This window comes from Lactuca virosa, chromosome 9, assembly GCF_052849685.1.
Source record: "Lactuca virosa cultivar CGN04683 chromosome 9, Lactuca_virosa_CGN04683_v6, whole genome shotgun sequence".
Classification (NCBI taxonomy): Eukaryota; Viridiplantae; Streptophyta; class Magnoliopsida; order Asterales; family Asteraceae; genus Lactuca; species Lactuca virosa.
Genome location: NC_136434.1, coordinates 3,813,380 through 3,885,468, shown reverse-complemented (window position 1 = coordinate 3,885,468; position 72,089 = coordinate 3,813,380).

Sequence of the window (72,089 nt, the reverse complement as noted above, 5' to 3'; positions counted from 1 at the left end):
AATTGGTAGATGGGTGGGTAGTGAGAGGTCGGGAGGCCAGTCATGAGATATTTATCATTCCTCTAGGAGCGAGGACTTAGCGCTCGTGTTGTGGTGATACTTAAGACAAATATGGGTAGGTGTGGAAGGTAGTATGAGCCCGTACTACTGCAAGCACAGGACCCATACGTGTGTCAAGGAAGTCACAACCCCTAGGGTTCAGTCGGGAGTAGGTTCCCCGTCGTGTATGCGGATTATCTGATATCTTCCTGGTATATGTTCATTATGTTGATGGCAAATAGATTTGAGGTGGGATCCGGATCAGGATCGGGAGTGAGTGGCCATGATAGGCGAGTATTGTCTGTCGATCAGATACAGGAGATGATTTCCGTTGAGGTTTCTCAGATTTTGCGAGAAGAATTGTTCGGTGTCATGGAGCGGGTCACCGCCAGGGTGATCGCCAAGTTCGAGGAGCAAGTTGCAGCGTTGCAATCTGTGAGAGATGTTGCTACCGGGGTGACTACTGGGTGAGTGCCGATGGTGGGGTCACAACTAGGAAAGAGGAGGAGGGACTTTTCAGCAGAGGACGAAGAGTTGGAGACAGCTAACCTAAGTACTGGAAGTCAGGAGGGTCAGGAGGTGTGTGGCAAGTGTGGGGGAACCCACAGATTTGCTTGTCACAAATTCAGGTGCTACAAGTACGGGGAGAGAGGGCATGTGCAACGGGATTGCAAGAAGAATCAGATATGCTTTCACTGTCACCAGCCAGGTCATTTCAGGTCCAGCTGTCCTGCGTTGAGGACGGAAGGAATTCAGATTCCAGCGATCATCGTTCCTCAGGAGGTCAAGGTCGAGCCGCAAGAAGTCTCTGGTATGTAATTGGAAAACCCCATTCTGTAATAATATTGTGGTCAAGACGTCCGTGATCGGTATTTATTTTGTCTTGGAATATTGTTGAGTACGGATAAGCAGTAATTTTAGGTTAGTTGCATGTTTTGTCTGATCTATGTGTTGCGGAGTTTCATGAGTTGTTAGGCCATTAGAGGTGTCAGGATAAATTTATTATTAAAGGATTGTAGGTGATTAGAGTTCAAGGATTCATTAGAGGATGGGAAGTAGAGTTGTTGATTAGAACTTTATCACTTATGGCAACGGTTGTACCCTTTCATTTTTTCTAGCTCGAAGGAGTGAGCAGGCTTGTGACCCTAAGATCGAGCTGTATTCCAGCTCGGGGTCAGTTGGTTGCAGGGATTGGTGATATTATTTCAGTGCAGGTGGGTCGAGGTGGCATAAGTATTTTGTGAGGTCCGGGTTGCCTTGGATCTCTTGTATCAGGTGGTAAGGATTGATTGTGCGACCTATTGCAATTTTGGGATTGTAGACTATGTCTTGGGAATATTTTGTAGCCCAGAAGAGGTTTCTTCAGCTACTACAGTTCAGCTGTGAACGTTTGAGCGGGAAACTTGTTTGGAACACCTTTGGAAAAGGGGGTAGTATGTGGGACGTCTGTGGTTAGGGTCCCACAGAAGGGTTATTCAGCATTGTCAGGGATCAGTGGTTTTTGCAACCTTTCGTGATTGACGGACAAAAGCACCATGGGAAGTAGCTCGTCGCCGAGGTATTAGTTGGAGTATCTATCTTTTGGTCTTCAGGACTTGAGTGTGGGGTCATTCAAACATTTGTGACTGTAGGTTTCACTAGGATTCAGGAAGTATTCATATGGTTCTTGAGGTGTGTGGCCAATCGGGATTGGCTAGTAATGGAGCGCTAGTTAGAAGAGTTGGTTGTTATCGGATCGATCGTTGGACATTGAGAAGGATTGGGAATTCTCCAATTTTCATGTATTGTGAAGACTTAGTCGAATCTAAGTGGGGGAGAATCACCACGGGATACAGAAGCACGAGCGATGTCAAAAATGGGTTAAGTTCCGTATCGTGGTCAGGAGGAAAGGCAGCCCACGTGGCTGTTTGGGTTGAGGGTTGTGTGAGTTGGGAGTTCGGTAAACTTCCCAGCATGTGTATCGCGTCTTCTCGGTGCTTGATAGTAGAATTTGGGGAATCAGTTTGGGGTTCTACTCATGAATTGATTTCAGTTCGGATGTTCATTTGGGTGTGTGATAGACTCTGAGGGTAAGTGGATTGATAGATTGAGGGTAAGGTATCAGACTGCATTTGTGTTAGAAAGAAAGTGTTGTAAGACTGCGGGAGTGGCTGCAGCATTCACAAGCGATCAGATAGTATGGAAAGTGTTTTAAGACTGCATGGGTAGCCGTAGCATTCAGATGGTGTGGGAAGTGTTGTGAGGCTGCGAGGATGCGAGATGATTTGTAGTATTCACGGATTCTTATAGACGATCAGGTCAGGGTGGGCCTGTTCGCAAGATTGTGGGTAGATCATCGCCTAATCGGAATCAGGAAAACGGTAGGTCGTTGGAGACCGGACATGATGTAAGACTACTGTATTCTGGTAGCGTTCACTTTTCGTATATGATTCGATGGCGTCAGGTTGTCAAGCTGCTATGATCAATGGATCAAAAGGATTGATGGAGCCATGAGTGGCGATATAGTTAGGGCGATTATTGCTAGACGAAGTTCCTTCTGGAGTCGCGTGGGGCGACTGTGAGATTACCATTGGCTCAACAACCGGTCAGGACTTCTGTATTCCAGATAAGTTGGGACCGGGGAGGTCTCAGTGGACTTCGGAAGCAACTAGAAGACAACCCACTGTTTCGGTCAGTTTCTGTGATCAGGGCGACATTAACTACTTGGGTTTTCAGGTGTTCGAAAAGTATCTGTAAGCGTTTGTTGATCTATGTGGGAGTATTGAGTATGCTGCTATGCTAGAGCAATCAGTAGGTATATCCCCAAGTATTGAACATGCTGATGGAGTATGCTGAAGAGTTTGTATGGGTTTTGTTAGTTATGTGATCAGGTCCTGAGAATATATGTGTTATGGAGTAGCAACTTGTTTTGCAAGTGGACAGTGTAGGGTGAGGTTTCAGCATTGTGACGTTTGTTGGTGTTGTGAAGGACATTGTTTAGGTCCTTTTGGGCAATGGAGGAGGTGAGTGCCTCCAGGATGGAGTGTTAGGCATCTGAAGCGACGACAGCGGTGTCGATAGGTTATCGGACGCATTCCAGTCATGAGCTGAGAGCCGGAGAGGGCATACCAGACTCATGCTGTGGGCTCAGAGGCAATCCAGACCTATGCTGATGACCATGTAATGACATTCCAGTAATAGTCTGTGGGCATAAAGATTGTGTTGGTTATGTCGCTGGTAGGAGCGCGTTCGGATTGGATGTATTGTTGAGATTCGGGGGAGTTGCACTCGGTTGTGACGAATCAAAGGATGGTGGATGAGACGCAAGGATAGATCCTTGGATCTAAAGTTATGAGTAGACCCGAGTCATGTCATAGAGGTATTCCAATCTAGGGTATTCCATCCTGAGGATGACCGGACCCTATGATTGATTGGACCTGATATGTTGGGCCAAACATGTGTGGGGATATGAGGGTATTCCATCCTAGGGATGTCTGGACCCATCGTAGGCATGCATGGTATTCCAGCCCGAGGCTGATTGGGCCAGGTATGAGTGTTTGTACTTGTTAGCTGGTTGATTATGTATGATATTTTGGGAGCTGGAGGACGCTTTATCCTGTCAGCACAAAGGGTTCGCTTCAGGAAGAGGGAAAGTTGGGTTTCTGATACTTTGGATCATCATGATTTTGCCAGGTTGGCAAAGTGGCAAGTAGAATAGACCTTTGTAAAAGGGGCGGTTGGATTTCACATCGCCTTTCACGTTTCGCAATTGCAGAAGTGCATGCCGGATGAGGAGGCAGAAGTATCATTGGATGACATTCAGGTCGATGAACGGCTGAATTATGTTGAGAGGCATGTGGCCATACTGGAGAGGAAGACGAAAGTTCTGCGGAACAAGGAGATACCTTTGGTAAAGATATAGTAGGAACATCGGAGGGGTTCCAAGTGGACTTGGGAGCCGGAGGCTGAGATACGGGAGCACTATCTGGAGTTGTTCATCGCAGCGGACTTCGAGGACGAAGTCTAGTTCAAGTGGGGGAGAATTGTAATGCCCCGATTCTCAGGTATTAATATTGTGGCTTTAATTTTCAAGTTTCAAGGTCTACTCGACGAGTTGGATGCCCTGACTCGTCGAGTAGTAGCGGGTTTGGGACACGTATTTAAGTGACCAACTCGCCGAGTCGGAAGAGTGACTCGACGAGTTGGAGCTGGAGGGTGAAACCCTAATTTCCGGGGTTTTGCACCCTATTTAAAGAATCATAAGCCTCCTTCAGCCTCTTTACAGTCCCTTGAGAGCTCAACAAAACCCTAATACGTGTGTGTGTGCTCCATTGTGGGTTTTAAGCTTTGGAAGAGGATTCTTGGGGAGAAGAGCTTAGGGAAAACAAGTGGATTGAAGCAACGAACTCGTGGGAATCAAGATCTACTTCAGTTGGCATCTTTTGGGAAGGTATTAAGCTGTTATCTTAACCCCCATTTCACTCTAGATCTCTTTTGGGTGGATTTGAGGGCTTTTCTAGTATAATAAGAAGCCATTCATGGGTATAAGCTAAGATCTGAAATTGTAACTTCAGATCTGGACCTTCCTTGGACTCTAAGTCCATAAATTTTCAGCTTTGGCAAGCATGAACCTTCCCTCTAGTGTGAGACTTCTTTGCAAGCTTGGTTTTTGTCATTTTAAGGCTTTAGAGCTTTGCATGCACATAAAGTTTGCAACTTTACGTGATAAACATGCCTTGGGAAGCTGGATCTGCAATTTGGAGGCTTAGCATGGCTTAAAAAGCCTCTGTATGGATGAAGGAATGAAGGAACTCGGCGAGTTGCATGAACAACTCGGCGAGTCCGATGAAGATTGCCTTGGGCTCGGCGAGTCATTCGATTGCTCGGCGAGTCGGCTAGGGTTTTCCCGACCTTTGGACACGTATGAACCTTACGAGTTGTAAAGGGGAAACTTGACGAGTTGGCCAAGAGAGTTTGCGGCCACTGACATTAGGAACTCGACGAGTCGCTTAAGTGACTCGGCGAGTTAGCAAGTTATGCAAGGAACTCGGCGAGTGGTTGGTTGTACTCGACGAGTTGAGGTCAACATGGACTGTTGACCTTGACAGTTGACTTTGACTTTGACCAAGGGTTGACTATTTGACTTCTAGGGCATTTTGGGAAATTGGAAATTACAAGCATGGTTCTATGGTGCATTCAGGTGGTGGAGTTGTACCGGAAATCCAAGAGCTTGGGTTTCTCTTTGAGTCGACAGTGCGAGGTGAGTTTTCCTCACTATACTCAAGGGTCTAAGGCAACATGGCCGGCCCTTTGGATTGTTATCTGGTTATGTTATGCTAGTATGATCTGTTAGATTGGTATCATAGAGGGTAGGATAATATTATGTGAGATGTGCTATGATCTGTTAGATCGGCATCCTGGTAGATAGGATGGTGTTATGTGTTATGTAGTATGATCAGTTAGATAAAGTATTGTCTATAGACTGTTATGTGATTATCTGTTATATGTGCACATGTTTGTTTAGCGGTTGAGGCTTTTCTGCTTTGTGCGAAGGCCGATAGCCTTGGGCATTCCAACCTGTAGGTTGTGGGTCGTGTGTATTCCATCCCGAGGATGATTAGACTCGTAGTGTGTGGGCATTCCAACCTATTGGTTGTGGGTCTGGGGTATTCCATCCCGAGGATTATTGCACCCATAGTATGTTGCCATTCCAACCGGATGGTTGAGGGTCTGGGGTATTCCAACCCGATGGTTGACTGGACCCATAGTATGTTGTTTACGATTATATATCTATTATTGTGGGTATGGGTATTTTGGGGGAACTCGCTAAGCTTTCGAGCTTAGAATTTCAGTTTATTGTTTCAGGTACATCAGGGGATCGCGGCAAGGCGAAGGCATGATCGTACAGCTCCTCATGTTTTGTTTATGTTTCTGGGAAAACTCTGATATTTACATTTTGAAAACATAGATGTAATGATTTTTAATGGGTTGAAATGTTTTTAAAAGTTTTAAATTGCCTTGATTTTCTGGGCGTTACAACTTATATATTGTCAGAATCTTGTCTATATAGATATAGTTATATAAGTAGGATTGAAAGGGCTTACGACTGATAACTCGCCTTGTTTCCTGTTCCTTGTTTGGTTGTGGACTTAGGGTATCGGTTGTTTGTCCGAATGTCGTTTGAATCTTAGTTATATATTACGTATATGTATATATATATAAAAGTTCTTCGTTCAGTTCAATACCTTTGAGTAGAAAAGGTGTTCAAACAAGTTCAGTCATACAAACAAAATTATTAGTAAACTATAATAGGTATAGTTTAGGAAGTCACTACTTACTAATTTTAGAACAATGAAACATACAAGAGTCAGTTCATACATGAGCCAGTTCAAACATACTATAACGAGAAACAATACTTACTATAAAGAGAAACGAATAGAACATACTATACACTAGACATAGAGAACATACTATACACTAGAGAGAGAGAACATACTATACAAATACAAGAATACTATAACAATAATGTGAGCCACTACTTCATGGCATGACAATATACTATTGTGTCACGTTTTGTACCTAGAGTCTCCTGGAGGGAGAGCGTGAATTTGTGTATAGATCTATATGGGATTGACCATCCTACACCTTACTGCTAGCTACAGTGGGACCTGTAGGTCGACGGGTGACGAATGTCATATCATTTCGACGTCTCGAATGTCGTGTTATACTATTCAATCAAGTATGGTTACAATCTTATCACATTTTACCTTAATTAAACAAACAAGTTTAAGGTAGTTAGTACATTGGTAGTTACTTAGATAAAACTACAGTACATCTTTATTTTCCTATTTCATTCACATTGTGATCTTCTCACATAAACGGTAATGAAAACTATATTTTGGTAATGATAAGTCATACTTTGGGAAAACACTCACTTTTACAAAAGAACAAACATAAAGAACAATTGAGTCTTGGTAGAAGACTACTTTAGTAGAAAATATAGGATTTTCTAGGAAGTTTACAAACATTTACATCAAACACTTACAAACTTTTACATCAAATATTTACAAACACTTTCTTCAAACTTATACAAACAACGACACTAAAATACTTATGAACTCACCAGCTTTAATGCTGATCTACGCTTTCAAAATAACTTGTATTCTCAGGTCACCAGTAGACAGGTACCGATGACCAGGTTTTGAGGAGATGGAGCACGTTCAAGACTCATCTCTTATTTTGATTCTTATTTTGGTGTCTTTCAAACTATTCAGAACACACTTGTATTTGTGACATCCCTAATTTCTCGGCCAGAAAAGACCGATTTATTTTATGCTTTTTAAAATAAAATCAGAGTAATCCTTTTAAAAGATGTTGCGGAATTTGTTCCCAAAACAAAACATGATAAAAATTTATCAAAACCTTTCTTTAAGAAATATATATTTTCATTTTACATCAAAACCTCGGGATGTCATGTTCCGATACAGACCAAAAGCATAAACAAGACATTATAAGTCTTACAACAGTTATTTACAACTACTGGCCTATAATCCAAAAATCACTCATCATCATCCGACTATGCTCGGGGTCCACTACCTGTAATATAAAAAGCTGAGTGGGTCAGGCTTGGGAGCCTGGTGAGCATATAGGGTTTTCAACCCACAATAATAAATTTATTATGCTTAAACATCAAACAATCAACCAAATTACCCCAACCTCATTATCTTATTTTGTTGGGTCAAAATATTGGTTTATACTTTGCTTTTCTAGGCAATTGTATTTTTCTGTAATGTTTTATGAGTTTACGGTCAGGTTTACGGTCAGGTGGGTGTTTACGGCCGTAAACCCTATTTACGGCCAATGTTTCTCATGTATATATAGGGGTGAGGGGTGTGAGGTATGGAATATATATATATATATATATATATATATATATATATATATATATATATATATATATATATATAGAGAGAGAGAGAGAGACAGGAGCTTATGTGTGTGTATTCTACGGTGTTTTCTAGAGAGAGGATGTGAATCTTGTGTAAGGAACTACAATCATATCATCAATACAATCAAGATTCAAGTTATTCTTCTCCTCTTTCTCTTCTATTTGATTTGGCATCATCCGTTTGATTGGGATTCCGCCCCATCAAACGGATCTGATTGATACACAAGCATTTTGGGGACTTACAAGTGGTATCAGAGCTTGGATTGTATCAGTCAATTTTGTCAGATCTGGAGCTTATTTGATCTTATTTTTGGAGGATTTCTGCTTTTTTGGATAGATCTCTGAAAATTAGGGGGGGGGGGGGTTTGTTCCTCGGGGTTTTCATAAAAACGAGTTTTTGATCGAGTTTTGGAGAAAAAAGGGGTGAAAAACGATGTTTTTCACGTAATCTGCGAAGAGTTTACGGCCTTTGAAGGGTTTACGGCCGGTGAGTTTGCGGCTGGAGTTTACGGCCGCCGGAGTTTACGGTTCGGACGTTTGCGGCTCGGCGGTTTACGGCCGGAGTATACGGTCGGTGTCGCACGTGTTCGGTCGGCGTTCACGGTCCGTGGTGTGCGGCCAGCGAGTCTTCGTTCAGCAGCCTCGGTCTCGCATTCGCACCTCGTCCTCGCAAGGAGCAGCCTCGCACTCGCATCAGCAAAAATAAGAAGCGGAGTTTGAGGTTTCCAAGAATCGAACCCAGATCACCCGCCTCCTTTCCCCTTGCGCCTTACCAGTTGATCTACCAAGCCTCTTGTTCCATTCCTTCCGATTTTAATTAAAAAACACTCCTTTTCGAACCCAGTTTCGCAACTTTGTCATTTTTAGCCCAAAATTCAAAATCTTTTATTTTAAAATTCCATTTTCAACCAAAAATTTTAGTTTTTAACTTTTGACTTTTATTTTTTTGAATTTTTACTTAAAATTTGACCTTTGACTTTAAACTTTGACTTTCACATTTAACTTTTAAATTTTCAAATTTAGCTTTTCGGTTTGACTTTTAAGTTTGACTTTTCAAGTTTGACTTTTGAGTTTGATTTTTTTAAATTTGACTTTTAAGGTTGACTTTTGAGGTCAAAGGGTTTGACTTTTAAGTTTGATTTTGGCTTCTAGTTGTGCTTTTAATGGCTTTTGAGGTCTACGAGGGAATTGAAGACATGAAAGAGAGTCGTCAGGATATGTTAAGACAAAAGTTCAACATGTTCAATTATATCCCTGGAGAAACCCTGGAAGCTCAGTTGCAACGATTTACTACACTTACTACTGAGATGAATATAGCTGGGATCTTCTTAACTAAATCTGAGATAAACAAAAAGCTGCTGAATTCACTTTCAAAATCATGGGATATGAACGTGGCTGTCATCAAGAAGACAAAAGATCTCAATCATCTTAGTCTTGCTGCTGTAACTGAAGAACTTGATGCTTTGAAGTGTGGAAAAACAATGAGTTCCGCAAACATCCCGGTCAATGAAGTTTCATGCTCTCAATCATGTGAAGCTACGATTAAACTTCTTTGTGAACATAATGATTTGCTAAAAAGGGAAGTCGAGGACCTAAGATACGAAGGATATCAACTCAGGAAAGGACGGAAACCCCTAAAGGCTGAATTAGAAGCAAAAATCAAAGACTTTAGGAGGCTTCAGGAAGACTATAGAAACAAATGTGAAAATTATGACTATGTTAAGCGACAACTTGCTGAATTAACTGCTGAGCTTGACACATTAAAAAACAAATTTGAAACTGCAGATTTTGATTTTAAAAAATTTGATGTGTCAAGCGAAGTAGTTGCAAACATGATACACCATTGTTTGCAATTTAAAAATAACCAACAGAAAGGTCTAGGGTATGATAGTGTTCCTCCACCTTTCAATCATAACTGCACATCCATCCCTATGACACAGGAAGAAATTGACAGGGAGGCACATCTTCAATATGGCAAACCAGCTGGATTTGTGTCAGGAGGTATTCAGGTTGAAAATACTAATGCTTGTACTTCATGTGCAGGTAAAGTAGCAGAGGATGAGAACAAGGAGAACACCATTGAACAAACCAACATCTCCTTGAACTCTGAATCTGTTGCTTCGAACTCAGCTGCTTCTGATCAACCAGCTGTTGAGAAATACATGCCACCAGTTCCAGTGAAACAGAGTGCCTGTTGTAATTGTGCTTGTGGGAAAAATAAGAGACAAGGCAAGGACATGCCACCAGGGGCAGGAAGAAACAACTTCACAGTAAAGAAAAAGACATGTTTTCACTGTGGAACACCTGGACACATTGCCAGAAATTGTCCTAATCGCGCATACGTTCCCTACTATGCACAAGGCTGGCAGAACGCGCCAAGAGGGAGATACTTCAAAAGAAACCCCTCAAGGTCACGTTCAGACCATGGTGACTGGAACGCGCAGAAGACCAGGAATCCAACTCCCAAGAACAAGAAGGGAATGCCAGCCAATAAGTCCAATCCAAGAGATGCTCCAGCGAAACCAAGACCGGCTAGGTCAAAGTCATCTCGGCGATCGGCTTCGAGTTCAAAATCAAGTGCTGAGCCACCCATCAGATCGAAAAAGAAATGGGTTAAACCCAACTACAAATGGGTTCCGAAGCCTCACTCTCCCAAATCTTCTAACGGTTCTAATATTTCTACATCTTTTGTTTGTGATAAACAGGATATGTCATGGGAGAGAGTACCCTGCAATGATGACAAAGGTCTTCCCAGTTTCAAAATGGACTGGGTTCCAAAGACCAACTGATCCCGCTCTGTGTCAGAGCAGCTATGGAGGCATATCATCAGACTTCGGTTTGTTGATAGTGGCTGTTCCAGGCACATGATAGGGGACATCTCTCAACTATACAACATTCAGACCTTTGTTTGAGAGTATGTGTCCTTTTGCGGGAAAGGAGGAAAGGAAGAGATCACAAATGGGGTTAGTGCTTAATGACATGAAGAATTTTCGGATCTGTTCTGAGATTGTGTGTGCTCTTCTCAGACCTTCGGGATGCAAATTCAATCGGTGACTTACGGTTTGAGTATTCTTCTTGATATTCCTAAGTTTATCTTAATCTTTTTCATTTTAAAGAAAATTTTTCATTTTCTTATAGTTTTTCGTTAGTAGGCATTATTTGGGAAGTGATATCAAGAAAGTGATAACGGGCAATCTAAAACCAGTGTAAGGGACTGAATCTGAATTGTCTAGACTCTGTGTTCAATGTGCTGGTAGGCACGGAGGATTTGACATTGTGGATTTGGATAAGATTGTTTGGACTGACCATACGACGCTCGGGTAGATTGAGCAGTGAGATAAACACGGTCCCCACGGGACACACTAAATTAATACGAATCTAGAACTGTGGCTTAACTTTTCCTTGATGTACGAACTTATGTCCTTAATTCTGGTTCTGATAGGGCGACTGGGGGTTCTGATAAAGTAGGTATGTAGGAAATTATTTTCTTGCTTTCTATCTGTCAGTCATATGTTGCTTCTCTGCGTGATTGGAAGAGATCCGACCTAGAATGCAACATATGCAACTCTATTTCTACGCACCTCCCTATCTATGAAACTATTTCTATCTGTTAGCCATATGTTGTCCCCTCTGCGTGATCGGAAGATCCGACCTGGGACACAGCATATGCAACATTCTACCTCTCAATACCTCTATCCTAGTTAGCCATATGTTGTCCCCTCTGCGTGATTGAAATAAATCCGACCTGGGACACAACATATGCATCTATTTCTAAATCTTTCTTCCTCCTTAATAATTGTTTACTCACCTAAAGTAAGGAGTCCTTACGAAGTTCTTGATAACCAGGGTATATCGGGAAGTGGGGAACACGTTCTAGTGCAACTAAAATTGAACCATTTAGAGGTTGTCTGTAGATCTCGCTGCTTAATTTAAGTGGACAACAATACCCGTGGTCGTTGTCAGCTAAATGGTATATTTTGAAAATTTTGTCAATATCCTTCGTGTTTAAGTGGACCACAATACCGGCAATTGATCGGATCTATTTATGAAGGTGAAGGTACTGATAAACAAAGTTAAGACTGTCTCACAACTTTGATCCCAAATATTTTTGTTTTTGTTAAATTTGTTCATAGTTTTTCTCTATGCACAAATTTAGGGGGAGAATTAAAAAAATTCAAAAAACAAACAAAAATCAGAAAAATTCAAAATAAAAAAAAATAGTGTTATATTCTGTTTTATTTCTTGTTCAAAAAATCAAAAATCCAAAAATATTTTTGTTTCTGTTTTATTTTTTTCAGAAAATATGAAAAACCCAAAAATATTGTGTGCTAAATTTTCTTTTAGTTTTGTTTTGTCTTGAAAAGTGAATTCAGGTGAAGATGAAACTCATGGAGTTTGTGTCAAAGATTTCTGAGCCAAGGCTTCATCCGTGATCATCGAAAAATTCTCATTCGAAGGAGCAAGAAATGAAGATTATTCTTTCAACTTTCAATCTTTCAACCCCAGAAGCAAGGTGAAGCTGACTTGAAGACTATGTGACAGATTGCATTGAAGCCTCCTCAATCAGTCTGCTGCTATCTTAAACCTGCTGAAGTGATCCATAAGATTAGTTCTCTCTGATGTTCTCTCTGAAGATTCTCAAGCTGAAAGCGCTATCTTTCAAGAATCAGTACATCAAGCCTCCTCACCCAATGTGCGTTCAGAGTCAAATCTTGAAGAAATGCTCAACTACTCAAGATGAAGTCAATTATTGAAGATTCATCATGTTCATCTTGAAGCTGTGAAGAAATTGAAGATAAATGCTGGAGCCAAGCTCCCAATGAAGATTATCAAGAAAAGTCAGCTACCTTTTTAGGGGGAGCTTGTTGGGTCAATTAAGAAAAGAAAGCTATAAACCAACGGGGAGATTGTGACCTATAATCCAAAAATCACTCATCATCATCTGACTATGCTCGGGGTCCACTACCTGTAATATAAAAAGCTGAGTGGGTCAGGCTTGGGAGCCTGGTGAGCATATAGGGTTTTCAACCCACAATAAATAAATTTATTATGCTTAAACATCAAACAATCAACCAAATTACCCCAACCCCATTATCTTATTTTGTTGGGTCAAAATATTGGTTTATACTTTGCTTTTCTAGGCAATTGTATTTTTCTGTAATGTTTTATGAGTTTACGGTCAGGTTTACGGCCAGGTGGGTATTTACGGCCATAAACCCTGTTTACGGCCAATGTTTCTCATGTATATATAGGGGTGAGGGGTGTGAGGTACGGAATATATATATATATATATATATATATATATATATATATATATATATATATATATATATATATATATAGTAGCTTATGTGTGTATATTCTAAGGTGTTTTCTAGAGAGAGAATGTGAATCTTGTGTAAGGAACTACAATCATATCATCAATACAATCAAGATTCAAGTTATTCTTCTCCTCCTTCTCTTTTATTTGATCTGGCATCATCCGTTTGATTAGGATTCCGCACCATCAAACGGATCTAATTGATACACAAGCATTTTGGGGACTTACATATTTATTTCTTAAGGATTTACCCTAAGAATCAACTATCACTCATTCCTAAGGATTCATCCTAAGGAATAAGCACGAAGTCACATCGTCGTCGGGGTTTATACAACAGGCACTAAGTCCATAGCTGCCAGGGTTTATACAACATGTGCTAAGTCCATAGCTCTTATTTATCGACAGTATTATTAACGGGAATCCCCCCCTGCAATACATGTCAATGGGTTTTTTGAGTACAACTGATGAGCATATAGTTCATACACTTACAAGTTGCGAGCCTACTAGTGTTCCACAGATCATCTAGAATAGTCTATGCTTGTCATCCATACTCTGCTGAATGACGGGGGTCAACGTTTGGGTAAGGGCTTTTCTCATATTTCACCACTCACCCTCATCTCATGATCTATATCACCGATCATCTCATTTATCCAACTCATCTTTCATCACATACCAACTATTTCATCTACCCATGTTTTACCCAACATTTTTGTTGATAAAAAAATACATATACAGTTTAAATTATTTAAAAACCTGTATAAATCATTCCTTCAACATCCACCTCAAATAAACAAACAATATATATTCACATAGCACGTATTTTATATAAAATACTTCATATCTATGTGTAAGATGAAAGTAACTATACACTCACTTGATTTAATGATAATCGGGCAGCACTTCGTTTCCAAACGACCGTTTCTAATAAAACTAAGAGTTTTATTGAGAAACGGGCTCTGCGAGGGTCGGGCTTCAAAACCGAAAAGATATATTTCTCGGGCTTCTCGGGCACTTCGGGCGTATTTTGGGTGTTTGGTATAATATCGGGGCTTTGGGGGAAGTTGGAATGAAAGAAATATTGTTTAAGGGGTGAAAATTGACACTTTTCCAAAATATACCCGGGAGGTCTCACACCCTTCTATTTATAGGGGCGAGGCTTCTGATCCGAGGGCTAAGAAGACTCCATGCAGCAGCAGATGCGAAGGTCAGGCAGATGGCTCGCACGTGCGAGAGTCCAGGTGTGCGCTTCTGATTGGACCGAGGTCTATGGTCCGAGGTTGGAGTCGTGGCACACCATGCGAAGCTCGGACACGTCAAGAAGGCACGCGTCGGACCGCGGTTGGACCAGCAATTCGGATGTGAGGGAATGCGACATGCCTCGCCAGCTGGCCTCGGTGACTCAGCATTTTCGGACACGTGGCGTGCATGGAGCGAAGGTGACGTGGCCGAAGTCCCACCATGCGAAATTTCTCGGATTTAGCATTTTTTCTCGATTTATGTGCCAAAACTTCTAAAATCCATAACTTTCGCATACGAGCTCCGTTTTTGACATTCTTTATATGCACGCGTAGGTAAAATTACGCTCTACAACTTTCGTTTCGACTTCGTCTGCTAAGTTTTACCTTAATTTTAATATTATTATTTTTAACAGACCGGGATAGGAAATCCGTTAAAAATTCATAACTTCTTCATCCGACGTCCGTTTTCGTCTGTCTTTTTACCGTTGTACTAATATTGATGAGACCTTCGATTCTCGTTTAGGTCGTGTCGGCTAAAAACCACTCGATCTAAAATTCGAGTTTTTAGCTGTCTACTGCTAAGCTGAAACTTAGAAAAATCATAACTTCCTCATGCGAAGTCAGATTTAGGCGTTCTTTTTATACATACTCTCGGTTTAACGAACACTACGACTTTCGTTTAGACCACCAAGGCTAAAAAGTAGTTTATCAAAAACTCACTTTTTACGTCATTCGGCACCGTGCAGATTTTGTCGCGAAACTTCGACATGTCATAACTTCTTCGTTATAACTCGGATTTCGGTATTCTTTATATATCCGTAATCCTTGTCACGACCACAACTTTCTTAATAGATATCGGCTTTATCAAATATTTATTTTCGACGCTCATTTTTATTCTTAATTAATTAAATCTTAATAATTAAGCATAAAACACATAATTCACATAATATTGACATAATTCCTTTTCATTTCTTCAAAATGAGTTACAAAGGTTAACCTAGACTATTATGTCAATATTAATGCCTAGCCTAGAAACACGAGCGTTATAATTCTCTCCCCCTTAGGATGATTCCGTCCCCGGAATCACACATCAACAAACAAATGCGGGTAGCGACTCATCATGTCACTCTCCGTTTCCCAGGTGAGATTTGGCCCATTCGTATGTTTCCAACGCACAAGCACTAAATCGACCATCTTGCGTCGCAACTTCTTAGTCTTACGGTCAACGATTGCCTCAGGTTCTTCAATTAACCTCTTGTTTTCATCCAACCTTAATTCAGAAATTGGAATTATGTCGGGCACATCTCCCGTGAACTTTCTCAAATAACACACATGAAAGGTGTTATGAATACCCTCTAGTTCTTCTGGTAATTCTAGCTTGTAAGCTTGATTCCCCATCCTCTAAAGAACTTTAAATGGTCCAATAAACCTTGGAATTAATTTTCCCCTTTTACCAAATCTTATAAGTCCCTTCCACGGCGAGGCTTTAAGTAAAACCGAATCTCCAACTTCAAATGATATCAGTTGTCTTTTCTTGTCAGCATAGCTCTTTTGTCGATCTCGAGCTGCTAATATCCTTTCCCTAATCACTTTCAACTTTTCAGCAGTCTGATGGACTATTTCAGGTCCCATAAAATGCTTGTCCCCAGCTTCCAGCCAACATGACGGCGTTCGACACTTTTCTCCGGACAAAGCGTGATAAGGTGTCATCTTGATGCTCGAGTGGAAACTATTATTATAGGAGAATTCTACTACAGGTAAGTGTTCATCCCAGTTACCTTGGAATTCCAGGGTACATGCTCTCAGCATATCCTCCAATGTTTGAATTGTCCGTTTGCTCTGACCATCAGTTTGCGGATGGTAAGCTGTACTCAAACACAACTTGGTACCCAATTCCTCTTGTAGGCTCCTCCAAAACCTTGAGGTAAAACGGCTATCACGATCGGATAAAATCGTTAACGGAACACCGTGAAGCCTCACAATTTCCTTCACGTAATAATTCGCAAGTTTATCCATAGACCATTTCTCGTTGGCTACTATGAAATGCGCACTCTTAGTGAAGAGATCAACGACCACCCAAATCATGTCGTGACCGTTCCTTGTTCTGGGCAGTTTAGTCACAAAATCCATGGTGATGTCTTCCCATTTACCCATGGGTACAGGTAAAGGTTCTAAACTCCCATACGGTTTCTGATGTTGTGCCTTAACCCTAGCACATGTTAGACACTCGGCCACATACTTAGCAACATCGAGCTTCATCGTCGGCCACCAGTAATAGGGTTTTAGATCCCTATACATTTTTGTACTGCTGGGATGAATCGAGTACATGGCCTTGTGAGCTTCATCCATCAGAAGATCTCTTACTCCTCCTGTCTTAGGTACCCAAATCCTATCTTTGAATACCTTCAGTCCTTGACCGTTTGTATCAAACACTAACGTTTTGCCCAAACGTTCTTCCTTTCGGTCATTTTTCTCTAAAGCTTCCTTTTGAGCTTTCTTTATACTTTCCACAATTGTCGAGACAACTTCAATTCTCAACGCTCTTGGCCGTTTCTTTTCAAGATTTACCATCCGACTGAGAGCATCAGCAACAACGTTTGCTTTACCAGGGTGATAAAGTATCTCACAGTCGTAGTCCTTGAGTAACTCTAGCCAGCGCCGTTTCCTCATGTTCAATTCCTTCTGATTAAAGAGATATTGAAGACTCTTATGATCAGTGAAAAGTTTGCATTTAGTACCATAAAGATAGTGCCTCCATATCTTTAAGGCGAATACTACCGCTGCCAACTCCAAATCATGAGTGGGGTAGCTCTTTTCATGCTCTTTCAATTTCTTCGATGCATACGCTATCACTTTATCCCTCTGGGTCAGAACACAACCTAACCCAACTCCAGAGGCATCACTATAAACTGCGAAGTCATCAACTCCTTCAGGTAACGAAAGAATCGGTGCTTCACACAACTTCTTCTTTAACTTCTCAAAAGCTTCCTTATGCTTCTCATTCCAAGTATAAATAGCTCCTTTGTGGGTCAAAGTTGTTAATGGAGTAGCGATCGAAGAAAAGCCTTGGATAAACCTTCGGTAATATCCAACTAATCCTAAAAAGCTTCAGATCTCCGTAGGACTTTCAATCGTAACCTTCGAGTTACAAAATAAATCCTTATTGAGGACTCCTTTTTCTTCTTAGAATAAGTACTTTCCTTCATTTATTGTAATAGACCGATGGGTCATGTTCTAATGATCTCTCGTCGTAGAATGCACTGCTTAGACTCAGGTCTCTTAGAGACAAATTCCGGAACAAACTATACCTTCCTTCATGTTCTAATGTGATACAATCACAGTTCAACATGTATCATTTCTAACTACCAAATTCTTTAACAATGAACACGATACTTCTATTCATCGCTTTGATCATCTTTCACTTCAATCTTCTGGCTTAAGTCAAATGCTACATCGAACTTGGTTCTCTGAACCACGTGACATACTCATATTAGTCGGACTCGATTCGATATGACCTCTAAGGTCGGAATAACAATTATCTTCTTAATCATTACCGAAACGATGGTAACGACAGACTAGAATAAGACGAAATCAATTACTAGTTCCTTGGTAACCTTGTGACTTTCCCTGATCCAAGTACGAGTCATGTGCTTCCGGTAGTATACGCCTCTAATACCATTCACACCTACTCATACTCGTCCCAAGTATTGTCTCGCAGTTCTCCAAGTCACCATACAAGAATTTCACATAGTCATTCAATTCATCAGATGACGAAACCAGGGTTTATATTATTTCCTGCAACGATTACACAGAGGTTCAAGTTTACCCTATACTATGCCTCTAATAGGCTAAACCACTTGTTACTATTCACATTACTACTTCATAAATTGATCTTCAGGTATCAAGTCTTTACTTCTAATTCCTAGCGTTGTTATTTGCTTCGTCAAGGATATTCTGAAATTCCCTTGGCGTTGGCGGTGCGCTTGGCCTTGTTACTTCATTTTTCTTTGGACAGTCCTTAGAAATATGGCCTTCTTCCTTACATCCGTAACACACCTCCTTGGGAATCGTACACTCATTGGTGTAATGCCCAATTTCTCCACACTTAAAGCAATTCACCTTCCTGCCATAATTCCCAGAGTATTTATTTTTTCACTTTCCGCACCATTTTCCTTTACCTCCTCTTTTGCCAGACTTTGAGAATATGTTGCTCTTGTTGGACCTTGAATACCCCTCAAATTTCCTCTTCTTGCCAACTTCAACCTTGTTGGCGGTCCTGTCATTGATCATTTCTTCAATAGACTTAGCAACCCAGATAGTTGCCTCAAGAGCAGATGCCTGACGTACTGGCACAGTAAGTTCATCCTTACTTTGTTGAAGTAAACGTTTTGTCTCTTCCATCTGTTGATCCAACATCGTACGCACCATTGCCTGTACCCTAACCATCGTTATTGGCTCAGGCTGCGGATTATCGTTTCCGAATCCACTTTGAGTACTCGCCATTTTGATCTATACACCAATCGTAGGTGAATTTAGATCTTTATTTTCGATAGACGTTAGATCTTTGTTATTACTCCGAAACGTTTACATGTTAGTTCTAATATCGTAGTCATACGTTTAGAATCCTACACACATAAGGTTTCCAGATCCGGTCAGCAACAGACCATAGATCCGAACAAATAATGGCATATACGACAAACATATAACATTTAGCACATAAAAGCATTTTAGGCATCTTTCCAAAAATAGACAAGTGCTCGTGTCTAAAATATGGTAGACACTCATCTCACAATCATCACTTAGTATTCTAAGTTTAAGTCTAGAAATCCTACAATTTCCTAGTTCGCTTAAACTAATGCTCCGATACCAACTGTGACATCCCCTAATTTCTCGGCCAGAAAAGACCGATTTATTTTATGCTTTTTAAAATAAAATCAGAGTAATCCTTTTAAAAGATTTTGCGGAATTTGTTCCCAAAACAAAACATGATAAAAATTTATCAAAACCTTTCTTTAAGAAATATATATTTTCATTTTATATCAAAACCTCGGGATGTCATGTTCCGATATAGAGCAAAAGCATAAACAAGACATTATAAGCCTTACAACAGTTATTTACAACTACTGGCCTATAATCCAAAAATCACTCATCATCATTCGACTATGCTCGGGGCCCACTACCTGTAATATAAAAAGCTGAGTGGGTCAGGCTTGGGAGCCTGGTGAGCATATAGGGTTTTCAACCCACAATAAATAAATTTATTATGCTTAAACATCAAACAATCAACCAAATTAACCCAACCCCATTATCTTATTTATTTCTTAAGGATTTACCCTAAGAGTCAACTATCACTCATTCCTAAGGATTCATCCTAAGGAATAGGCACGAAGTCACATCGTCGCCGGGGTTTATACAACAGGCACTAAGTCCATAGCTGCCAGGGTTTATACAACATGTGCTAAGTCCATAACTCTTATTTATCGACAATATTATTCACGGGAATCCACCCCTGCAATACATGTCAATGGGTTTTTAGAGTACAACTAATGAACATATAGTTCACACACTTACAGGTTGCGAGCCTGCTAGTGTTCCACAGATCATCTAGAATAGTCCATGGTTGTCATCCATACTCTGCTGAATGACGGGGGCCAACGTTTGGGTAAGGGCTTTTCTCATATTTCACCACTCACCCTCATCTCATGATCTATATCACCGATCATCTCATTTATCCAACTCACCTTTCATCACATACCAACTATTTCATCTACCCATGTTTTACCCAACATTTTTGTAGATAAAAAAATACATATACAATTTAAATTATTTAAAAACCTGTATAAATCATTCCTTCAACAATCACCTTAAATAAACAAACAATATATATTCACATAGCACGTATTTTATATAAAATACTTCATATCTATGTGTAAGATGAAAGTAACTATACACTCACTTGATTTAATGATAATCGGGCAGCACTTCGTTTCCTAAAACGATCGTTTCTAATAAAACCGGGAGTTTTATTGAAAAACCGGGCTCTACGAGGGTCGGGCTTCATGTGACAACCCGAAATTTCTATTCTGTATAACATTTCAATTCAATAGAAGTCAGAAAAGTTTCCGCTAAATTTCAAGCTTTTTGGAATAAGTTTGAGAATTTTAGGATTTGCACTTCGGGAGATATCAGGAGTGAGGATGCCCTAGGGTATATTGTGCAACAATATTATTCCAAAACTCCAAGAGTTTGGAGTTTACGGCCTAAACAAGGGTGTTTACGGCCGTAAACCCTAATTTGGGAGTATATATATGACACTTAGTCATTATTTACCATTTTTCACAAACTCAAGATCCAAACTCAATTCTCTCTCAAGTATCTTCAACTTTTTCTTCAAGATCTTCAACTTGTAAGTGTTTCTAGCCCTTTTAAGTTGAGATATTACTTAATCTAGTGTTTTAACACACTTCCATCCGTGAAATCATTCCAAAAGGTTAGATCTTCAAGTTTCACCAAGAACACCAAGAACACACACTAGTGTTCTTGGACTTTTAGCACATTTTCAAGCCTCTATCTTGTAAGTACTTCTATCCTAGAGTATAATAAGGCTTGTTACACTTCCTTATATCAAGAAATCACCAAGAAACACCAAGATCAAGGTGTTTACGGTCCAAGATGTTCTTGGACCGTAAACCCTAAAAAGGGTACCAAAGTGTGCCCTAGTCCCTCCTAAGCCTTGGAAACTTGTATACTTAATGAGTTTAGTACATGAAAACATCAAAAGACCATAAACCATATGGGTTTACGGCCGTAAACCCAAGGAAAAGTAGTCTAAGGACCGTAAACTCCAATTAGGAGTGAAATGGTGCCCTAATCCCTTTCTTAGGCTTATACTTCAAGTGGAAATGCTTCTAAGGACTTATAGAGCTTCCAAACATCAAATGGTCAAAGAAGCATGAGTTTACGACCGTAAACTCATGGGTTTACGACCGTAAACTCAATGAGTTATGGTCATAAAACCGTAAACTCATGTAAGGGGTTCCCTTGAACCCTAAACTCAATAGCAATGTCCTACAACACTTAGATGCAATCCTTAGCACTTATAACACTTATATAAAGTGTTTTACATGTCCTAGGATGTCTTAACTTTGTTAATTAGTTGTTTAAAGACTAATTGGATACATATATGTGTTATTATATGTTAACTAGGATCATTGTGTGTGTACAAGTCTTCACTTGACACCTAACAATCCTATTTCATCAGTTCATCCAAACCACTCACTACAGGTGAGTTCATACCCCTTAATTAACCTTTTAAATGTTTTTAAATGCTTTTATATGGTGGATACAAGTTGAACAATTATAGTTATTATATCAATCGCATGTGATTAATAACTACCAAACAAGTGGATTTCTTACCTTTCAAAACGTGTTACCAAACTGTTTTACTCCAAACTGTTTTACAAACTCTTTTTCATGTCAAATACTTCTATTTAAACTCTTTTATACTTATATTGTCAAATGCATGCCTATATATTTATAGTTATATAAGTAATGTTTAAAGGACTTAGGAAGGCTAGCTCGCTTTATTTCCTTTTCCTCGTTGGGATGTGGTCTCAGGGCATCGGTTATCCGTCCGAAGGTCGTTTAAATATTAGTTGTGTATCATGTATACATATATAGTCATAAAGGTTCCTTCTTTCATTCAGCTCCATACCTTTGGGTAGCAAGGGTATACAACCATGTTCATACATTACTAGTAAGCTGCTATAGGAGTAGTTTAGGAAGATACTAAAACTATTACTAGAACAATGAAACATACAAAGAGTCAGTTAATACATGAAACAATACCATACAGAGAGATAACAAACAATACCATACAGAGAAAGAGATAACAAACAATACCATACAGAGAAAGAGATAACAAACAATACCATACAGAGAGAACATACAGGCTAGACAGAGGGAGAACATACAATACAGCTAGCACATTCATTACATATACATTATTACATTTATGTGAGCCATTAAACGGGGCATGGCACTACCTGCCATGACTGTTTTTGTATCCAGAATCTCCTTAATTGGGGAGCGTATGAGTTTGTGTATAGATCTATACTGGATTGACTATCCTACACCTTGTTGCTCGCTACAGTGGGACTTGCAAGTCTACGGGTGCCAAATGTCATTTCTTACGACATCTTACGTTGTTGTTTTTCTATTGAGTCGGTAGCAGGATACAGGCCGATCACATGGTACTTTAAATAACAATTAGTTTAAAGTAGTTAGTACAGCAGTAGTTACTTAATACAACACTACAGTACTATATCATTTTCCCATTACATTTACTTTGTGATATTCACACAATAAACAATAATGTAGAAACTATATTTTTGGATAATGATAGTCAGATTTGGGAAAATACATACTCTTACAAGAGACACACACACAGACACTAGATGCCTTGGTAGAAGGCTACTTTTAGTAGGAAACATAGGGTTTTCTAGGAGAGTTCAAACAAATACAAACTTTTACAAACATATACAATTACAGACTTACAAACACTTTCATACAACTACAGACACTAATATACTTATGATCTCACCAGCTTTAAAGCTGATAAACTCTTTCAAAATAACTTGTATTCTCAGGTCGCCGGTAGACAGGTACCGGAGCCAGGTTTTTGAGAAGATGGAGCTCGTTCAAGACCCATCTTTATTTTGATGTATATTATTTTTGGTGTCTTTATAACGTGACAGAACACACTTGTATGAAATTATATTATTAATGCAATGGATGATGTTGTTGCTTGTTTACTACTTTGCATTGTTGTGATACTGTACATGATGTCCTCCACCCCCGAACGATTCCGCTGTTCCGGTTTTGGGGTGTGACACTTCAAAACCGAAAAGATAATTTTTCCGGGCTTCTCGGGCACATCGGGGCGTATTTTGGGTGTTTGGTATAATACCGGGCCTTTGGGGGAAGTTGGAATGAAAGAAATATTGTTTAAGGGGTGAAAATTGACACTTTTCCAAAATATACCCGGGAGGTCTCGCACCCTTCTATTTATAGGGGCGAGGCTTCTGATCTGAGGGCTGAGAAGACTCCACGCGGCAGCAGATGCGAAGGTCAGGCAGATGGCTCGCACGTGCGAGGGTCCACGTGTGGGCTTCTGATTGGACCGAGGTCTATGGTCCGAGGTTGTAGTCGTGGCGCACCATGCGAAGCTCGGACACGTGAAGAAGGCACGCGTCGGACCGCGGTTGGACCAACACTTCGGATGCGAGGGAATGCGACACGCCTCGCCAGCTGGCCTCGGTGACTCAGCATTTTCGGACACGTGGTGCGCATGGAGCGAAGGTGACGTGGCCGAAGTCCCACCATGCGAAATTTCTCGGATTTAGCATTTTTCTCGATTATTGTGCCAAAAATTCTAAAATCCATAACTTTCGCATACGGGCTCCGTTTTTGACGTTCTTTATATGCACACATAGGTAAAATTATGCTCTACAACTTTCGTTTAGACTTCGTCGGCTAATTTTGACTTTAATTTTAATATTATTATTTTTAACAGACCGGGACAGGAAATCCGTTAAAAATTCATAACTTCTTCATCCGACGTCCGTTTTCGTCGGTCTTTTTACCGTTGTACTACTGTTGACGAGACCTTCGATTCTCGTTAAGGTCGTGTCGGCTAAAAATCACTCGATCTAAAATTCGAGTTTTTAGCTGTCTACTGCTAAGCTGAAACTTAGAAAAATTATAACTTCCTCATACGAAGTCTGATTTGGGCGTTCTTTTTACACATACTCTCGGTTTAACGAACACTACGACTTTCTTTTAGAACACCAAGGCTAAAAAGTAGTTTATCAAAAACTCACTTTTTACGTTATTCGGCACCGTGCCGGTTTTGTCGCGAAACTTCGACAGGTCATAACTTCTTCGTTATAACTCGGATTTCGGTATTCTTTATATACCCGTAATCCTTGTCACATCCACTACAACTTTCTTAATAGATATCGGCTTTATCTAATATTTATTTTCGACGCTCATTTTTATTCTTAATTAATTAAATCTTAATAATTAAGCATAAAACACATAATTCACATAATATTCACATAATTCCTTTTCATTTCTTCAAAATGAGTTATAAAGGTTAACCTACACTATTATGTCAATATTAATGCCTAGCCTAGAAACACAGGCGTTACAGTATTAAAATTATATTATTAATGCAATGGATGATGTTGTTGCTTGTTTTACTATTATGCATTGTTATGATACTGTACATGACGTCCTTCGCCCCCGAACGTTTCCTCCGTTCTTGTTTGGGGGTGTGACAGATTGGTATCAGAGCATTGTTTAGAGTGAATTAAGTATATCAACCCATAAAAGATATACAAGTATAAACACATCGGGATTAAAATACTCTGACCAAGAGTTCATACTTTTAAATAAATAAAATATTTAACCAAAGTATACATACCTGCATTCATACTAAAATCAGTGTCACTAGGACAGAACAAAAGTATTTCGATTGTTGGACAGCACAAGTAGGCTTGGGGACATATAATCAGATCTGGTAGTGATATATCCTGATCAACTGTATCTTTCCGAGAGGTGATTAACATGTGCCTAGGAATGGTTGTGGTGTTGCAGCAAGTCTAAAAAACTTACCAACACTACTACAATGAAAACTTTAGAACATAACATAAAACTTAAAATACTATAGGAGTATTTTGTGTTACCATAATTATTTATGTGCAAACTAAAAAGGTCTTTATTAGTATGTCCATAGTTGCTGAGTGGATACGCTAAGGTTATATGTGATTAAGGTGTCATAGACTTAGAATATGTGGTCTTTGCTTTACTTCCTGTTCCTTGTTTGGTTGTGGACTTGGAGTTAGGATCACTTATTCAAAGGTCTATCCTGTTTTGGGTTACATATGACTGGTATGCACTACGCAAATGTTGGAGTAACTGGTAAGGATCATATTATAATCATCTTAATTAGTACATCTATTAATTATTTCTTTTACCCCCATCCTCGCGTAGATAACATGGCTGGATTGAATCTCCCCGGCGACCCGTACTTCCCCAACCAAGGCAATGGTGGATGGCTCGATGAAGAGCCAGAAGAGAATCATGCAATTTCGTTGGATGACGACTTCGCAGAGAACTTCCCGGAGGATTCTGACTCCGAGCCAGAAGTCAATGATCTACCCCTGGTAGCTCAAATCCCAAATCCTAACCCTCGTCCGGCTTTTCAAGGCCCGACGCCTCTGTGGGTGGAAAGTTTGGATACATGGAGTCAAGAACAGGGTCAACCCATGCCATAAAACGGAGACAGAAGCTTCTACAACCTGAGCGAAGGAGGCTCAACAGAAAGAGTCCTGCCAGTTCTGGTCCGCAGGGTTGCCCAATATGAAATACAGGGTAGGACAGTCATCAACCGAATCATGGAAGTTGATGCCAATGCGGGAGTAAATACTGTCTGCATTCGTCATCTGGAACATGCTCGCGAGAGATCTGCGAGAGACAATGAGTCTCTACTGCAAGAACTAGCTGTGATTCGAGCTGAAGTCATAGAACACCGCGTACGCCAACGAGTGTATGAGCGACGCCTTCTTGACATGGAGCGTCAGCTGGTTGATTTAAGGGTTCGCCCAAGGGGTGCCCGTCACCAGTAGGAGATACTCTGCTCATCCTTTCTTTTGGTTAAAGGAATAGCCTTCTTATCTATGCTCTAAGTAGCACTTTTCCCTGTAAATTCTTGTTTATCTTAGGACCTTGAACTTTCATTCGATTAGGTCTTTATCCTGTCAAAATTTTCTTATCCTGGTTTGATGTAAGACCTACTGCTAGGTCATTTTCCCAAACTTGTTACATCTTTAATACCAGTATTATTGACAGATACCTAATCTCATGGGAAATTATTATCCAAATGTTTTCATCCTTCTATTGCTAGATCTCTAATTCAATCATACTTTCATCTGTTTTGTTGGGCTATCGAGAGTTAGTCCATGATTCACTCTCATCATTATCTCTATTGAATACTTACCAATATCTTCATCTTTGTGATCTTATAGCTACAAGATTCCTCCTCGTAGATCGAACAGGCGTGCTACTCCAATATCTCCGAATCAAACTCCACCACCTCCTCCACAACACAATCCTGCAGACATTCAAGCTGCTGTGAATGCGGCTGTTACGGCAGCCCTAGCTCAATTCAACACTACCAGTACTAACGGGAGTGGAACTAATGTGCATTCCACTCTAGGTGATGCTCCAGTGCGCTCTAGGGAGTGCTCGTATAAGGACTTCACCAATTGCAAACCCAGGACCTTCAATGGGACTGGCGGAATCATTGCCCCCTCGCAATGGTTCGAGAAAACGGAGTCGATCTTCGAGATCTGCTCCTGTCCGTAAGGGAGCAAAGTTAAATTTGCTGCCTGCACCTTCGCGGACAGAGCCCTGATGTGGTGGAATAGCCATGTCAAGTCACTAACTCTAATAGTGGCAAATGATATGGGCTGGGAAGCTCTGAAGGAGCTCATGGTAGAGGAATACTGCCCGAGGGGCGAGGTTCAGAAACTAGGATAGGAACTGTGAAGCCTAACCATGAAGGGCTCCGACATAGTCTCATACACTGCCAGATTCAACGATCTGGTGGCACTATGTCTGGGAATGGTCCCGCCCGAGGGAAAGAAGATAGAGAGGTATATCTGGGAGCTGGTGCCTCCATTTTAGGGGAATGTACTAGCTTCAAACCCCACTACCTTCGATAGTGCCAAGCGATTGGGACAACAGCTCATTGATCATGGAGTCCGTACCTCGACAACAACAACAACCCTGGAAATCCCAGAACCCTCCAAAGCTACTGACAACAAGCAGAAGTTCTGGGACAAAAAGAAGAAGAACGTTGTGCAGAACGCTGCCAAAAAGCAGCAGGTCGTGGTTGTTCATGTTGCGATAATACCTACTGCTACTGCACTGATGAAGCAGTATGGTAGAAGCTTGCCTAAGTGCAACAAATGCAGCTTCCACCATAACGGACCCTGCCGGGAAATACAGTGCTCTAACTGCAATAGGAAGGGGCATACTGCCCGTTTCTGCAAGGCTCCAACAAGGCCAATCACCCAAGTCCCCGGCGCTGGTGTGGGCCAGGCTTGCTACGGATGTGGCGAGGTGGGCCACTACAAGAGAAACTTCCCGAAGGAAGGGAATGTCGGCGGAGTGGGAAGAGTTTTGGCTATAGGCCACGAGAAAGCAGTTGCCGACCCCACAGTGGTCACTGGTACGTTTCTCCTCAATAACTCATAGGAATGCATACTGTTTGATAGTGGAGCGGAGAGGAGTTTCGTGAACCAAAAATTTGCTCACTTGCTTAAACAAAAATCACGTGCACTTAAAGAACCGTTCACTGTAGAAATGGCTAACGGAAAGACTGAGAGCACTAGCTGCATATACATAGGATGTACACTAACTCTAAATAGCCACTCATTTCCAATCGATCTCATGACGGTCTCAATTAAGAGTTTCGACGTCATTATCGTCATGGATTGGTTGAGTTCTCATCGTTCCGACATCATGTGTTATGAGAAAGTCGTTCGTCTTAATCTACCGTCTAGCGAAACTCTAGTGATCTACGTCGACAAACCCGACACAAACATTCGCATCATCTCGAGCATACAAGCCCAGAAGTACTTACGAAAGGAATGTCGCGCGTTCCTTGCTCATGTTGTCGATGTGAACCAAGAGACGGAGGACATAAAGAACATTCCAGTGGTACACAATTTTCCCGACATCTTTCCAGAAGAACTACCAGGATTACCTCCGCATCGTCAAGTCGAGTTCAGAATCGACTTAGTTCCAGGGGCTACCCCAGTAGCCAAATCGCCCTATCGTCTAGCATCAGCTGAGATGCAGGAGCTATCCGGTCAACTTAACGAATTGCTCAGCAAGGTCTTTATTAGACCAAGCTTTTCACCCTGGGGAGCACCGGTCTTGTTCGTCAAAAAGAAAGACGGATCGTTCCGTATGTGCATCGACTATTGTGAACTAAACAAACTGACCGTCAAGAATCGTTAACCTCTGCCTCGCATAGATGATTTGTTCGACCAACTACAAGGGGCGAGTTACTTTTCAAAGGTAGATCTGAGATCCGGGTATCACCAGTTACGAGTGTTAGAGGAGGATGTTCCGAAGACAGCCTTCCGAACTCGTTATGGACACTACGAGTTTGTAGTGATGCCATTCGGATTGACCAATGCGCCCGCAGTATTCATGGACTTATTGAATAGGGTGTTCCATCCTTACTTGGATCAGTCCTTCATTGTATTCATCGATGACATACTTATCTACTCTCGTAGTAAGGAGGAGCATAGTTAACATCTACGTCAGGTCTTAGAAACACTGCGATCAGAGAAGCTTTATGCGAAGTTCTCTAAATGCGAATTTTGGATTTGAAGAGTCAAATTCTTGGGTCACGTGGTTAGTGAAGAGGGAATTCACGTGGACCCTTCCAAAATAAAGGCCATTGAGAACTGGTCAGCACCAAAGACGCCTACAGAAATTCGTCATTTTCTAGGCCTCGTTGGCTACTATCGCAGGTTTATTCAGAAATTCTCTCAGAATGCGAAACCGCTTACAACATTGACCCAGAAGGGTATGACCTTTGACTGGGAAGAGAAGCAAGAGAAAGCGTTTCAAACGCTAAAGCGAGCCTTATGCAACGCACCGATACTGTCCCTCCCCGAAGGGTTAGAAGACTTCTTAGTTTATTGTGATGCATCCAACCAAGTGCTCGGCTGTGTTCTGATGCAACGAGGTAAGGTCGTCGCCTATGCCTCACGACAGCTAAAGACACATGAAGTCAACTACAACACACATGATCTTGAGTTAGGAGCAGCGGTATTTGCTCTGAAGATCTAGAGACACTACCTATACGGTACGAAAAGCACTATCTTTACAGACCACAAGAGCCTTCAACATATATTTGACCAGAAGGAGCTCAACATGAGACGACGGTCGGTCGAGCTACTCAGTGACTACAAATGCGAAATTCGTTATCATCCTGGAAAGGCCAACGTAGTAGCTGACGCCCTAAGTCAAAAAGAATACTCTGGTCGTAGAGTCAAATCATTGACTATGACTATCCATTCACACTTTTTCACACAAATTATGGAGGCTCAGCTCGAAGCCTTAAATCCTGAAAATGTGGCGGGTGAATCCCTGAGAGGGATGGATAAAAACTTGGAAGTCAAAGGTGGCGGAGCCTTATATCTCGTGGATCGAATCTGGACACTGAAGCACGGTGGTTTCAGAGACTTGGTCATGACCGAGGTGCACAACACTCGATATTCCGTCCACCCAGGTTCAGATAAGATGTATCTGGATCTTAAAAAGTTATACTGGTGGCCTAACATGAAAGCAGTGATTGCTACCTTCGTGAGCAAGTGCCTTACTTGCGCCAAGGTTAAGGTCGAATGCAAGAAACCCTCATGTTTACTTCAACAACCGGAGATAACTGAATGGAAGTAGGAGCGGATCACAATGGACTTCATTACCAAGTTGCCCAAGACAACGGGTGGTCTCGATACCATATGGGTGATCGTAGACAGGTTAACAAAGTCTGCACACTTCCTACCTATCAAAGAGTATGACAAGATGGAGAAACTAATGAGAACATACATTAGGGAGATCGTACGACTGCATGGTGTTCCCATATCCATTATCTCTGATAGAGATAGTAGATTCACTTCACGGTTTTGGCAGTCACTACAAAGTTCCATAGGAACTAGGCCGGACATGAGTACAACCTACCATCTACAAACCGACGGACAAAGTGAGAGAACTATCAAACCTTGGAAGATATGTTGTGAGCCTGCGTGATAGACTTTGGGAAGGCATGGGATACTCATTTACCCCTTGTCGAGTTTTCCTACAACAATAGTTATCACACGAGCATAAAGGCTGCTCCATTTGAAGTTCTCTATGGTCGAAAGTGCAGATCCCCTCTGTGTTGGGTTGAGGTGGGCGACACTCAGTTACCTAAAGGACGAATTCCTGACAGCACTCTCACAGGTCCGGAAATCATTCGGGAAACGACAGAGAAGATCGTTCAGATTCGTGAACGATTGAAAGCCTCTAGAGACCGATAGAAAAGCTACGCAGACAAGAGAAGGAAACCTTTGGAATTCCAGGTTGGAGACCGCGTTCTATTGAAAGTCTCACCCTGGAAGGGCTTGATATGCTTCGGAAAGCGTGGAAAGCTAAATCCAAGATACGTAGGGCCTTTCGAAATTATCGCTAGAATCGGACCTATAGCTTACAAACTCCAACTACCTCGCGAACGTAGTAACGTATATTCTACTTTCCACGTCTCGAACTTGAAAAAGTGTCTGTCCGACGAGACTCTTGTAATCCCACTCGACGAGATCGAGATCAACGAGAGCCTCAACTTCGTGGAAGAACCAGCAGAGAGCATGGACCGAGAGGTCAAGCAAACGAAGCAAAGTCGTATCCCGATAGTGAAGGTTCGCTGGAATGCCAACCGAGGACCTGAATTCACTTGGGAGCGCGAGGATCAAATGAAACTGAAATATCCTCGTCTTTTTACTTAGTTATTTGTAATTACTTAATTGGTTAAACACTAATTTCGGGACGAAATACTCTCTAACGGGGGGATGATGTGACAACCCGAAATTTCTATCTTGTACAGTCATTCAATTCAATCAAAGTCAGACTCGTTTCTGCCATCTTTTAGCATTGTTTAGAGTCTGTTTGGGTGTTCTAAGTCTGGTACATTCAAGGATAGGGTATAGGAATGAGTTACTAAAGTTCATAGTATTGCATCCGGGCCAAACACTCCTTCATGAGGAGTGTATGGCCGTACACCCATGGTGGTCGTGAACTCATGCCCATATATGAGTTATGCCTTCATTTCTATTCATTTCTCACACTTCCAAGTCAAGAAAAGTCAATTATCTCTCAAGTATCATCGAGTTCTTCATCTTGATCTTCAAAGATGTAAGTATTTCTTCCATTTGTTAGTTGATACATTGCGTTAACTATTGAAGATCCATGTTTTCATCAGTGAAATCACCTCTTTTGGTTAGATCTTCAAGTTTTCTCCAAGAACACCAATAACACCAAGAACACCTACTTGTTCTTGGGCTGTGAACTCCTTAGAAGCCTTCAAAAGTGTGAGTACCTCTACTATCTGCTAGTTAAGCTTGCGAAACACTTGTTTTTAGCCTTGGATCATCATCTAAATGCATAAACATGAAGGGCGTACGGCCCTACACACCTCATATGGCCGTAAACCCTTGTTTAGTGCATGTATTGGCCTCAAAAACACCCCATATCCCTACACTTGATCATAAACACTTAGTGGATGCTAGATAGGGCCTTAAAACACCCTTTTTGCATACTTCATCCATGAGTGTACGGCCGTACACTCCATGACCGTACACTCATGTGTCTGTACACACATAGGCCGTACACACCTTGGCCGCACACACTCTTGTGTGGCCTTAAACCCCTTTGATGCAATCCTACGTGATTGTAACACTTCAATATAAGTGTTTCCTAGTCCCTAAGGTGGTTTCCTTGCATAATTAGTTGTATATACATTAATTATATACATATATGTGTCATTATATGCTTAATAGGATCCGTTTGTGCTCGAGGCTTCACTTGACACTTAGCATCCTATATCGAACTTACATTCGTATAAATCACTGCAGGTGAGTTCATACCCCTTAACTTATCTTTTAAATGATTTTAAATGCTTTTATGGGGGGGGGGAATACAAGTAGAAACATTATAGTTATTATATCAATCACATGTGATTAATAACTATCAAACAAGTGGATTTCTTATTCTTCAAAACGGTGTTATCAAACAAACTGCTTCAAATTGTTTTTACAAACTCTTTTATATGTTAAACTCTTTTATCAAAACTCTTTTAAACTTATATATTGTCAAAATCATGTCTATATAGATATAGTTATATAAGTAGGATTGAAAGGGCTTAGGACTGATAACTCGCCTTACTTCTTGTTCCTTGTTTGGTTGTGGACTTAGGGTATCGGTTGTTTGTCTGAATGTCGTTTGAATCTTAGTTATATATTATTTATATGTATATAGATATAAAAGTTCTTCGTTCAATTCAATACCTTTGAGTAGAAAAGGTGTTCAAACAAGTTCAGTCATACAAACAGCAATATTAGTAAACTATAATATGTATAGTTTAGGAAGTCACTACTTACTAATTCTAGAACAATGAAACATACAAGAGTCAGTTCATACATGAGTCAGTTCAAACATACTATAACGAGAAACAATACTTACTATAAAGAGAAACAGAGAGAACATACTATACACTAGACAGAGAGAACATATTATACAAATACAAGAATACTATAACAATAATATGAGCCACTACTTCATGGCATGGCAATATACTGTTGTGTCACGTTTTGTACCCAAAGTCTCCTGGAGGGAGAGCGTGAATTTGTGTATAGATCTATATGGGATTGGCCATCCTACACCTTGCTGCTAGCTACAGTGGGACCTGCAGGTCTACAGGGGACGAATGTCATATCATTTCGACGTCTCGAACGTCGTGTTATACTAGTCAATCAAGTATGGTTACAATCTTATCACATTTTACCTTAATTAAACAAACAGGTTTAAGGTAGTTAGTACATTGGTAGTTACTTAGATAAAACTACAGTACATCTTTATTTTCCCATTTCATTCACATTGTGATCTTCTCACATAAATGGTAATGAAAACTATATTTTGGTAATGATAAGTCATACTTTGGGAAAACATTCACTTTTACAAAAGAACAAACATAAAGAACAACTGAGTCTTGGTAGAAGACTACTTTAGTAGAAAATATAGGATTTTCTAGGAAGTTTACAAACATTTACATCAAACACTTACAAACTTTTACATCAAACATTTACAAACACTTTCTTCAAACTTATACAAACAACGACACTAAAATACTTATGAACTCACCAACTTTAATGCTGATCTACGCTTTCAAAATAACTTGTATTCTTAGGTCACCAGTAGACAGGTACCGATGACCAGGTTTTGAGGAGATGGAGCACGTTCAAGACTCATCTCTTATTTTGATTCTTATTTTTGTGTCTTTCAAACTATTTAGAACACACTTGTATTAAAATTATATTATTAATGCAATGGATGATGTTGTTTCTTGTTTTACTATTATGCATTGTTATGATACTGTACATGACGTCCTTCGCCCTCGAACGTTTCTGTCGTTCTGGTTTGCGGGTGTGACACTATCAATGTACAACCAACTCATAGTCAACAAATCATATATCTAGGTTTGAATACTTATATGATATTATCGTCTCACGATCACTCATGATAAATTCCATGAAGTGATTCAAGTGAGCGCGGGTTGATCCAATACTCAAATCTTATTTCAGAAGTACTCATGAATGGTGTAGCAAACTGTTGCTATGTCTAACGCCTTAGACAATCTACAAGCCAACTCATGACAATCTTATTTCATACTTACTTCCAACGTATGATCGACTGTGGATAGTTTGAATAACCTAGTTATTTGGGAAGTCAAAACATGCAAAGTGAAACTCAAGAATAATACTAATCCTATATGGCCCCAAAACTTTTGAGTGTAAATAAAAAACCTTTTATTTAATCACCATATTGATTAATCATTACTCATTGTGTAATGTTTCGATTTATCAACTTAATACTTGAATTGAAACAATAGTTATCCCATGCTCTAAGCATGCACACTATGTTTACCTACGGTCCTTACTTTGTGAAATAGATAAATTGTAAACATTTCGAATGATACTCATTTCACAATCCCAAATCCTTATCATAAGTGTGAGAATACCAAGTCCTTGATACTTACTATAATCTTGTTAGATTCTAAGCTTATATGTAGTGATCCTTTTGTAATGACTAGGTACAAGACGCCACAGATACTTGACCAACGATATTACAAAACTTTCCACTGAAAATTGTTACAAGACAATTCCAAGGAAGCGAATTCTCAAATTCACAGTACATTCCTTTGTACATTCTCCTTGCATAAAAGTTCCTAATCTTACAAAGATTTAAAGAATAACTTCCACTTATGGAAATATTTCCATATTCCCATTTTAACAATCACTTCTGAACAAGAGTCACATCTTTTCAGAATATGTCAATATGGTCCTTCCAAAATTTTCAAAATACTTCTAACTGTCCATGAGCAACCAATCTTTGGTAAACCTCAAATTGTCCTCGACAATTGCTTAACCACTTTAGCCATATCCTTTTTCCTTCTTAATGCCCTAGGCATTTGGAAAAATTAGAACACGAGAATATTATAGCATATGCAATCGATCCTATACCCGAAGCATATGGGACACGGTTCATAATGTATTACATAAAGACATGATACTTGATCAGTCTTTTGCTATAATATTTCAATTTGCCATGTTCTCACAATTCGAACTATGAAGAGGGATGCCGTAATCATAATTAAATTTTGAGAATGCAATTAATATTTCCATATAGAATTTCCTTATGTCGAATCCTTTCAACATAACATTCATATATGTCTTTGACTAAATTTGATTAATTTTCTCAATCTAAACTTTTAGAATTGAAATGAAGTATAAGTTCCTCTCCCTTAATTATAGCAAAACAACTTTTCAACCCTGCAACTTTGCGAATTGAAAACTTTGTTTTTTATAATTAACATTGCTAACTTGCAACACTTACCATAATAATTATGCTCCCACTAGGATAATACTTATTATCTCACTGGCAAAACACTTATGCTCCCACTAGCTTTGACATGTATCTAAAATCAGCTGGAGTTCTAGAAATCAATACTTATTGATTTTCTTACAAAAGTTCAGATTTCTGATACGAGATGCTTCGATAAGCCTTTATCTAAGCTCATACACCTTTTATAAGAAAGCTCATATGTTTGTCCAAACTATTTCAGAACTTACAGCAATAAATTCCGAATGTTCAGACCATTTTCCATTTCTCAAAATTCGAACTATGAAGAGGGATGACGTAATCATAATCGAATTTGAGAATGCAAATATCACAAATGCTATCTCTTTAAAATCTACTTAGTGAAAGCGTTTCCTCACAATCATTTTCATAAATTGGAGAGAAACCTTATGACACTTAGATTTTATGGTGTATATGTTCCTATCCATGCGAATTTGTCATAACCATAATCATAAGACAGCCTAGTGACAAATCCAAACTCATATGGACTGAACTTGTTCAATCTTAATTTCTTGTCATCTGGCAGCTCAAGGGCCTACCATTGCTTCCAAGTTTTTATGTAAACAATTGAGAACTCATAGAACTCACATGCACAGTCAAATTTAACTGGAATGAGCTCAGAAACAAGAATATGTCAACACGATAGGTTATAAACCTCAAGTCGTGTGCTAGTGATAAACGATAGGTTTTATTCTTGATTAGTTCTTGAAACTTTTCAAGATCTTTAAGACTCCCACTGACCTCTTGACATATAAGACTCTCTTTGTCAAGAAACATTACTTGACAAAAAAATATTCAAGAGTTAGTGCGGTTTCTTATCAAGACAAGCACTTCATATAATTGGTCTTAGTTGGTCTTTGTCCTATCCAAGACATCACAACTTACCAATTTCAAATGTACAAGAGTAGAAAACATTTTACTCTACACTTGCTGATATGTCACTCAATATACAATCTTGGCGTATGAATCTAAGATTTGATTTTGGAATGAAGTATGATTCGTCTTAATTGATTTAACAATTTTCAACAATTCCTGATTCCACTTCTTAGCAAAACAAATGCACTAAGATGTCCTTAGAGGATCAAATTTTGATATGGCTTTGATTATCATTAAGAGGATCATAAAACACGATACTCAAGTACTCTCCCATCTTTCAGATTGGAGAAACTTTTATCTTTCTTCCGATTTTAATTCTTCTTATTCGTTCTGCTATACATTGATACTTTTTCAATGATTCAGAATTACACTTAATCTTGTAAGCATAACCATATTTACTAAACTTTAGTAAATCATGACGAATAGTCTTATCGTTCTTTGTGGTGGACCTGGACCAGTGTACAACCAAGTGTACCTGATCCCTTTGTCATTCTCTTGACTCACATATACATGTGAACAAGGAATTAGTCTTAATTTCCCAAAGATGAAAATTCCCATTCATCATACAATACAAGTTGCATGATTCCAAGTTTCTGTCCATTTGAAACTTGGTGATGAGAATCTTTCCTTATTTGGTAAATTTTGACACCACCACAAATGAAAAAATCAAATCCATATTGCTAAAAATACAAACATCAATTTTCACATATGACATTGCAAGGAAATATAAAATAAGATAAAAATTCAAAATGTTATTAATTTATAAAAGGTGCGGAAAACTTTTCCTTACAATGCAATTACAAATGAAAACTATGTTACTACATATTTCCAAACAATCTGTTATAACTCTTAAGCAGCAGCTCAAAAATCCGGTCATCGAAGCATGCGATCGAAATCCATCTCTTCATGATCAGATTCAACTTGCTCTTCCTTTTAAGCATCATTTCTTTGATGGGTTATTAGCACTACAACATTCCTATGGTGTACATGCAAACCCTAAAGCTTTGGATCTAGTTTGTCTAATGAACATGCAATAATCATCCAAAGCCATAAACCCTAGATCTAGCATGTGATAATCGATATTAACATAAGAATAGGGTTTAGATCTTACCTTTGATTGTTATATAGTAATAATAATCTATTCCTTCTTGTAATTGACTTATGAAAGCTTAGAGTCACAAGTGCCACTCCTCTAATGGCTCACAAACACCAAGAGCAAGAGAATGAAGAAGAAGAAGAGGAGAGGCACTCAAAAACATCTAGAAACCCTAAGGAAACTCTTAGCCACGATTTTGGTGCCCTAGGGGTCCTTAAATAGTGAGGCTATTAGGGTTATCTAACAAGGAAACCCTAATTTGACTGCTTAGGCCCTAAGCAGCCCATAGACTCCCTCCTTAGAGGCCTTGGACGATTTCTAATGGGTTTCCCCATAGAATTCGTCCACCCCTCTAATATGGAGTCCATTAGCCCAATATTCAACTATCACACAATTGATAGTTCTAGTCCCCTAAGTTTAATTAATCTCTTTTAGCCACAAAATTAATTCTTAATTAATTATTGACTAATATTAATTAAAGAATATGATTTCTCCTTTAATATATTATTCTCATAATATATTAATAAATCATAATTAATCCTCTCTCTATATAATTCATCCTATCAAGTTGCTTTGGTGAAGGCAACCCAAAAGGACCATGCACCATCGGGTCAAGTACATACCAAAATAGTTATGGACTTAGACACTAATCCAACAGTCTCCCACTTGGATAAGTCTAATAATTATTCTGCGTATGACTTCAGATCCTGATCTGCAATTGTAGCTTTCAAAAGCCGCTGTCAACTCTGATCATATCAGAAGCGTGTCCTTTAGATAAGGGATCATATATATTCCTCCATTCTAGATATCGTATAGACTGAGACATGGATTTAAATCATTCTCTCTGTCTATATATTGTTTCCCGACTTCCGATTTATGACGACTGACAACAGACTACAATTGAACACATCAACTTAGTCCCGGCTTGGCCAAGCGCTTAGGGTGTCATCACTAAATCATCGAGGGGCCCACAGATATCGCTTTTGTCCCACTTAGGGTAAAAGGAACGGATAAATTTCGACTCAATGCTCGCTTGCACTCACTCACCAAATCACACACAACAATACGTTTTATAACACCAAGTTACTGGTGCGTTTACATATTATCAATGTGTAACCAACTCGCAAGATACAACTCACACATCTCGGTTTCAAGAATATAAGATATTATCGTCTCACCAATCACTCGTGATAAAATATGTGACAACCCGAAATTTCTATTCTGTACGAAATTTCAATTCAATAGAAGTCAGAAAAGTTTCCGCTAAATTTCAAGCTTTTTGGAATAAGTTTGAGAATTTTAGGATTAGCACTTCAGGAGATATCAAGAGAGAGGCTGCCCTAGGGTATATTGTGCAACAATATTATTCCAAAACTCCAAGAGTTTGGAGTTTACGGCCTAAACAAGGGGTGTTTACGGCCGTAAACCCTAATTTGGGGGTATATATACACTTAGTCATTATTTACCATTTTTCACAAACTCAAGATCCAAACTCAATTCTCTCTCAAGTATCTTCGACTTTTTCTTCAAGATCTTCAACTTGTAAGTGTTTCTAGCCCTTTTAAGTTGAGATATTACTTAATCTAGTGTTTTAACACACTTCCATCCGTGAAATCATTCCAAAAGGTTAGATCTTCAAGTTTCACCAAGAACACCAAGAACACACACTAGTGTTCTTGGACTTTTAGCACCTTTTCAAGCCTCTATCTTGTAAGTACTTCTATCCTAGAGTATAATAAGGCTTGTTACACTTCCATATATCAAGAAATCACCCAAGAAACACCAAGATCAAGGTGTTTACGGTCCAAGATGTTCTTGGACCGTAAACCCTAAAAATGGTACCAAAGTGTGCCCTAGTCCCTCCTAAGCCTTGGAAACTTGTATAGATCCATTCCTTAATGAGTTTAGTACATGAAAACATCAAAAGACCATAAACCATATGGGTTTACGGCCGTAAACCCAAGGAAAAGTGGTCTAAGGACCGTAAACTCCAATTAGGAGTGAAATGGTGCCCTAATCCCTTCCATAGGCTTATACTTCAAGTGGAAATGCTTCTAAGGACTTATAGAGCTTCAAAACATCAAATGGTCAAAGACGCATGAGTTTACGGCCGTAAACTCATGGGTTTACGACCGTAAACTCAATGAGTTATGGTCATAAAACCGTAAACTCATGTAAGGGGTTCCCTTGAACCCTAAACTCAATAGCAATGTCCTACAACACTTAGATGCGATCCTTAGCACTTATAACACTTATATAAAGTGTTTTACATGTCCTAGGATGTCTTAACTTTGTTAATTAGTTGTTTAAAGACTAATTGGATACATATATGTGTTATTATATGTTAACTAGGATCATTGTGTGTGTACAAGTCTTCACTTGACACCTAGCAATCCTATTTCATCAGTTCATCCAAACCACTCACTACAGGTGAGTTCATACCCCTTAATTAACCTTTTAAATGTTTTTAAATGCTTTTATGGGGGGATACAAGTTGAACAATTATAGTTATTATATCAATCGCATGTGATTAATAACTACCAAACAAGTGGATTTCTTACCTTTCAAAACGTGTTACCAAACTGTTTTACTCCAAACTGTTTTACAAACTCTTTTTCATGTCAAATACTTCTGTTTAAACTCTTTTATACTTATATTGTCAAATGCATGCCTATATATGTATAGTTATATAAGTAATGTTTAAAGGACTTAGGAAGGCTAGCTCGCTTTATTTCCTTTTCCTCGTTGGGATGTGGTCTCAGGGCATCGGTTATCCGTCCGAAGGTCGTTTAAATATTAGTTGTGTATCATGTATACATATATAGTCATAAAGGTTCCTTCTTTCATTCAGCTCCATACCTTTGGGTAGCAAGGGTATACAAACATGTTCATACATTACTAGTAAGCTGCTATAGGAGTAGTTTAGGAAGATACTAAAACTATTACTAGAACAATGAAACATACAAAGAGTCAGTTCATACATGAAACAATACCATACAAAGTAGATAACAAACAAAACCATACATAGTAGATAACAAACAATACCATACATAGTAGATAACAAACAATACCATACAGAGTAGATAACAAACAATACCATACAGAGAAAGAGATAACAAACAATACCATATAGAGAAAGAGATAACAAACAATACCATACAGAGAGAACATACAGGCTAGACAGAGGGAGAACATACAATACAGCTAGCACATTCATTACATATACATTATTACATTTATGTGAGCCACTAAATGGGGCATGGCACTACCTGCCATGACTGTTTTTGTATCCAGAATCTCCTTAATTGGGGAGCGTATGAGTTTGTGTATAGATCTATACTGGATTGACTATCCTACACCTTGCTGCTCGCTACAGTGGGACTTGCAAGTCTACGGGTGCCAAATGTCATTTCTTACGACATCTTACATTGTCGTTTTTCTATTGAGTCGGTAGCAGGATACAGGCCGATCACATGGTACTTTAAATAACAATTAGTTTAAAGTAGTTAGTACAGCAGTAGTTACTTAATACAACACTACAATACTATATCATTTTCCCATTACATTTACTTTGTGATATTCACACAATAAACAATAATGTAGAAACTATATTTTTGGATAATGATAGTCAGATTTGGGAAAATACATACTCTTGCAAGAGACACACACACAGACACTAGATGCCTTGGTAGAAGGCTACTTTTAGTAGGAAACATAGGGTTTTCTAGGAGAGTTCAAACAAATACAAACTTTTACAAACATATACAATTACAGACTTACAAACACTTTCATACAACTACAGACACTAATATACTTATGATCTCACCAGCTTTAAAGCTGATAAACTCTTTCAAAATAACTTGTATTCTCAGGTCGCCAGTAGACAGGTACCGGAGCCAGGTTTTTGAGAAGATGGAGCTCGTTCAAGACCCATCTTTATTTTGATGTATATTATTTTTGGTGTCTTTATAACTTGACAGGACACACTTGTATGAAATTATATTATTAATGCAATGGATGATGTTGTTGCTTGTTTACTACTTTGCATTGTTGTGATACTGTACATGACGTCCTCCACCCCCGAACGATTCCGCCGTTCCAGTTTTGGGGTGTGACAGATTGGTATCAGAGCATTGTTTATAGTGAATCGAGTGTATCAACCCATAAAAGATATACAAACTATAAACACAAGCGGGATTAAAATACTCTGATAAAGAGTTTATACTTTTAAATAATAAAATATTTAACCAAGTATACATACCTGCATTCATACTAAAATCAGTGTCACTAGGACAGAACAAAAGTATTACGATTGTTGGACAGCACAAGTAGACTTAGAGACATATGGTCAACCCTGGGAAGATGTAGACTGATCAACTACATTTTCCGAGGAGTGATTAGCATGTGCCTAAGTATGGTTGTGAGGTTGCAACAAGTCTAAAAACTTACCAACACTTCTACAACAAGAACAGTAGAACAGAACATAAACTTAAAATACTATAGGAGTATTTTGTGTTACTATAATTACTTATCTGAGAACTAAAGGTCTTCATTATTATGTCAATGGTTGTTTAGTGGATACACTAAGGTTATATGTATCTAGGATGTCATAGACTTAGAATCTGTGAATCTTTGCTTTATTTCCTGTCCTCGTTGGGTTGTGGGCTTAGAGTTAGGGTCACTTATTCGAAGGTCTATCCTGTCCTGAATACATATAACTGGTATGCACTAAACAAGTATTGAAGTAACTAATAAAGACCATCTTATAATTATCTAATTAGATCGTCTATTTAGTTATTTCTTACACCTCTTTTCTCGCGTAGAATTAATGGCTGGATTCCATCTTCCCGGAGACCCGTACTACCCTAACCACGGCTATGTCGGATGGCTCAGAGAGGAACCAGAGAATGACCACCCAATCCCTATGGATGGTCACCAAGCCGAAGGCCTTGCTGATGGTTCTGACTCCGAACCTGAAGTGGAGAACCTACCCCCGATGGCTCTTGTTCCAAATCCTAACCCTCGTCCGGCTTTTCAAGGCCCGACACCTCCGTGGGTGGAAAGCTTGGAAACATGGAGCCAAGGGCAGGATCAGCCCATGCCATTTAATGGAGACCGAAGCTTTTATGACCTAAGCGAGGGGGCCTCAGCAGACAGAGTCTTGCCAATCCTGGTCCGCAGAGTGGCCCGAAATGAGATTCAAGGCAGGACATCCCTCCATCAAATCACGGAAGTTGTCACCAATGCAAGAATGCATACCCTCCGCACCATTCGTCTGGAAGATGCTCGTGACAGATCCATAGTAGACCATGAGACCCTGCAACAACAGCTAGCTGAAACTCAAGCTGAAGTCATAGAGCTCCGAGTACGCCAAAGGGTGACGAAAGACACCTAATTGATATGGAGCGCCAACTGGCTGAGCTGAGGGTTCATCCAAGGGATAACCGTCCCCAGTAGGAGACATTCTACCTTTCTTTCCCTAGTTGAACGAATAGTCTTCTTAGCTATGCTCTAAGTACTATCTTTCTAGGTAACTAACTTTGCAATGTAAATACCTTCTAGATAGGCTAGTATGCCATCAAAACTTTTGTTACCTCGTATAAGATGTAAGACCTACTCCAAGGTCATTTTTCCCAAACATATTACATCTTAAATATCAATGATTTTGACAGTCGGCTAAATTCTGTGTCACGCTTTGCTCAAATAATTTCATCATACCTTCGTTGAGATCTATCTGAAACCCACTCTAGTCAGGTTATTGGACTAGGGAATTTTAGTTTAGGGATCATTCCCAATTCTCTTCCAAAGGTTGGATCATGTTATTTACTAACCGATGGTACCCTGGTCTAGACGCCAAGCATCTAGTGACCATTCTAAGAATTTACTTCTACTCTGTACTAGGACTGCATCATAGGGATGTAGGTCAAACCTTCGATAACATACTTATACTCCTTACAGGAACGATCGAAATACATCTAGGGTCAACCATAATCGCTCACGAACTCCTTTACTTTCGTGTTACAGAATCATGTCGTCACCCAGGAATAACCAGCCGAGCAACGAAACCACTATCCTTCATATTGACGTTGCTACTTTCCAAGCCGCAGTATCAGCTGCCGTGGCAGCTGTCCTTTCAAACCTCAACGCTAACCACACGAGCAAGGCTGGCGAGGGAGCTGATAATTCCGATCGTTGCATCGTTCCGGGAAGCCAGCAAATGATAACAGTCGCAGACTTGCAAAGTCGTAAAACCGAGAAGAAGAAACGAAATCGCCAAGCCCGAAAAGAGCGCAAGCGATCCCAAAGACTTGCCATGCAACAGCAACAAGTGGCAACTCCTGCCATTTCAGCACCGGCAGGACCCATTTCTCAAGTCCCTGACATCGGGACCCGCCCTGCACACGATGGTGGCGGTAAAGCTGGACCCTATAAAAGGAAAGTTTCAAAGTGGATGAACAAGGAAAACACCCGTGTCTACATAACTCTGGCTCGACACCTCACCCCCACCACCAATGCTAGTACAAGCCAGATATGTCACCAATGCGGCGAGACAGGACACCTCAAAAAGGATTACCTAATAACAAAGAACTCCGGCGAAGACGGGAAGATACTAAGGATCACTGCCGCAGGAGAAACTACTCCGGACCCGCGTTAAAGTATCTAAGGCGTTCATTGTAACAGACTAATAAACTGTTTAAAACTAATGAAACTCGAGTCTTATCTTTTGCGAGATCCCGTCATTCAAAGGGACCCTCGTGCTGCGTATACTTGTCTTTTGTAGTATACCTAGTTCGCAGCAATAGTCTTGTAGTAAATCTATAATACTGTAACTCTGTTAAAAGTTGCGCTGTTATGTTTTGTCTGTAACGCCAATAGGATCTAATCCAATGCCTTTATTATTTCGAGTAGTCCAATACTATCAGATAACTTGAGTCATTTCGACCCTCGCAATGGCAGTTCGTGTGTAAATCGTTTTCTCCGAAATCGTCTTTCTAGCGAAACTATCATTTCCAAAACCCGAAGTACTCATGCGTAGAGTACCTCATGTTTCTTATCCTTTCCGAAGAAACCTCAGCAAACCTCCCCGATGTACCAATCGTGCAGTACGTCAAGTTCAATACAAGGACTCTTACGGTTAATCTATCGATGAAGAATGTATACACAAGGGAGGTATATAATCAAGGTTCTACAGGTTTAGAATTGATGATTCCCCTTTAACTTCTTTTCCTCGTTGGGATGGAGCTTAAAGAAGAATCATTTATTCGACTACCTTTTCAATCTTAATTATATGCGACTCGTATACACGAGACTGTGATTGATGAACCATGTATGAATTCTATTATGAACTTCAGGACGGAGACTGCCCAGGACTACGAGTAATCGCATTGTCATGCGAGCAAACTTAGAACCCAGTACGACTCCTGTAACCAGATCTCCCTACAGTCTAACACCCACCGAGCTGCAAGAACTGTCAAATCAAGGGCTCGGAGGTGTACTGATGCAGCGAGGTAAGGTCATCGCCTATGCCTCGAGACAGCTAAGACACACGAGGTCAACTTTACCACACACGATCTTGAGCTAGGAGAAGTTGTGTTTGCTCTGAAGATCTGGAGACACCACCTGTACGGAACCAAAAGCACTATCATTACAGACCACAAGAGCCTACAACATATATTCGACCAGAAGGAGCTCAACATGAGACAACGACGGTGGGTCGAGCTACTTAGTGACTACGAATGCGAAATTCGTTATCATCCGGGTAAAGCCAATGTAGTAGATGACGCCCTAAGTCGGAAAGAATATTCTGGTCGTAGAGTCAAATCATTGACTATGACTATCCATTCGCACTTGTCCACACAAATTAAGGAGGCTCAGCTCGACGCTTTGAAACCTAAAAATGTGGCAAGTGAATCCCTAAGAGGGATGGATAAGAACTTGGAGGTTAAGGGTGGCGGAGCTTATTATGTCATGGATCGGATCTGGACCCCGAAACTTGGTGGTTTCAGAGACTTGGTCATGAACGAGGCGCACAACACTCGTTATTCCGTCCACCCGGGTTCAGATAAGATGTATCTGGATCTTAAAAAGCTATACTGGTGGCCTAACATGAAAGCGGAGATTGCTACCTACGTGAGTAAATGCCTTACTTGCGCCAAGGTCAAGGTCGAATACCAGAAGCCCTCCGGTCTACTACAACAGCCTGAGATACCGGAATGGAAGTGGGAGCGGATCACTATGGATTTCATAACCAAGTTGCCCAAGACAATCGGTGGACTTGATACCATATGGGTCATCGTCGACAGATTGACCAAGTCCGCACACTTCCTGCCTATCAAAGAAACAGACAAGATGGAGAAGCTTACAAGAACTTACATTATGGAGATTATACGACTGCACGGTGTTCCCATATCCATTATCTCGGACAGAGATAGTAGGTTCACTTCGAGGTTCTGGCAGTCGCTACAAAGTTCCCTAGGAACTAGGCTGGACATGAGTACAGCCTACCATCCTCAGACAGACGGACAAAGTGAGAGGACTATTCAAACCTTGGAAGATATGCTGCGAGCCTGTGTGATCGACTTTGGGAAAGCATGGGATACTCATTTACCCCTTGTATAATTTTCCTACAACAACAGTTATCACACGAGCATAAAGGCTGCTCCATTCGAGGCCCTCTATGGCCGCAAGTGCAGATCCCCTCTGTGCTGGGCTGAGGTGGGTGATACCCAGTTAGCTAAAGGACGAGTTCCTGAAAGCACTCTCACAGGTCCGGAGATCATTCAGGAAACGACAGAGAAGATCGTTCAAATTCGTGAACGATTGAAAGCCTCTAGAGACCGACAGAAAAGCTACGCTGATAAACGAAGGAAACCATTGGAATTCCAGGTGGGCGACCGTGTTCTATTAAAGGTCTCGCCCTGGAAGGGCTTGATACGTTTCGGAAAGCGTGGAAAGCTAAATCCAAGGTACATTGGGCCTTTCGAGAATCTCGCAAGAATCGGCCCTGTAGCTTACAAACTTAACTTACCGAGCGAACTCAGTAACGTACATTCTACCTTCCACGTCTCGAACTTGAAAAAGTGTCTGTCCGACGAGACTCTTGTAATCCCACTCGACGAGATCGAGATCAACGAGAGCCTCAACTTCGTGGAAGAACCTGTAGAGATCATGGACCGGGAGGTCAAGCAAACGAAACAAAGCCGCATCCCGATAGTGAAGGTTCGTTGGAACGCAAAGCGAGGACCTGAATTCACTTGGGAGCGAGAGGATCAGATGAAACTGAAATATCCTCGTCTTTTTACTTAGTTATTTGTAACTACTTATTTGTTTAAACTCTAATTTCGGGACGATATTCCTTCTAAGGGGGGGATGATGTGACAACCCGAAATTTCTATTCTGTACAACATTTCAATTCAATAGAAGTCAGAAAAGTTTCTGCTAAATTTCAAGCTTTTTGGAATAAGTTTGAGAATTTTAGGATTAGCACTTCGGGAGATATCAGGAGAGAGGATGCCCTAGGGTATATTGTGCAACAATATTATTCCAAAACTCCAAGAGTTTGGAGTTTACGGCCTAAACAAGGGTGTTTACGGCCGTAAACCCTAATTTGGGAGTATATATATGACACTTAGTCATTATTTACCATTTTTCACAAACTCAAGATCCAAAATCAATTCTCTCTCAAGTATCTTCAACTTTTTCTTCAAGATCTTCAACTTGTAAGTGTTTCTAGCCCTTTTAAGTTGAGATATTACTTAATCTAGTGTTTTAACACACTTCCATCCGTGAAATCATTCCAAAAGGTTAGATCTTCAAGTTTCACCAAGAACACACACTAGTGTTCTTAGACTTTTAGCACCTTTTCAAGCCTCTATCTTGTAAGTACTTCTATGCTATAGTATAATAAGGCTTGTTACACTTCCATATATCAAGAAATCACCCAAGAAACACCAAGATCAAGGTGTTTACGGTCCAAGATGTTCTTGGACCGTAAACCGTAAAAATGGTACCAAAGTGTGCCCTAGTCCCTCCTAAGCCTTGGAAACTTGTATAGATTCATTCCTTAATGAGTTTAGTACATGAAAACATCAAAAGACCATAAACCATATGGGTTTACGGCCGTAAACCCAAGGAATAGTGGTCTAAGGACCGTAAACTCCAATTAGGAGTGAAATGGTGCCCTAATCCCTTCCATAGGCTTATACTTCAAGTGGAAATGCTTCAAAGGACTTATAGAGCTTCAAAACATCAAATGGTCAAAGACGCATGAGTTTACGGCCGTAAACTCATGGGTTTACGACCGTAAACGCAATGAGTTATGGTCATAAAACCGTAAACTCATGTAAGGGGTTCCCTTGAACCCTAAACTCAATAGCAATGTCCTACAACACTTAGATGCAATCCTTAGCACTTATAACACTTATATAAAGTGTTTTACATGTCCTAGGATGTCTTAACTTTGTTAATTAGTTGTTTAAAGACTAGGATCATTGTGTGTGTACAAGTCTTCACTTGACACCTAGCAATCCTATTTCATCAGTTCATCCAAACCACTCACTACAGGTGAGTTCATACCCCTTAATTAACCTTTTAAATGTTTTTAAATGCTTTTATGGGGGGATACAAGTTGAACAATTATAGTTATTATATCAATCGCATGTGATTAATAACTACCAAACAAGTGGATTTCTTACCTTTCAAAACGTGTTACCAAACTGTTTTACTTCAAATTGTTTTACAAACTCTTTTTCATGTCAAATACTTCTGTTTAAACTCTTTTATACTTATATTGTCAAATGCATGCCTATATATGTATAGTTATATAAGTAATGTTTAAAGGACTTAGGAAGGCTAGCTCGCTTTATTTCCTTTTCCTCGTTGGGATGTGGTCTCAGGGCATCGGTTATCCGTCCGAAGGTCGTTTAAATATTAGTTGTGTATCATGTATACATATATAGTCATAAAGGTTCCTTCTTTCATTCAGCTCCATACCTTTGGGTAGCAAGGGTATACAAACATGTTCATACATTACTAGTAAGCTGCTATAGGAGTAGTTTAGGAAGATACTAAAACTATTACTAGAACAATGAAACATACAAAGAGTCAGTTCATACATGAAACAATACCATACAAAGTAGATAACAAACAAAACCATACATAGTAGATAACAAACAATACCATACATAGTAGATAACAAACAATACCATACAGAGTAGATAACAAACAATACCATACAGAGTTGATAACAAACAATACCATACATAGAAAGAGATAACAAACAATACCATATAGAGAAAGAGATAACAAACAATACCATACAGAGAGAACATACATGCTAGACAGAGGGAGAACATACAATACAGCTAGCACATTCATTACATATACATTATTACATTTATGTGAGCCACTAAATGGGGCATGGCACTACCTGCCATGACTGTTTTTGTATCCAGAATCTCCTTAATTGGGGAGCGTATGAGTTTGTGTGTAGATCTATACTGGATTGACTATCCTACACCTTGTTGCTCGCTACAGTGGGACTTGCAAGTCTACGGGTGCCAAATGTCATTTCTTACGACATCTTACATTGTCGTTTTTCTATTGAGTCGGTAGCAGGATACAGGCCGATCACATGGTACTTTAAATAACAATTAGTTTAAAGTAGTTAGTACAGCAGTAGTTACTTAATACAACACTACAGTACTATATCATTTTCCCATTACATTTACTTTGTGATATTCACACAATAAACAATAATGTAGAAACTATATTTTTGGATAATGATAGTCAGATTTGGGAAAATACATACTCTTACAAGAGACACACACACAGACACTAGATGCCTTGGTAGAAGGCTACTTTTAGTAGGAAACATAGGGTTTTCTAGGAGAGTTCAAACAAATACAAACTTTTACAAACATATACAATTACAGACTTACAAACACTTTCATACAACTACAGACACTAATATACTTATGATCTCACCAGCTTTAAAGCTGATAAACTCTTTCAAAATAACTTGTATTCTCAGGTCGCCAGTAGACAGGTACCGGAGCCAGGTTTTTGAGAAGATGGAGCTCGTTCAAGACCCATCTTTATTTTGATGTAAATTATTTTTGGTGTCTTTATAACTTGACATAACACACTTGTATGAAATTATATTATTAATGCAATGGATGATGTTGTTGCTTGTTTACTACTTTGCATTGTTGTGATATTGTACATGACGTCCTCCACCCCCGAACGATTCCGCCGTTCCGGTTTTGGGGTGTGACAAAATACATGAAGCGATCCAAGTGAGCGTGGGTTTAATCCAATGCTCAAATCATATTCATAAGCACTCATGAACGTTGTAGCAAACTTTTGCTATGTCTAATACACTTTAGACAATCTACACACCAATTCATGACAATCTTCTTTCATACCTACTCCCAAAGTATGAGCGACTGTGGAACGTTCGAATAATCTTATTATTCAGGAAGTCAAAACTTGCAAATTGAAACACAAGAATAATACTAATGTTATATGGCCCCAAACTTTTGAGTATAAATAAAACACTTTTATTTAATCACCATATTGATTACTCATTATTTGTTGTTTCGGGTAATCAACTTCTTACTTGAATTATAACGACAATTGTCCCATGCTCTTAGCATGCACACTATGTTTACTTATGGTCCTTACTTTGTGAAATAGTATAATTGAATAACATTTTCAATCACACTCATTTCATAATTCCCAATCCTTACCACAAGTGTGAGAATACCAAATTCTTGCCACTTATAGAATATGTTAGATTCTAACATTTTATGCAATGGTCCTTTCGTAATATCACGGCACAAAAGTCACCAAGACTCGGCCAATGAAATTACAAAATGCTCTATTAGAGATTGTTACAAGACAATTCCATAGACATGAAGTCTCATATTCAAAGTACATTCCTTTGAACATCCTTCTTGCATAAACGTTTTTCTAATCTAGACATAAACTCTTAACGTCCGATTCCTAATATGGAAACATTTCCATATTTTCCATATGACAACTCATTTTAAATAGAATCTTATCTATTCATAATAATGTCAATATGGTCCATCCATGACTATACTTCTAACTGTCCATAAGTGATTAATCCTTGGTGAATCCTTAGATTATCTTTGACAGTTGTTTAACTAATTCAGCCAAATCCAATTCTAGTCCTCTTTCCCTCTTAATGCCCTAGGCATTTGGAAAATTTTAGAACGGTCGAATATTACAACGACATGATACTTTACCAGTCTTTTGCTATAATATTTCTATTTCTATTTGCCATGTTCTCACAATTCGAACTATGAAGAGGGATTCCGAAATCATATTCGCGTGTTAGAACACAACAAATACTTCCATATATAGAATTCTCTCACGTTGAATCCTTTCAACATAACATTCATATATCTTTTTGACTAAATTTAATTAAAATTTCTCGATCTAAACCTTTAGATTTGAAACGAAGTATAATATTCTCTCCCTTAATTATAGCAAAACAACTTTTCAGCCTATGCAACTTTGCAAAGTGAAACTTTTGTTTTCTTTAATTAATATTTCTAACTTGCAATAATAATCATGCTCCCACTAACATGATGATTATATCCATACCAGCATAACATTTATGCTCCCACTAGCTTTGACACGTATTTAGAAAACAGTTGGACTTTCTAGAAATCAATACTTATTGACTTCCAAAGTTCATATTTCTAATACGATATGCTTTGATAAGCCTTTATCTAAGCTTCTCAAATTTACACACCTTTCCTTAGATAGCTCACATGTGTGTCTAAACTGATTCATAACTTATATTACTAAGTCCCAAATGTTCAGACTAATTTCCAAATATCACAATTCGAACTATGAAGAGGGATGCCGTAATCATAATCGAATTTGAGAATGCAATTTACATAATTGCTATCTCCTTAAAATCTCTCTTAGTGTAAGCGTTTCCTCACAATCATTTTCATGAAGGAGAGAAACCTTATGACACTTAGATTTTATGGTGTATGTGTTCCTATTCATGCAAATTTGTCATAAGCATAATCGTAAGATAATGTTTGTGACAAATTCAAACTCTTATGGACAGAACTTGTTCATTCTTAATTTCTTGCCATCAAGGGTCCCACCATTGCTTCCAAGTTATTTAGCAGCTCACCTATGCCAGTCAATGTACTTTCATTGATCAAGGTGTTTGCCCTTATGCATTCAATTGAGAACTCATATGCATAATCACTCAACTGGATTGGCACAGAAATAAAATTTTTCTCAACACGATAGGTTACAATCCTCAAGTCGTGTGCTAGTGTTTAATAGGTTTACTTCTTGATTTGTTCTTGAAACTTTTCAAGATCTTTAGACTCCCACTGACCTCTCGACATATAAGATTCTTTTATAAAAAAAACATTTCTTGACAAAACAAATATTCAAGATTCAGTGTGTGTCTTTATCAGGACAAACCTACACACAATTTGGTACTAGTTGGTCTTTGTCTTATCCAAAACATCACAACTTACCAAAATGTGCTAGTGTAAGAACATTCCTACTTAAGTTTATGTCACTCAATTAACAATCTTGGAGTATGACTCTAAGAATTGATTTTGGAACGAAGTATGATTCATCTTATTGACTTAACCCATTTTGACAATTCTCGACTCCTCTTCTTAGCTATACTAGTGCACTAAGGTGTCCTTAGAGGATGAATTGTAATATCGTTCTTAAGACGATCATAAACATGATACAAAAGTACTATCCCTTCTTCTTATATTGGAGAAACTTTTATCTTTCTAGCCTAATTGATTCTTCTTATTCGTTCTGCCATTCATCGAAACTTTTCAATGATTCAGAATCATACTTAATGTTTTAAGCATAATCATATTTAGTAATCTTTTAGCAAATCATGACGAACATTTTATCTTTCTTTGTGGTGTACTTGACTAGTGCACAACATTGTGTACTAGATCTCATTATCCTTCACTTGACTCACATACTTATGTGAACAAGGAATTAGTCTCAATTTTCCAAATACGAAGGTTCTCATTCATCACACAATACCAGTTGCATGATTCCAAGTTTCTGTCCAATTGGAACTTGGGCAATGAGAATCTTTCCTCATTTGGTAAATTTCTGACATTACCACAAATAACATAACTAAGAATCAAATCCATTCACAATATTGCTAACAATAGAACCATTCAAACACCAATTTTCATAAAATCCATCGCATGGATACATAAATAAGATAAATCAAAATTTATTTTATTGCGGAAAAATATTGTCCTTACAATGCGATTACAAATGAAAACTATGCAAATATTACTTAGCAATCTATCCTAACTCTAAAGTAGTAGCTTAAATATCTAATCCTTGAATCATGCGATCGAAATCCATTTCTTCGCGATCAGCCTCAGCTTGCTCCTTCCTTTAAGCTTCCTTTCCTTTCTTCGATCCTTCAAAACATCGAAATGTAATCTTATCACATCATCATGTAATAAGAATCTACAAATAGGAACTTAATAGTAGATAGTGGAGTCTACCTGAAGTCGAGTCATACATCTTGACTCTCCCATCTCTTAGATCTATTAGGTAGTGAGGGCAGCTTCGTAACCAATGCCCCTTCTTTTAGCAGTAGAATCACATGGATTCTTATGGAATGGTACACGAGACTATCTCAGACTCAGCCTTTCTCTTGCGTAGAGAAAACTTTTCTGGACTTCCAATGTTACCATTGCCCATAGAGGGTTAGGATATTGATTTACCAGACAAATTTGATGACCAGTGCGCCAAATCATTTCTGATTCAGCAGCAATAAGCAAATAAGTCAAATCAATAAGGGTCATGTTGTGGTCCATCATATAGTACTCTCTAACGAACTTACCATATGATTCAAGAAGTGACTGAAGAACCAAGTCAACAACCAACTTCCTTTAACCATTAACACCCAACAATCCCAATCTATCAATATGTAACCTTTTATCCAAGACATGAGCACATATAGACTTTCCATTTTCATGTCTTTTGCCAATAGGGCTTGAGTGACCTTGAACTTTTCAAGTCCTCGAACACGTGGGTCAGGGAGATTTATTGGAGGAGGTGGAAGAAGAGAATCATGATTTCTATTTCTACAATCCAATCGTGGAACATCATCTTCATGTGGAAAACTTTTTCCAACGGATTTAGGAAGACCATAGTTGTCAGACTTTGACATCTATAAAACGGGAGAAAATTCAAGTTTTAGTTGATTGAGTCCTTAATAAAACACCCAAATGAGATATTAAGGCTAGGACCCACCACAATATCCTACAAATTAGAAGATGGATGTCGTAATCCAACTTGCAGAACATTTGAAGGTAAGTGAATGACGATTCACTAATTTTCCACCATGAAAAAACGAAAAAGAATTTAAGTTTTAAATGTATTGAAAAACTCCTAGATCTTTTGAGATTCATTGAACTTTTCAATGGCATGTTTAAATCTCGATATGCCCCTCGATTTGTGACTGGGATGCCGAGGATCACAAAACAGGGTGTGAATAACCATGCAAATATACATGGTGCCACCAATGTTACAGTCACCTATTCGATGTGCCGGTTAACCACACACGCTCCACCGAACTATGACAAACATTGAGTCACCCTTCGCTACCAATGCCAAACCCAACTTAGTGTGCCGGTTAACCACACACGCTCCACTAATTGTCTCGATAAGGGTACAAAGTGTAATTCCATGGAATTGCATCGATTTCACTTTTTCCTAAAGTAACTAAGATTAGGAATTTTTTTGTAAAAAAACATTTAGTTACTTTATTCATTATACATTTAATGAGGAGAGGGTTTGCCCTATCCTACCCGTTCGGCTAACGACCCTCCACTAGTCAAGAGTGCGGTGGGTAAGTGTGGATACCCATTCAATCGCCATTTTATAGGCAATTTCCTTATACACCCCTTATAGACTAGCTTCGTGAATGAGGCCTACTAACGGTAAGACTAGCAGTTTAAGTTATACATATATATAATATTAGACTTTTAATGTTATATATAGTATAAGGGTGTATTTTACACTTTTAAAATACTAGGTGGTTTAATTTTATAAATTACACTTTTAATTAAATTAAATATAAACCATATCATTATGGATTTATTTACTCTCTTTTAATTATACCTTTAATTAACTTAATAAAACCATAAGGGTGTAATTTGAACTTTTTCAAAACTAGGGTTTTAGAATTTAAAATTTCAAAAATTAAACTTTTAATCAAAAATTTAAATTCCAAAACTTGAGGGCCAGTTTTGAAACATTTCAAAAACATTAGGGTTTAGAATTTAAATATTTCGAAGTTAAACTTTTAATCAAAAATTTAAATTCCAAAACTTGAGGACAAATTTTGAAACCTTTCAAAACATTAGGGTTTAACTATTTAAATTTCAAAACTGAAACTTTTAAAGTTCAAATTTAAACTATAAAACCTAAGGGGTGTAAATTGAAACTTTTCAAACTTACTAGGTCAAATATTTGACTAATAATAATCCTATATTATCCATATTTAACCAAATCCATCAATTTTGATGAGGATAATCATTCCAAACTTAAAAAATCGGATTTTTGCTAGAAAAATGAGTTTTGGCAATTATCCTCAACAAAATCTGGCAGAAAATTCGAAAATCCTGGCACCAGAGCCCTGGACTCGTCGAGTCCACAATGGAACTCGTCGAGTAGGAACTACACATCGAGTCTATTCATGGACTCGGCGAGTCTGCCAGTCAGAACCCAAAAAATTCGATTTTTCAAGCAATAAACGATCAAATATGCATCAATTCATCAATAAACAGCCCTAGGCTCTGATACCACTGATGGGTTATTAGCACTACAACATTCCTATGGTGTACATGCAAACCCTAAAGTTGTGGATCTAGTTTGTCTAATGAACATGCAATAATCATCCAAAGCCATAAACCCTAGATCTTGCATGTGACAATCGATATTAACATAAGAATAGGGTTTAGATCTTACCTTTGATTGTTATGTAGTAATAACAATCTATTCCTTCTTGTAATTGACTTCTGAAAGCTTAGAGTCACAAGTGTCACTCCTCTAATGGCTCACAAACACCAAGAGCAAGAGGATGAAGAAGAAGAAGAGGAGAGGCACTCAAAAACGTCTAGAAACCCTAAGGAAACTCTTAGCCACGTTTTTGGTGCCCTAGGGGTACTTAAATAGTGAGGCTATTAGGGTTATCTAACAAGGAAACCCTAATTTGACTGCTTAGGCCCTAAGCAGCCCATGGACTCCCTCCTTAGAGGCCTTGGACGATTTCTAATGGGTTTCCCCATAGAATTCGTCCACCCCTCTAATATGGAGTCCATTAGCCCAATATTCAACTATCACACAATTGATAGTTCTAGCCCCCTAAGTTTAATTAATCTCTTTTAGCCACAAAATTATTTCTTAATTAATTATTGACTAATATTAGTTAAACAATATGATTTCTCCTTTAATATATTATTCTCATAATATATTAATAAATCATAATTAATCCTCTCTCTCTATAATTCATCCTATCAAGTTGCTTTGGTGAAGGCAACCCAAAAGGACCATGCACCATCGGGTCAAGTACATACCAAAATAGTTATGGACTTAGACACTAATCCAACATTTTTTTCTTCGATCCTACAAAACATCAAAATGTAATATTATCACATCATGTATTAAGAATCTACAAATATGAACTTAATAGAGTTAGAAAGTGAACTTACCTGAAGTAGAAGCAAACTTTTTGATTTTATCATCTCTTAGATTTCTCAGGTAGTCAGGGCAGCTTCGCAACCAGTGCCCCTTCTCTTGGCAATAGAAACAGATGGACTCATTGGGAATGGTACACAGGAGTATCTCAGACTTAGCCTTTCTATTTACCATTTGGTCAATTGACTTGACCATAGCCGATCCCTTTCCATTGGGAAGAGAAAGTTTTTCTGGACTTCCAATGTTACCATTTTCAAAGCCTATTGAAGGTTGAGGAGTAGATCTTATAATCAAGTCTGCTTGACCATTGCGCCAAATCATTGCTGATTCAGCAGCAATTAGCAAATAGGTATGATCAACGAGGGTCATGTCGCGATCTGTCATATAGTAATCTTTAACAAACTGACTATATGACTTGGGAAGTGACTGAAGAAGCGAGTCAATAGCCAACTTCCTTGGAAACACGACACCGAACATTCCCAGCCTGTCAATATGCAGCTTCATGTCCACGACATGAGGACATATAGACCTTCCATCTTGATGTTCCATTACAAGTAGGGCTTGAGTGACCTTGAACCTTTCAAGTCTTTGAACTTGTGGGTTAGGGAGAATGATTGGAGGAGGTTGTGACAACCCGAAATTTCTATCTTGTATAGTCATTCAATTCAATCAAAGTCACACTAGTTTATGCTATCTTTTAGCACTGTTAAGGGTCCGTTTGAGAGTTTCTGAGCCTAGTGTAATGTAAGAATGGATGTTAGGATGAGTTAGCTTGAGATCGGGAGGATTAATTCGAACCAGAAAACCACTCACAAGGTGTTCACGGCCTCTATCTAGGTTGACGGCCGTCAACCACCTCCTATATATATAAGAGTGACCTCTTTTTCTCCTCACTTCTCCTCCTCTCAACCGTGAACACCCCATTCTCTCTCAAAAAGCTTTGACCGTGAACACTCCAAAGCTCGAAAAACGTAAGTGTTTCAACCTTAAACTTGTTATACTTGAAAGGTTACTAGATCCTAGCCTTGATTCTTCATGATTCATCACCACCTTCATGAACTTGAAGGGATCACGGCCATGAACCCTTCATAAGGGCCGTGAACCCTTCATAGATTCATTGGGCCATGAACACCTCTTCAGGTCGTGAACCTCATGAGGCCGTGAACTCTATAAGGCCGCAAACCCATCCTTGGGTGGCCGTGAAACCCCTTCCAAGCTTCCATTTGTGAGCCAAAAACTTCATTTAGGGTGTTTCCTACAATCTTAGGTGGTTTCCTATACTAGTTAAGAGTTGTAACCACTAATTGAATACACATATATGTGAATATATGCCTTATAGGATCCAACTATGCTTCGGAACTTCAGATGTGACCTCAAGCATCCTATATCTATCTTACCTTCCAGATCACTCACAAACAGGTGAGTTCATACCCCCCGTATTTTCATAGTTTTTACTGTTTTAAGGGGGGGGGGGGAATACAAGTCTAACACAAAGATTTTCTGTTTATGATGATAAACTAACAAGAATGCATCCAAACATTGAGAAACTTATTGTTATGCACTTTGCTCAACATACTACAAAGTGTTATTAATAAGGTAAACCATGCAACTAGTTTTTATCCTTTCTGCACTGTTTTGAAATTATCATAGAAAAATCATACGGAGTCGAAAACTAACTCCGTAAACTCTGAGAGTTTAGAAAATGTGTCTAGTTTACTCATAATTTTTATTATGATTTTTAGAAGTCTCTAACTTGTGTGAAAGTGTTCATAATCACAGACTGGTGCGAATTCGTTTCTGAAATGATAGGCAGTCTTGTAAAAATCACCATAAATCTTAGAAAAATCATATGGAGATGTGCAAGTAGTCATTTTAAAAATATAAACCTGAAGTATTTGCATATTATACAGTTTTAAAAGATATTAAGCTTAAGTTTGGTAAAACAGTTCGTGAACAGGTCACAACTTTTCTGTTGTAAGCTGTCAAGTTGAGTTTTAAATATGTTTTGGTGTTTTAACTTGTATTCCCCCCCTGAAAACTGAAGAAAACTAGAAAATGTAGGGGTATGAACTCACCTTGAGTGATTTCTTGTAGAGTGGAAGGTTGAAGATGATGAGTTTCAAGTCTAGATCACTTGATGAACACACGAAGTTTTGGATGATCCTAAGAACGATTTTTGATGTGAAGATATGAGTCGTTAATCCAAGAGTGTTATGAAAACATGTAATAACACTTGAGTTAGAAGGAAATACTTACCAATAAGTGAATAAATGACTCAAGAACACATCAAAAGTGTGGCTGAAAGTTGAGAGAAAAGAGGCCCTCTTGATGGTTTAAGAAGTGTATAATTTTGATGGTGAAGTAAAAGATCAAGGGAATCCCAGGCATTTCCTTATATGGAGGGTTGCTGGAGCAAGTGGCTAGGGTGAAGGGATGTTTGACTTGGTTTGTGTGATGTGGATGAGGTTGGACCAATGAGAAAGTGACACATAGGAGGCAAGTGGGCACACTTGACCCACTTGTGGTGTAGAATACTCTTCTTATTGTAAAATAACGATTTATAATTTATAAATCCTTGAAAAATAATTAAAATAAAAGTGCTGGGGGTTAAAAATGATAAAAATATGAATTTGGTGAAAAAATCCCGTCAAAAACGGGCTTAGGAGGCGAAAGTAGTCGAAAACCGGACAATAGGGACCGAACCTGAGAGGTTCGGCTCTTAGGAGTGTGAGAACCGAGAGGGAACCGAGAGTAGGAGGGAAGACCGAAGGTCCGAAGTGGGGGGGTGCGAGGGTCTCGCATAGGAGCCGAAGTTCGGTCCTCGCTGCTGAGCTTCGGTCTGCTGAGGTTTCGGTCCGAGAGGCTTCTGACACTTTCGGCTCATAAGAGGTTCGGTTCCTAAGAGGAGTTTCGGTTCCTAAGAGGAGTTTCGGTTCCTAAGAGGGGTTTCAGTCCTATATAGTTGTTTTTTGAGAAATCTTTCCGTTTTGCGTGATTTTTGACCAAGTTAAGGGTCGGGATGACCCGGATGACTATAAAAAGTTTGAGAGAGATTTTGGGAGAGATTTGGGAGAGATTTCACATACTTGGAGAGATTTCACATACTTGGAAAGATTTCACATACTTGGAGAGATTTGGGAGAGATTTCACATACTTGGAAAGATTTCACATACTTGGAGAGATTTGGGAGAGATTTCACATACTTGGAGAGATTTGGGAGAGATTTCACATACGTGGAGAGATTTGGGAGAGATTTCACATACTTGGAGAGATTTCACATACTTGGAGAGATTTGGGAGAGATTTCACATACTTGGAGAGATTTGGGAGAGATTTCACATACTTGGAGAGATTTGGGAGGGATTTCACATACTTGAAGAGATTTCACATACTTAGAGAGATTTGGGAGAGATTTCACATACTTGGAGAGATTTGGAAGAGATTTAACATGCTTGGAGAGATTTCTCATACTTGGAGAGATTTCACATGCTTGGAGAGATTTCACATACTTAGAGATATTTGGGAGAGATTTCACATGCTTGGAGAGATTTGGGAGAGATTTCTCATACTTGGAGAGATTTGGGAGAGATTTCACATGCTTGGAGAGATTTGGGAGAGATTTAACCTTAGCCATTATTATCGCATAATCTCGCAAATGCAAGGTTCGCGAACCCCTTTATGCTTCGTTAATGATCGTTTTAAGTCCCCGAAAGGGTCCTTAGTCGTGTTTTGATGCGTTTAACTCCCTTTTTAAGGTTTTTACATTGTTAACACATAGATTCTTCGAGACACTTGAATTTTTGACATAAAGATGCACATTTTTATACATAGAATAACTTTTAACATACAAGTACTAGTTAAGTTTGACCGGTTTGACTTGTTGACTTTGACTTTGACTTTGACTTGAATTTGACGGTTGTCACATTATCCCCCCGTTAGAAGGAATTTTGTCCCGAAATTTGTATTTGAGTGGGACATCAAGGGTTGGGGAATAGATGAGGGTATTTTTGCTTTATTTGGCCTTCGCGTTCTCAGGTGAACTCGGGTCCTTGTTTCATGATCCAACAGATCTTCCCAACAGGGATGCGTCTTTGGTTTCGTCGGGAGGTATCACAAGAGTCTCTTCGGACATACCTTTCTTTAAATTTGGCGCGTGCATGGTTGGATGTATATTATTAGGTTCTTGGGGCAGTCGGAGTTTGTATGCTACTGAGCCAATCCTAGCAAGGATTTCGAATGGCCCTCTGTACCTTGGATTTAGTTTCCCTTGTTTACCGAAACATATCATTCTTTTGAATGGTGAGGCCTTCGGTAGAACTCGGTCACCAACCCGCAATTCCGAGGGTTTGCGTCGCTTATCTGTGTAGTTCTTTTGTCGGCTTCGAGATGCTTTCAACCTTTCTCGAATTTATACTAATTCATAAGTAATACTTCCCCTCGGAGCGCTGCATAAGGTCTGCTTTAGTGTTTCTCATTTGATTAGGTCGGTAGGGAGCATATGGGTTCAGTTTTCGAGACTAGACTTATTCGGATGGTAGGACGTTCATTCGCACTCCTGGGTAGCCTTGTCCCGAAGTTCACGGTAGGACTCGTACCTGGTCCCTCTATCTTTAACTTGCGTATAGAGGTCGTATGTAATTAGGATTGGTAAGACAGTTGGATGGGTGACTCCGCCCCAAGTCCACAACCAGACAAGGAACAGGAAATAGGGCGGAAACACACATCCAATGTCCATAGAATCTTAATTATATATTATCCTCGCGTATACACTTCGTAGTGATAGACTAACTGTATTCATCTCAAGCTTTTGTGCTTGCTCTTGTCCTGTTATACGTGTGATATTCTCGAAGGGTTTAGTAGGAATAATTTGAAAAGGTGCGGAAAGTGTAATACTCCTCTGGTGAGTGTTTTGTGGTTTCACAGCGAGAGATGACCCGGAGATCCATGTCAGATTTGCGTTTATAAGAGACGAGGGTTTCGAGGTTAGGTGAAGGGTCTTTTCGTAGCCGTGTAATCGGGAAAGTGAGGACTATACCAATCGACATCGAATGATGACAACGGATCTTTTTAGTAACACATGTGTTAGGTTGTATTCGTACGAATTATTCATTAGGGAGATGGAGTATCATGTGATTCTTGTTAGTCTGCTCCGTTTCGATCGGTGTTATTGTTACTGCAAATGATTCATACCACAACAGCTAGCACTGGTAGTAAGTGTGTTCCGAATACTAGTAGTGATTCCTTATATCATGATCCCCGACCGATCATTCTATGATCGATCGGTATATGTAAGTCGCCTGTAAATTGGTATTGATGAACCCGTCGAGTGGGTGGCTCTACCCTAATCTCACTACTAGACATGGAATAGGAGTTAAGACGGAATTATTCGCTTTAAGTCTTTAGTATTTTGATTATAATTAACCTTGATGTATATACCAAGTTATCCCAGCTTACTGGTAATAATCCTAAGATCATATGTAAGTGTCTTTGATTTGATTGAACGAGAGAGTATTTTTAACTACTTTTTGATATACGGTAATTTTAGCAACATACCAATTTCATTACAAACATATGGTACTTAAACGGTTTTTTGTTGTTGGAAACATTACAGAAGTCCTAATACGGTTCTGTGTTGCTCCTGCTGGTTTGGTTGTCACACTCCTCCAGCTCCTCCGTCATTCCTCTCAGTTGGACAGTCCCTCTTGAAGTGTCCCGTTTCACCGCATAGGTAGCATACTGGACTTACACTGATGTTGGTGATTGAAGCGATGTGCTGGGTCTGGGTCCTGCAGAAACGGGCAATATGTCCGTTCTTGTTACAGTTTTTACAGTAAAACACCCGGCAAACTCCATTATGATGGTAGTCAAACTTGTTACACTTTGGAAGTGTTCCCATATATTGTCAGACCGATGCTTGAGTGACAGACGTTGTGGCTAGTGTCGAGGCATGAGTCGGGACTGATGTTGTAATTACAGGGGCAGCCACAGATTGCTGTCCTTTAGCGCGTTTTTGAGATAGGTTGGACTCCTTTTTGTCCCAAAATTTTCGTTTCTTGTTCTTAGGTTTGTGGTATGAGGCATCCTCGTGGGTAGGCACTCGCTGGTGTTCTTGACTGTTACTGCGGTTAGAATTGTCAACACCACCTTCATCTCTACTGGCGTTGTTAGTATTGAGTTGCGCCATGACGGCTGTCACGACTGCCGTGACCGCAGCTTGAAAAGTAGCAGAGTCTATCTGCAGGATTGCTGCCATGCTTGTTGGCTGGTTACCTTCTTGTGAAGACATAGCTCTGTTGCATGTGGAGAAATGATTTCTTGAGTGGGGATGATTCTAATTATACCCTTATCATTCATATACACATATATAAATTTCGTAATTTACTGAACTAGTCTTGATGTTTCTGCTAACGTTCCGGAGACGGAGTTTATGGTAGTGGGTAGAAGTAGGTTTTGTACGGACGTTAAGTTTTTCCCATCCTAGGATTAGGTTTGTCCAAACACACTTGGTTGAGGAGTTCTGATGGGATCCGGTGCATTAGTGCTGGTATGACCGCACCCTATAGGTCTATGGAAATGCACCTTTCAACCATGAGGTTTAAAAAGAAGAAATGATAATGAGTATTGAATAAGGGTTTATACGTCAGGAGTTATCTCACTCAGTTTATCTTAGTTCTGAGTGTATCGAGTTCCAATGTTTTTGGTGTCTTTTGAAAACAATTCATAATGAGAGTCTATATATAATAAACTTATGAATTCTTAGTAGTATTGCTCCCAATGAAAATAATACGCATACCCCTTTCATTTGTATGATTCTAGTATATTTAGCTTTTAGAGAAAGGTTTTGAGCCTGATGCAGGTCTACACCACATTATTGCAAGGAAAGGTTTGGACCGCAAACAAATCTCTCGACTAGTGTAATCACTAACTCGCGGGGTCGGGCCTACACATGGAGGGGAGTAACACCAACGCATACTCATTGGCCTAATCTAGCAGGTCTTGTGAGTAAAATGAACTTTACTCTCGACAATTCGTCCCCAAATGGTGATTGCTGTTGCTGATGGCGACTCCATCCCTTGATCAATGCTGCCCAACGGGGCACAGGTTCGATGTAGTCGAGGCGGTTCGCGAGAGCCCTGGCTATGTAAGGAGAGTTGTCGACCTCTGGCTCCATCTTCGACTCTTTTCCTCATCATTCACTAACTTTCCGGGTTCGGAAAGTAGGGGTCTCCCGGTAAGTAAGATCTTGTCATGGTGTCCGTGCGAGAATAGGGGTGAGGTAAGAGGCATATAATAATTGTATTCCTAGAATTACTTATAGGGGTTTGATCCTCTTTAGTTACTTTTATGATGACATGGTGCATACTAGTTACATATCTAGGTTATATATAACTTTAGCGTATCCATTTAGTGATTGTAGACCTACTAGCAAGAATCAGTTTAGTTTTCACATAAGTTATACTACCACAAAATACTCCTATAGTATTTTAAATGTTATGTTTGGTTGTTAACGATTTTCTGGTATGGGTGTTGGTAAGTTGATAGACTCGTTGTCCACTATGACTATCCCCCGGCACATACTAGTCACTTCTCGGACGAATATAGTTGATCAGGCTATATTCCTCCCAGACTTGATTGCATATCCCAGGGCATATTCACATTGCACAACTCTTCTATTTTTAACTTTTGTGTTTTCCTTAGACGTGGCACTAAACCGGTATGCATGTATGTACTTACACTTTTAACAAGAAACTATTTATTTCTAAAAGTATAGTTATTTGAAAATGTTTAAATCAGAGACTTAAGTCCCAATGCATTTATAGTTTGTATATCTTATGTGGTTCGATATACTTAGTTCACTTTAAACAATGCTCTGATACCAATCTGTCACACCCCCAAACCAAGGATGGCGAAAACGTCCGGGGGTGGAGGACTTCATGTATAGTATCACAACAACGAGTATAATAGTGCCCAAAGTAAATACAACCATCATAAATATAATTGAAAAAGTTATACAATAGTATGTGTTTACATGTTTCCAATCAATTACACTTATGATGACAAAAATGAAATGTTTGACGATTTAACGTCCCATCCTCAAAAGCGGTTGATTTTCTGTTTCACTGAATTCCTGAGAATACAAGTAGTTTGAAAAAGCGTCAACAATTAAGTTGGTGAGTTCATAAGAGTTTTATTTGAGAAAGAAGCCGTTTTCCTTGTAACAAAAAGCGATAGAGTATGATTTCATAAAATTCAATATTTTCTTTATTAAACGCGAAATGAACTCTCCTATGCTATGCAATAATGTACCCTAGAAAGACCTGTAGATTCCTTCTATAATCACCCAGTGTATATAAGTTATATAAAATTTAAGTTAAATAAACGGTCGAATATAACGGGTCTGCCCTAGGTCCACAACCAAACAAGGAACAGGAAGTAAGGCGGGCCCACCAATTCTAGGTCGATTGCGACTAGATTCTTATATAACTCTAGCATATACACTTAGCAATTATAGCTGAAGTCTAACAATTCTAGATGAAATGTAGTTTTGATAGAAATATGTTTCCAAAGAAAATCCAATATTTTCCTTATAAAAGTCATGTAGTCCTAATTGTTAAGACAGAGAATATGTGTGTGTTTTGTGCTTATAATGTTCATAATGGGAATGTGTTTCCAAAGAAAATCCAATATTTTCCTTATAAAAAGTCATGTAGCCTTAAGCGTCAAGACCGAGAATATACAAGTATTTTTCCATACTTAGAGTAATTCATGCAAGTTTAAATCAGCATAAACTCGTTTAATTTAGAAGTAAAACCCCTTTTCAAAGTAGAATTTTTCGTGTAAACTTGAAAGATTGTTAACTCCCTATGTGAGTCGCTATAACCATACTACGACAGAATAACCTGCTTATGACGTTCTTCAGGCGTCGGAATCGAAATGACACTTGTCACCCCCGATCGGCCGATCGGACTTATGCAAGCAGCATGGGTGTGGGTTGTCAATCCCAATATAGATCTATACACAATTATCATGCTCTCCCTACAAGAGACTCTGGTTATAACTAATTCAGGATTTTCTGTGGTACTTAAGAGTACCCCGAAGGAGAATGTCTCACAACTTACGTTAACTAGTTTACATATAGTTTTGAGTATAAAACCTCTTCCGTGGAGGAAGTGAAATCACCTTTTATGAAAATACATTTGTGATATAAATCCACAAACTATTACTATTATAGTTTATCAAGTAGTATATGAAAAACCCATTTGTTTTGAGAGTAAAACCTTTTCCATGTAGTATGCTTTTATCGAAAATTCATAAACTATACTTAATGTAGTTTATTATATGTGTTCGAAATGAATGGAGGAAAAAAGCTTAACATGAATGACTAATTTCTGTTTATGATGATAAACTAACAAGAATGCATCCAAACATTGAGAAACTTATTGTTATGCACTTTGCTCAACATACTACAAAGTGTTATTAATAAGGTAAACTATGCAACTAGTTTTTATCCTTTTTGCACTGTTTTGAAATTATCATATAAAAATCATACGGAGTCGAAAACTAACTCCGTAAATTCTGAGAGTTTAGAAAATGTGTCTAATTTACTCATAATTTTTATTATGATTTTTAGAAGTCTCTAACTTATGTGAAAGTGTTCATAATCACAGACTGGTCCGAATTCGTTTCTGAAATGATAGGCAGTTTTGTAAAAATCACCATAAATCATAAAAAACTCATATGGAGATGTGCAAGTAGTCATTTTAAATGTATAAACCTGAACTATTTTCATATTATACAGTTTTGAAAGATATTAAGTTTAAGTTTGGTAAAACAGTTCGTGAACAGGTCACAACGTTTCTGTTGTAAGCTGTCAAGTTGAGTTTTGAATATGTTGTGGTGTTTTAACTTGTATTCCCCCCCCCTCCCTCGAAAACTGAAGAAAACTAGAAAATGTAGGGGTATGAACTCACCTTGAGTGATTTCTTGAAGAGTGGAAGGTTGAAGATGATGAGTTTCAAGTCTAGATCACTTGATGAACACACGAAGTTTTGGATGATCCTAAGAACAATTTTTGGTGTGAAGATATGAGTCGTTAATACAAGAGTGTTATGAAAACATGTAATAACACTTGAGTTAGAAGGAAATACTTACCAATAAGTGAATAAATGACTCAAGAACACATCAAAAGTGTGGCTGAAAGTTGAGAGAAAAGAGGCCCTCTTGATGGTTTAAGAAGTGTATAATTTTGATGGTGAAGTAAAAGATCAAGGGAATCCCAGGCATTTCCTTATATGGAGGGTTGCTGGAGCAAGTGGCTAGGGTGAAGGGATGTTTGACTTGGTTTGTGTGATGTGGATGAGGTTGGACCAATGAGAAAGTGACACATAGGAGGCAAGTGGGCACACTTGACCCACTTGTGGTGTAGAATACTCTTCTTATTGTAAAATAACGATTTATAATTTATAAATCCTTGAAAAATAATTAAAATAAAAGTGCTGGGGGTTAAAAATGATAAAAATATGAATTTGGTGAAAAAATCCCGTCAAAAACGGGCTTAGGAGGCGAAAGTAGTCGAAAACCGGACAATAGGGACCGAACCTGAGAGGTTCGGCTCTTAGGAGTGTGAGAACCGAGAGGGAACCGAGAGTAGGAGGGAAGACCGAAGGTCCGAAGTGGGGGGGTGCGAGGGTCTCGCATAGGAGCCGAAGTTCGGTCCTCGCTGCTGAGCTTCGGTCTGCTGGGGTTTCGGTCCGAGAGGCTTCTGACACTTTCGGTTCTGACACTTTCGGCTCATAAGAGGTTCAGCTCCTAAGAGGGGTTTCAGTTCCTAAGAGGAGTTTCGGTTTCTAAGAGGGGTTTCGGTCCTATATAGCCGTTTTTCGAGAAATCTTTCCGTTTTGCGTGATTTTTGACCAAGTTAAGGGTCGGGATGACCCGGATGACTATAAAAAGTTTGAGAGAGATATTGGGAGAGATTTGGGAGAGATTTCACATACTTGGAGAGATTCACATACTTGGAGAGATTTGGGAGATATTTCACATACTTGGAGAGATTTCACATACTTGGAGAGATTTGGGAGAGATTTCACATACTTGGAGAGATTTGGGAGAGATTTCACATACTTGGAGAGATTTAACCTTAGCCATTATTATCGCATAATCTCGCAAATGCAAGGTTCGCGAACCCCTTTATGCTTCGTTAATGATCGTTTTATGTCCCCGAAAGGGTCCTTAGTCGTGTTTTGATGCGTTTAACTCCCTTTTTAAGGTTTTTACATTGTTAACACATAGATTCTTCGAGACACTTGAATTTTTGACATAAAGATGCACATTTTTATACATAGAATAACTTTTAACATACAAGTACTAGTTAAGTTTGACCGGTTTGACTTGTTGACTTTGACTTTGACTTTGACTTGAATTTGACGGTTGTCACAGGGTCAAGTTTTTCAGACTTTATGTATTCAATATGCCAATATAATCGACATGCATTTTCATACTTCTTGAAAAATAACCACTCAATTTCATATCATCCTGTTGCAAGTTGTACTTTTCCTAGACTTCTATTTCCAATTCATTACAAGATTCATGTTGAACTAAATGTTTTAGTTCAGAGATATCAAAATTCATCTTCACTCTTGATATTTTATCATCATTTTATCTTTTAACTTTTATAGTAAAAGATGCCTCCTCGGAAAAATCCAAGACGTAACAATGTCAATTAAGCACCGACACCACCTCCGCCACCACCTCCTCAATTCGACGCTGCTATGTTTCAAGCGGCGGTCATGGCAGCCGTTGCAGCTGGCATGTCTCATATCAATACTCCTGGTGCTAGTGGGTCAGGAGCTAGTGCACATCCTTCTAACCATGGCGAGAGTCATGGGCACTCGCGAGAGTGTACTTTTAAAGATTTCTTGAATGCTAAACCCAGGACCTTTAACGAGACTGGAGGAGTTATTGCATTAAGACAGTGGATTGAGAAGACAGAAGCAATTTTTGAAATCTGTTCCTGTCCGGAGGGTAGCAAGGTTAAGTTCGTTGTTTGTACCTTTTCGGATAGAGCCTTAACATGGTGGAATGACCATGTTAAGTCACTGACTCTGGTAGTGGCTAACTCGATAAGCTGGGAGAACTTAAAAACTATGTTGATGCGGGAATACTGCCCGCGAGGGGAAATTCAGAAACTCAAGCAAGAGCTCTGGGGTCTTACAATGGTTGGTTCTGACATAACAACCTATACCAATTGATTATGTGAATTAGCAATTCTTTGTCCAGAAATGGTTGCTCTGGAGAGCAAAAAGATCGAGAGATATATTTGGGGACTGTCGCCCCAGATTCAATCAAGTGTCTTAGCTTCAAGGCCTCTTACCTTTGAGAGTGCCAAAGAGTTGGCACAATCTCTTATTGACCACGGAGCCCGTCAAAACTCAGTGGTTGCTGCACCAGAACAACCGAAGGGAAACAACAACAACAACAACAACAACAACAACAAGAAAGGTTGGAACAAGAGGAAGGGCAAGTCTTCACAGGAATCCTCAAATAAGCAACAGCTAGTTGCAGTCAATGTTGCTATTGTACCTGCTGTTGTTCCTGCTAACCCTGCACCAGCTAAGCGTTATGCTGGTAATCTCCCCAAGTGCAACAAGTGCAATTTTCATCATAACGGAAATTACTGGGAAATGCAGTGTCGTAACTGCAACAGAAAAGGGCATATTGCCCGATTTTGTTGATCACCACCTCAACCGATTAATCAAGTACCTGCCGCTGTAGTAGGTCAAGCATGCTACCAATGTGGTGATGTGGGGCAATTCAAGAGAGATTTTACAAAAGCTGGAAATGCCGGTGGAGTTGGGAGAATTTTAGCTTTGGGTCACGAAGAAGCAGTGGCAGACCCTGCGGTGGTCACGGGTACGTTTCTTCTCAACAACACTTATGCATGCATTCTATTTGATTGTGGTGCTGAGAAGAGCTTTGTGAGCCATAATTTCAAACATTTGCTAAATCAAAACTCACAACCACTAAATGAAACTTTCACAGTCGAAATGGCTAACGGGAAATCCGAATCCACCAACGATATATACATAGGATGTACTCTTACCTTGAATAACTTTTCTTTCCCAATAGACCTTATGCCGGTCTGTGACATCCCCTAATTTCTCAGCCAGAAAAGACCGATTTAATTTATGCTTTTAAAATAAAACTAGAGAAATCATTTTAAAAGATGTTGCGGAATTGGTCCCCAAAACAAAACATGATAAAAGTTTATCAAAACCTTTCTTTAAGAAATATATAATTTCCTTTTATATCAAAACCTCGGGATGTCATGTTCCGATACAGATCAAAAGCATAAACAAGACATTATAAGCCTTACAACAGTTATTTACAAGTACTGGCCTATAATCCAAAAATCTCTCATCATCATCCGACTATTCTCGGGGTCCACTACCTGTAACATAAAAAGTTGAGTGGGTCAGGCTTGGGAGCCTGGTGAGCATATAGGGTTTTCAACCCACAATAATAATAAACTTATTAAGTTCACCAATAAACAATAATCCTGATTACCCATTCCCGTTATCCTCACTTTACATCCCTAATCACCTATCACAAGGGACCTAGCGTAAGGAATATCATCGGGATGGACACTACTGCTAAGGGGACACCTCAGCCATACATGTCCTAAAGGCAACCATGAGGGCGATGGAGTACGCCAATAAACATTTAGTTCACCAACACCTACAAGTTGCGAACCTGCTAGTGTTCCACTAGACTGTCTAGAAAGGTCTGTGGTCGTCATATATACTCCGCTAGACGACTACAACAACAACAAAAACAACAACATCGAGGCCTCTCACCATTTTAACACACATTGACTATTTCGTCTACCCATGTTCTACCCAACATATTTGTAGATAAAATACATATACAGTTTAAAACTTGTATAAAACATCTATTTAACAGTCACCTCAAATAAACACTTAATATAATTACACATAACACGTATTTTATAGAAAATACTTCATATGTAGGTGTAAGTTGAAAGTGACTACACACTCAACTGATTTAATGATAATCGGGAAGCACTTCGTTTCCTAAAACGATCGTTTCTAATAAAACCGGGAGTTTTATTGAGAAACCGGGCACTGCGAGGGTTGGGCTTCAAAACCGAAAAGATAAATTTCTCGGGCTTCTCGGGCACTTCGGGACGTGTTTTGGGTTTTTGGTATGATACCGAGGCTTTGGGGGAAGTTGGAGTGAAAGAAATATTGAAAGAGGGGTAAAAATTGACAAATTTCCAAATTATCCCCGGGAGGTCTCGCACCCTTCTATTTATAGGGGCGAGGCTTCTGATCCAACGGCTGAGAAGCTACCAGGTGGCAGCAGATCCGAAGAGGAGGCACATGGCTCGCACGTGCGAGGGTCCAGCTGCTGACCTCTGATTGGACCGAAGTCTAGGTCCGAGGTTCGGATCCGAAGCAAGAGGGAAGGGAGACAAGTGCTGCGAAGGTCGGACACGCGGCAGGTGGTGCGAGGCTCGGACGAGGTTGCACATGCATCACTCCTCGGATGCGCTACGGATTCGGATGACTCAGCAATTTCGGACACGTGGCACGCATGGAGCGAAGGTGACGTGGCCGAAGCATGACTATGCGAATTTTCTTGATTTTTGTGCAAAAACTTCTAAAATCCATAACTTTCGCATACGAGCTCCGTTTTTTACGTTCTTTATATGCACGCGTAGGTAAAATTACACTCTACAACTTTCGTTTAGACTTCGTCGGCTAATTTTGACATTAATTTTTATATTATTATTTTTAACAGACCGGGACAAGAAATTCGTTAAAAATTCATAACATCTTCATCCGACGTCCGTTTTCGTCTGTCTTTTTACCGTTGTACTACTATTGACGAGACCTTCGATTCTCGTTTAGGTTGTGTTGGCTAAAAATCACTCGATCTAAAATTTGAGTTTTTAGTTGTCTACTGCTAAGCTGAAACTTAGAAAAATCATAACTTCCTCATACAAAGTCAGATTTGGCCGTTCTTTTTATACATACTCTCAGTTTGACGAACACTAAGACTTTCATTTAGATCACTAAGGCTAAAAAGTAGTTTATCAAAAACTCACTTTTTACGTCATTCGACACCGTGCCGGTTTTGTCGCGAAACTTTGACAGGTCATAACTTCTTCGTTATAACTCGGATTTTGGTATTCTTTGTATATCCGTAATCCTTGTCATGACCACTACAACTTTCTTAATAGATATCGGCTTTATCTAATATTTATTTTCGACGCTCATTTTTTATTCTTAATTAATTAAATCCTAGTAATTAAGCATAAAACACATAATTCACAGAATTCCTTTTCATTTCTTCAAAATGAGTTACAAAGGTTAACCTAGACTATCACATCAATATTAATGCCTAGCCTAGAAACACGGGCGCTACACGGTCTCTATCAAAATTTTCGATGTCATAATAGGTATGGATTGGTTGTGCTCTAACCACGCTAACATCCTATGCTATGAAAGAGCCATTCGTTTGAACTTACCAACTAATGAAAATCTTGTTATTTACGTTGACAAACCCGGAACGAACCTCCAGATCATTTCTTGCATCAAGGCACAGAAGTACCTTCGCAAAGAGTATTGTGCTTTCTTAGCTCATGTAGTAGATAAAAAGCAAGAAATGAAAGACATCGCGAGCATTCTTGAGGTCTGCAACTTTCCCGACATTTTTCCCGATGATCTTCCAGGAGTGCCTCCTGAACGACAAGTCGAATTCAGAATCGAATTAATCCCTGGGGCTACCCCTATAGCCAAATCCCCCTATCGTCTTGCACCTTCTGAAATTCAGGAATTATCCAGCCAGGTTAACGAACTCCTTAGTAAAGGTTTCATAAGACCAAGCTTCTCACCCTGGGGAGCACCGGTTTTGTTCGTGAAAAAGAAGGATGAATCATTCCGTATGTGCATAGACTACCGCGAGCTGAATAAACTTACCATCAAGAATCGATATCCTC